At 37.9% G+C, this 72,089-nt stretch overlaps 1 protein-coding gene across 1 annotated transcript; it reads left to right on the plus strand.

Moving 5' to 3' along the window:
* Nucleotides 1-4,543: 4,543 nt before the first annotated feature.
* On the plus strand, nucleotides 4,544-55,603 carry CABCOCO1 (ciliary associated calcium binding coiled-coil 1). Its single transcript, XM_065746538.1, has 8 exons — nucleotides 4,544-4,561; nucleotides 11,232-11,344; nucleotides 14,012-14,181; nucleotides 17,245-17,389; nucleotides 22,665-22,737; nucleotides 51,921-52,043; nucleotides 52,428-52,569; nucleotides 55,324-55,603. Exons 1-7 carry the CDS (start codon nucleotides 4,544-4,546, stop codon nucleotides 52,521-52,523), a joined length of 738 nt encoding a protein of 245 aa, XP_065602610.1. The 3' UTR covers nucleotides 52,524-52,569; nucleotides 55,324-55,603.
* The last annotated feature ends 16,486 nt before the right edge of the window (nucleotides 55,604-72,089 follow it).

Genomic DNA, 72,089 nt, shown 5'->3' on the forward strand with positions numbered 1-72,089 from the left:
AATCGGGTACATTTCTTCAGGTAATTTTCCTTACTACATAAATTGGCATGTTCTATACTAAACAGCTTGGCCCCTGAAGAGCATTGCTCTCATAGTCAGCAAAACACTGCTTTTCTGTGCACTCTTATTAAGCTTAAAAGTCTAAAGCTGGCATTAAATTATTTGTTTGTTCACTGTCACTGGTGTATGAATGGCTGTGTCAGATGCAGAAATTAGATTTCTGTCCCAAGAAACTTGAAGTCACACAGTGGTCAGCAGTTCTTTTTTTGCCTCTGTCTTGAATTTTGGAGTTCTCAATGGATAAGTCTCGTCTGAATGCTGACTGTGAGAAGTCACTTAGATGGACTGAAATAGCTACCCACTAAATTACCCATATTGCTTTATCTTGCGCATCACCTCTCACTGTTTAGATTCTTATACTAAATAGTACTTGAAGAAAATCCTAAGCTTCCTTAGTTCATATTGATAGCATACTGAAATGTTATATGCCCATTTACATTACTTTTGCAATTTAATAGATGGTAAGGGACTGTCTTGACCTACTGGCTTAAATAAATTCATATTTCTTCTTGAAGTTCTGGTTGGCAGGAAAAAGTACAAGTCCCCTGGAGATGGACTACATGTCCTTTTAAGTCTCTTCTATCTAATTTCTATGAACCTAAATCCAATTTCTTGGCACTAGATATAGCAGTCTTTTGGATAAGATCAGGAATACAATCATTCTAATACTTGCTTTTATCCATTGAGCCACCTTACTTTACTGGGAAAGGATAACGGAATCACTGATAGAGCATGTGTTTTACTTCCCCATATTGCAATTGTTAAATTTAACCTGCACTTTCTTACTGCTGTGCCAAGTACTAAATTTACAAGTCTCTTAAAATCACTTTCAAATCACATGAATATTTCCCCTATATATTAATTACGTAGGGAGGGAGGGACTCTGAGATACACTGTATTGAAAACTGACGAAGCACAAGCAGTTTCTCTCCTTAAATAATTCAGAATTCTGTCCATCCTTCTGCTGATACACAGAAGCAGTTATCCTGTTGCAGTTGTTGCCATAGTTCCTTTAATTGGATGCTGCCTGAGAAAGGGTAGAATTACCTTTTGGTTTTAAAAGCAAGTTTCTCAGACAACCTAGGATTTATGCGTTTCTTTTTTCTAGTACATAATCATGCCCTGAATTTTTTTTTCTGAACATATATGGCATATAAAACAGAAGAACATTACCTAGAGGGAATACTGTTCCCTGGATAAAATATTTTGATGGATGTTATAAAGGAGTCGGGAGAGGGTGATTAATTGCCATGTTAATGCACCTATATACAATAACGCATGATTCATTATTAAGAGCCATGTAACACTAATGTACTGTTGCTTTCAGAAATTATCCAGTTCTTACCAAGGGAGTCAAACTCAAATACTGTGTGCAAGATCTCCATGCATGCCTGTGTTTTTTGATCCCTGTCTCACAGAGCAAGAATTCAAGCAATCTGTTGTCATGAGAGGTGGCAGCAAGGGGAGCTATGTGTCTGTCTGATGTAACAAGCAAAGCCCCAATAGGAATTTCCAGCTGCTTTTCATCCTGAATTTGCCTACATGTAATTACTGTGCTTAGTGATGCTTAACTAAAAGTGTATGAAAACGTGTTTGCAATTGAATATTTGTATAGGAACTGTTGAATCACAGCCTGAACCACTGATTGATCACCTGAGGTGAGCACTGAGTCAGCCACAGGAGCACAAGTGAAGGCAATGTACCTGTGTGACCGGAAGGGGTGGAGTCTGGCTCCACCTCTCCCAGACCCCATTTAGGGGCTGACCACCACTGGGGAAGGATCTCTTGTTGGTGATGTCTTTCCTGTGGAGTTCTAGGTAAGCCTTGACCATCAGTGACAGGTGAGCCCTTCCTAATTTACTGGTTGTCTTTCTACTATCTGGATAATCAGCCCAAAAATATACTGTCTTCCTTCGTTGTTTTGTGTGGGTACTATTTTTTTGGGGCGCTCACCCTACAAATTTTTTTTTTAAGATCTCCATCACCACAAGGATGTGTGAATATGCTTGGAGTTTGCAAAAACTGCATGTTTTAAGTCTTCTGTAATTTCATTCATTTTCCTGAATTCTGCGTAAACTTCATCTTCTGCTGAAATCCAATGCTTTTGCAAACAAGTAAAAAAAATAAAATAAAATCAGACAATCCATTTTATTAAAACTTTGAGGGACTTAGTGGAGTATTTTGGAGCCTTGGTCCAATTGCTGGCTTGTTGTTTTTTGTTTTCCCCCCAGCTGGAGATGGCCTATCACTGGCAAAGCCCTGTAGTATTTAGTGTGCAGCTGTGACCTCTCCTCCTCTTCCGATGTGGAACTCTGTGATCCAGGTGAGTCTGCTCCCTGATAAACTGAGAAAGAACAAGGTCTTTGTAGGAAGATAGCGTGCTTCACAGCATCACTAGCAAAATGACCAGACAAAATCTTTGCCGACCTCCTGTCAGGGGTGAGTATAAGTAGGCCATGTGGTTATCCATAATAGGCCCAGGCACTGTGAGCTGAAGAGGCTTAATCAAAGATGGAAGGAAGAGGAAGAAAGCTGTACCCTCTGACTCCAGTGCTGGGTGTTACTAGCCTTGGCAAAACAATCCCAGAAACTTGAACTCTGGTTGCTCCTCAGATAAGTAGAAGAGCTCTTACTGTGTAATGCTTTGTAAGGACAGACTTTCAAATATGGACTGTTTAAATTATACATGCTGGAACAGACGCTTTTGGGGAACTTTTTCATGTAACACAGCTACACAGAAGAGTTTCTTTTCCTCTTCTGACCTGCAGTGTCACTGATAGCGATCTACCATGACTACATGTGGGAGGAAAGGACTAGATCAGACTTTTAAGACCACTACTTCTGTACTTGCAAGTCCTGGATTTAAAGGAAATGAAAATGAGCTGCCTTAAGTACTCAAACTTGCATATAAATGTGGGTTTTGTAAACACAAAAGAGTCATCTTAAACTAGAAGGAACAGCTTAAGCTACTCTTGAAATCTTTGTCTTTTTTTCCCCTATATCTAATCTTTTTTTATTCTATCTAAATATTTAAATTGAAAATAAGAAGTTTAGGAGCTTACTGCTGGAAATGTGTGCTGAGCTGCCATCAACGCTCAGCTTCAATGAACTTCCTCAGTGTGGGTTGTATGTAAGAAAGAATATATTCCAAGGCTAAGTCCTCGAATGTTGAATAAGAGAAATGGAGTTGGTTCCTTTAAAGGGTTTTAAGCCACTACATCTTTCACATTAAAAATGTCTGTGGAAGTCAGTGCATATTTTCAATGCCATAGGAATGTGGAATTAAATCCGAAATCTACCTGTTACTGACTAGATTATCAGTATGAACACATACCACATTATACTGCGTCCAAACATCACATTTATTTCCCTAGTTTTTACACCTTACTGCTTGTGGTGCTTGCAGCTCTGAATAATGTTCTTATTTGGTTAGATTTATATGCACAGTAAAAGGAGAAGTAACTGCAGCTGTATGGCTGTCAGCTACAGAACATAGCACAAATTGCAGGAATTCACAGTGTGGGCTCTGCACAGAGCTATGCAATTCTTTAGAATACTACGAATAATTCTATGAAACACCACAGGATTCAGCTCTCTCAAATGCTTTCTAACAGATTTGAGTCCTTTTGCAAGCACAGTTGGTGTACACATGTCAGTACCGGTCAGACTGTTGAGTAGGAAGAGGAGCTGCACATGCGTTGAATCTCAGACATCAGTTGTGGTGGGTAATGGGGCAGGTTTGAGGCTCTTGTGACGTGGGGTGCAGAGCTTGGTGTTTTGTGTGGTGTGAGACACCGATGATGATCACCTTCAGAAAGTGGAAGAATACTTGGAAACTGCAGCAGTCCTCACAGCAGCTGCAGAAATCCTAAGGTTCCTTTATTTATGTGGGGACACTGCAAAAAAAAACGGCTTTGTCATAGCAGCTTGCTCAGCACATCCATAAACTTTGCCAAGTTGGGTTTTTCTTTGTTCTCATCACCATTCACCCACCAAGTGATTTATTCAGTCGTGCAGGTTAAGCACTGTTACTCTAAGCTGTTGCTGCTCCTGACAGAACTGCTTCTGCCCAGCTTAGTTTATTAGTACTCTGCAGTTAAGAAGACAGAATGGAGCAAAGAGGAGAAACAACGAATACTGAGGTACTCTAAACGTTTTTTCCTGCGAACCCTAATGAATAGTTCAATCCTTAAGTCATCGTGCCCTTACTATATCATTCCTAATTCAGGCGTAAAACACGGCTGTGTGAGCCTAGTGCCAATGCTGGTCCCAGCAGAAGCCTGCTGCTTGACACCGGCCGACCTACAACGCTCACGGGTTGGACTGAGGTTCCCACACAGTACCCCACCGCGTCCCGCCGGCAGCCCCGGGGCGGGGCGCTAAGATGGCGCCCGGCGGGCTGACAGCAGAGGCCGGGATCGCGCGGGCGGAGCATCGGGGCCCGCCCCGTTTCCTGAGCAACGGCGAGTCCGATCCCGGCGGCATGGCGGCGGCGGGGCAGGTACCCTCGCTCCCCGTGTGCCACCTCACCAAGCCGCGGGGCACGAGGCGGGCAGCGCCCGCGCTCCTCATCCAGCAGTCCCCGCGCGTTGGCACACTTTCGCTTGTCTCGCTTCCCCTTGGTCTTTTAATTCAATTTAAGTGTCTTCGCTAAACTGGGAGCTTAAAGAGAGGGCGGACGTTAGAATGCTTTTCCGAGGGTAAATAAAGGCAGTGTGAGCGTGTGTTTCTGCGTGACTTTGTCACGAAAGAGCACATAGGAGAGAGAAGGCCAGCCGTCCGGAACCAGCCAGGGCCCTTCCTGGGCGCAGCCATAATGCGTGTGCACCTGTTGGCGCGAGGCTGCCATAGCAACTGCTGCCACAAAAGCTGAATATTTCGGTTTCTGAAAGAAATCAGTCCTTTTCCACAAAGAATGCGTTACTCTTAACGCTGTATGAGAAATATAATACAGTTCTCACTGTTCTTTCTATTAATGCTGTCTGTAAAGGTTGTGGCTGTTCGGGGCACCATAACAATGGGTGATGCAGTCAGACAGACCCGAGCGAAAGGCCGCAGGGTGTGCGGTGTGGGAAAGGACAGGCTGTCCAAAGGCTGCTCTGAAATTATGCAACAAGTGACGTTTTCCTCTTTATTCATGTCTTTACAGAGGATTCTCTGTAGGATTTTTTTTTTGTGCCTTATGTACTGGAGTTTGTGTGATACATGATAGTATACCTTTCTGATAATTCCTGCTATCCCGAGACTTATTTTTATTGCAAACTCTGTGGATTTGTGTGTTCTTATTATTACCATTATGATATCTCTTTCCATTTTGGCTGAAGCTGGAACGTTCTATACGTAAGCCGCAGCAAACATGTTATTTTCTATCCCTGTTATCATAGGGGTTGGAAGGAACCTCAAGAGATCGTAGAGTCCACCCCCCCTGCCAAAGCAGTTCCCTATATGAGGTCCCATAGGTAGGCATCCAGGCGGGTCTTGAATATCTCCAGAGAAGGAGACTCCACAACCCCCCTGGGCAGGCTGTGCCAGTGCTCCATCACCCTCACCATAAAGAAGTTCTTGCACACAGTCGTGTGGAATCTCCTGTGCCGCAGTTTCTGTCTGTTCCCCCTGGTCCTGTCTCCACACACTGCTGAAAAGAGTCTGGCCTCACCACTTTGTCCCTCACGCCTCAGATATTTATAATCCTGGATCAGGTCCCCTCTGTCTTCTTTTCTCAAGGCTAAAGAGACCCAGTTCACTTAGCCTTTCTTCATAGGGGAGATCCTCCAGGCCCTTCACCATCTTTGTGGCCCTGCACTGGACTCTTTCCAAGAGATCCCTGTCTTTTTTATAATGGAGAGCCCAGAACTGGACACAGTACTCCTACTCTACCAAGGTAGAGTAGAGGGGGAGGATCACCTCCTTTGACCTGCTGGCCACGCTCTTTTTAATGCATCCCAGAATGCCATTGTCCCTGTTGGCTGCGAGAGCACACTGCTGGCTCATGGTCAACCTGTCATCCACCAGGACACTCAAGTCCCTCTCTACAGAGCTCCTCTCCAGCAGGTCGTCACCCAGCCTGTACTGGTGCATGCAATATATTTGTCTCTTAAATCTTGAGAAAATTCCTTGTGAATTAAAATATTTTTATAACTGCTCAGGCTTCAGCAGAAAGCATATTAAAAAAATCTGAATGCTGATCTCAGCAGTTCCTGCTTCTGCTTTTTTTTAAAATAATGGCTATTAATTATTTTTTTCCATTTAGTAGTCTGCAGCAGTGAAAACATCATGTAAGTCTAATGCCACAGTAAACTTGGTCACCCGTATACCTGGGCGTTTGGATTGCACGTGTTTTTTTAAATGTATTTTGTTATTAAGAGGACAGCATCAGCCTCTGTTGTTTAGAGTGGTCCTTCCATATAGCTTTTATTTATTTATTTATTTTGCATTTGGCATATCTGCCCATTTCTCTTTGGAATGCAGTTGAAATTAGTGATGCTATCATGTATTTCCCAATTTGTTTGACAACAAGAATAAATGCTGTGACTAAAATAGAACTATTGATATTAACTTTCCATTGTGGGAGCAGACAAGTGGTTTGTTTCTTTGTTTTGTCAGCGGTGGTTTTTGTGTGTTTTTGTTGATGTTTTTAAACATACAGGAACAGTGACTGCATTTCTGTTTCTGCCTTAACTATTTAGGTAGACAGCTTCAAGATTTTATGCTTCTGCTGAAGTATTTGACAGCTTGATAACAAAATGCATATAATAATACAAATAACAGCCTGTGTTGCTGTTTTTTTTTTTATTCCCATTTTGATTAAAGTTGAAACTGATATGGAACACTGTTTCAGGATACATCTGTACTGCTGTCAGCAGTATCACTCAGGCTGAGGTAGCTGAGCCAGCTTTAAATGAACCCGCTCAGTACTGGAAACTCTCAGTCTGCTGCAGCAGAGAGTAAAAGTCCAGTTTCATTTCCCCGGGGTGAGGGCAGGAGGATCTTGTTCCTTACGCTTCAGGTAGCTGATATAATTTGAGAGAACTGGCAAGCCCTTCCTTGGTGAATATATTTTTGAATGTCAAGATTTTGCACAGCATATTGTATTTTCAAACAGATGCAAATAACTAACATCTTCAGCCAGAGCAGGGGTCTCATCCCAAGGGACAAGCTTTCTTTCTTTCAGGAACTCTACTGCTAATTTTCATTTTTGTGTTTCAGTGTCTTAGCGCTCTGGAGAGGCTCTCACCATAAGTGCAGATGCTGGAGTGGTTATTTTTAGATTTCTTCCCCACCCAAACACAAAGCTTGCTATTTATCACTCTTCTGTTATTATTTTCTGTTTCACAGTGATTTGTAAACATTGGCTGAGGAATTCAAGGAGGATCTTGTTCTTTTGTTTCAAAATAACCGATGTGGTGCTTTGATTTGATGATGTTGACAAGAGGTGCCCAAAGCACTTGGAGTGACATATTGAACAGCCAGAAAATACATTATACATTCAGAACAGCTAGACATTATTTGAAGGAAAACAAAGCATAAAGGGAACAAATAATTCTCTTGTAGCAGTCTGTATTTAAATAGGTTAAGTCTTTTGCTGACAGTATATAATGGCAGTTTGGGTTGTTTCCCCCCCCCCCCCCCCCCAACTCGAGCATAGTGTTACCAGAATGAAATCACCTTGAATTATCTCAGTCAGTCTCAGTCATTAACATTAAAAAGAAAGGTAAATTCATCATCACATCAGTGAACATGCAAAAAACCAAACCAAAACAAAAAAACTATTATCCATTTGGTTTTTCAGTGGTGGTTAAAGGCAGCCATCGAGAGGCAAAGCACTATTTTATCACAATGGTGGTAAACTTTCAGTGGGGATGAGGTTCTGCCCCTGAAGAATTTTTCCATCAATACTGGGTCATTTGTGGAATTTAACTACTTTTATATATAAATTTATTTTTATTACAGAGACACTTACCAATTTTCATCTTCTAAATACTGTGAATTCTCTCCTACAGTTGCTTACCAGTCACATAGAACTGTTTCTCATATTACCTGATGTGTGCACTTAACTATGGACAGCTGTGACGCAAATTTAGTTCTTGGGGGTAGGGAGGGACGTTGTTGCTGTAGAATAGTTAAAGACAGTAGTTGATGAAATGTAGAGTGAGCTTTTACCTTGCCATGTTAACTGATAGATTTTGATGTGCAGATTGAACAGCTTCATCTGCAATACTGAGCTACAGTAACTCGAGTCTTTCTTAAGTTTAAACTACAAGCTTTTGTTGGTCTCCCAGGCTATACTCTTATAATGTTTTGAAAGAAACTGTTGCAGACTGTGTACAGTGTATGTGGGTTTTTGAAAAATGTTTTTTGAAATCTTACGTAGTTCATATGTTGTTACAATACAACAGCATATACTAAGACTTGAGCAAATTTTCCTTTTTGTTATTTGTAATTCAGAGAATGAGATGAGCCTTAGTGATAGCATGTTAAGTGTGCATAGCCTATTGATCTCATGTAGGTGAGAAAGCTTCATGCTGTAGTAAGCCAGCTGCTTGCTGCAGGCAGGAGGAAATTACTTTTTGGACAAGCATTTTCTGAAATGATGAACGTGGCCTGTTGCCTTTCAAGAAAAACTGAGGAGTAATTTGTTTAGATTCTGGAAATACAATTTGTTTTTTTCTAGAGTATTCAACTTTTTGCCTACTAACCTGTTGCTTAGAGCACAAACATAAAAACTGGGAGGCAGGAAAAAAAAAAGACTTCTGGTGGGCTTCTACTACTGGGCTACAACTGTGGCCTTGAATGTAAGGGACATAGTGTGCAGGGGTTGGAAACACCTTTCTCCTTGCTCAGTCCTCCAGTCCTCTTGTCCCCTCTGCCCACACCTGGCAAATAGCCATGGATGAGAGGCTGGAAGATGATGAGAACAGAAACACTGTGCCTTGGACTTCCTTAAACTTTTCTCTCTTTAATAGTACCAAATGCATCATCTTTCCTCTGGGATGGTACCTGTGAAGTAACAACATCTTGGTCAGTAAGATTTTAACTGACCAACCAGTGAACCATATGCTGTTTATATAGTGGTGTGAGATAGTATAGTATTCAATAAATTGAGCATCCTGAGAGAAAGAGATGAACTTGTATAAATTCAATTTCCAAAGAATCAGTATCAGTTATTCTTTTAGTTCTGCTCTCGCTGCTTCCAAAAATATCCATTTTCAATGGGTTTGTAACACCAGCAGTCACTTCAGTACAGCATTCCTATTTTTCCTAATTATTTAAAAAAATCTTTCAATAAATGTATAATGTTACCAGCTTGAGCTATTTATTCATGTTTTCCTAGCTGGGTCACATAGTAAAATTGCTATAACTGAAGCTTAACTGCAGAAGTGTTGATTTTTATACAGCATGAACTATTGCTAATAAATACGAACTAATGCCGTGCTCCTAACTGTCTGAAGGAAGCCTTCCTTGGTTCTTGTTGTTCTCATGAGACATTGTATCTGAGACAGCTTCTTTGCAGTTAGAAATGATAATTTTTAATATTAAAGTGCATGGGAAAGTACTCGTGCTTAATTAGAGAGAAAAACTAGACTGTCCAGAAAATCTCATGTTGGTTGCTCTCAGTCTTACTTCATCAGTCTTCAATGTAATTCAGCTTGTCCCACAGTTTTAGGTATATTTTGCAGCTGAGCAGCAGCAGGGGGAGTAGTGTAGCTTTATTTGGGGGCTCTCCTTGACCAATGCTACATTTAGTTTATGATTAGCCCAGAACAATGCTTTCAATCTAAAATAAACTCATGTTGGAAAATCTTCCAATTGTTTCTCAAGCTGATGTAGAAATGTTGTTCAGGCTTCATTTTGCTGTGCTTCTGTAAAGCCCCATAGGCGCGAAGATGTACTTCCTATGAGTTAATAATTTTGGCTTTTTACCCAGTCTTGTAAGCTACATCCAGGCAGGTTGCAAACTGTTGACCTCTACTCTTTGTGCTCAGTGTTACAGCTAAATTTTTCACTCCTCTATTTGTCCACCTATGTAGACTGGTAATAAGCCCAGCTTGGATAAAAGCATCTAGTGAAAAGTCATTTCACTTAGCAGTTCCTCCTTAAAACTTGAGAACACTTTTGGGTTGTCTTCCTTTTATACACTATTCAAATCTCAGCAGGACTTAGTTAAAGTTGATAAAGTGGTGCTATACATAGTGTTAAGCTTTGCTAGGATTGTGTCAGAGTATAATTGGTTCTTCTTTAAATAACTAGTGATAATCATTGTCAGCAGCATGTCACTTTAACAGCCTAGAGATTGTCCAGTAAATAGATGTCAAATGTAGCTTTGAATATAGATGATTTTATTAAGTGCTTTGACGCCTCATTCCATTACCTAAATGCTATATAGTAAAACAGTTATTTTTTCCCAGTGTTATTATATGTTTCATAGAATTCTTACCCAAGTCCATGACTAAGTGATTTTGGCGACTGATACTCACTATGTAAAGTATCATGAAATTTTTTGTTAGAAGATCACTGCATCGTTTTTTCACGATGAGTTTGTTACCCAAGGTACCATTCACACCACTGTATTTCCTACAAGGAACTGCTTTCTGTTCTGCAGATAGACAGACCTTCTATGAAACATTACTCTCAGATCTTCCATATGCATCATTCTGTTGTAGTAAATATATTGGACTTCCTTGGTTTAAGGGAAGAGCAAATGTGGACAGTAAATTCCCAAACTGCCATCAAGAAGTACAGAGGGAAGGTCAAACAGTATGGTAACATGCATGTGTGCCCATCATACCTGAAGCATAAATTGAGTTTTAAATTTAGTTACTGTACTATCTATCAAATCTAGTTTCCTGGTCTTTTTTGTACCTTCACATTTCTGTTGTTTTTACTTAAAAGTTAGTGACATATTGTGATCAGCACAAGACTGAATTACGTTCTCACATGAATTTTAGATAGAAATACTATTTTCCATGTATCTGCCTAGCACAATCTGCCTAGTGAAAATGTTTTAGGGCACTTTGTTGCTGCCGTATAATTATAGCTGTGTTACGTTTTTGGCATTCGTTGAATTAATCCCTTGCCTACTTCCTCAAAATCAAAATGTTATTTAGATAAGTTACTGACATAATTAAATACAACTTACAAAATTATACTCATATATATGTATGTGTGTGTAGGAAGAAGACCAGGATCAGGATGCTGTAGGTGGACAGAAGACTATTAATCATACATTTCTTTCTCTTTCCCAAATTACTGCTTTGTCAGAACAAAATGTAGAAGGAGTTGAAAAGTAAGTGCCAACTTTAACAATACTAGAGCTGAAATAAAATTTGTGAAATAAAAAAAAGTAAAATTTGTAAACTAATTGTGAGATTTATTTTGTGATAGCTACCACATTAAGTGTTCAGTTTAAATCATTTGTGATTTTAAATGTTTCGTGAACTGTGAAAAGAAATGTCATTAATCTCAGATCTGTTTTGTTTTTGTGTATTTCCTGCATCTTTCAATTTTTCTTTTTTTTTTTTTTTTTTTTACTGACAGATATTTCATACTGATAGGGTTTGTGGGTTTACATTCCTACTAAATATTCTGTAAATGAAATACTAAGATGTAAATAAGCACAGGCCAATACCGAGCTTTTCCATCAGTCTCCCTTGGTTAAGCCTTTTGCTGAAGTATTTAGGACACTTTAATGTGAGCTACTGAAAAAATCAGAAAGGTTTCAGAAGTTTAGAATGGGAATTTTAAGAGGTAGGTAGCTGTTATGGTACACTGGGGAAATAGGAGGCAGCCAAAGACTTCTGAAGTAAGCCCATGTTGTCTTCACTGTAGCAACACTCTCTCTTCTTATTAATGCTCAGTAGGAGCTAAATTTAGGAGGCCCTAAGTTCAGCTTGAAACCTTACACGTATATTTTTAGGATGTGATTTCCAGAAGTGCCCAAATAATTCAGGAGCGTTTGTCTCCATGGGTAAATTCTTAATGAATTAAAAGCAAAGGGCTGGTATTCTTAACTGTTTTTAGGGGAAAGAACAAAGCAAAACAGAACCAGCACTGTCTTTCTGAATACATAGAATATTTGAGAGATTAAAATATTATTCTTGAAATATAATATTTCTCTGTTTTAAGGAAAGAAAAATTTCTACCTGATAATATCTTTTTAAGCAAACTGGAAAAATATTTTTCCCTTTAAATAATAAGATTTTTTTTCATTTATTATTTTCTCTTGTCTGATGACCCATTACGTCAAAGAAGGCTGAAGCATACAACTCACAGGAGACTAAAATAGACTCAGTGGCACAAATTATTTTGAAAATTTCTCATTAAGATTAAAAAGGAAAGCATTAAAAGATCATATGTTCCTTTTTTTGTCTCAGCTGATCACATGAAGATTTGTATTTATTTATATACACTGTACCAGTGAATCATAAAGTTTGTACTGCATTGAACGGAAAGGGGTATTCCAGGGGTATTTAATGTAGTCTTTAACATCAGAACTGAAACTTTGTCAGCTTACCATTCTATAATTTGGAGACAGCAACTAAGACTGGAAAATCAGAAAATATTATGTGATTTAGTATGAGGTTTTTGAAGTCTTGTGTTCCCATATCTTGGAGTTTTATACTCCGTAGGACTTGAGAGCTTTCCATGGAGAAAGAAATAGCAATCTATGTAACTAAGAAATCTAAATCACCCATAATTTCCCAAACAGTTATAGATACTGTAGTCAGTGACATGCCTTGCAGAATGTTGAAAAGATGAGTTCTGGCATTGTTAGCAGCATCACAGAAGATCTAAATCCCTGAGAAGCTCTGATTATGAAAACACAGAGTTGGCAGAAGCTTCAGAAAGAGAGGATATGGACTCTTTCAAACCTTGGAAAGTTCAGCTGGCCACGTTCCACTTCTATTTCAGTACATAGTTAAGTGTTTTTAACCAGCTTGCATGTGTACAGCCGTACAAATTTGTTATGCAGAACAAAAGAATACATGGTTTTAAAGAAAACTGATTGGATTATATGCTTTACTTTCTTAGCTATTCAGGCTTTAATTAAAAAACAGCAGCAACAAAAGTCATTTATTTGACAGCATATCTCTACTGGCCTAGTAAAAACCCTGAAAAACTCAGTTCTTTATTAGTAGGTCTGAGATTAATGCTGTTTTAGGAAGGAATGAGAAGCAGGAAAGAAAACAAGTTTTACAGGGTAGGAGAAACTGTGATCATAGCTGGCACCTGTGTTGTCAGGTATTGCTAAGAAACCAAGGGCTGCTCTAACATAAAACTTCACTATCTGAGACATAGCTAAAGCTACACTGAAAGAATTGCAAACTAAAGTCCTAGCCCTGATCCTCTATAATCTCTTCATGTGGAAAAAGGCATATAGTTATTAGAAAAGACATAGTTAATTCAGTGTTTGGACAGAGTAACATAAATCTGTCAATAGCAGCATGGTCTCTATTTTTCTCTAATCGTTACTTTTTTAAGTAAGTGGAGAAATTTCCATAGTTTACCAGAAAAATAGAATGAGACCCTTCCTAAATGCCTTGACAATTACAAAAATTGAGTATACATTTCTAAGTAGGTTAGATGCTTTTAGTAGTTTTATATTATTTACCTTACTTTTAAAATATTATTTTGTCTTCCCAATCTGCATGAGAAATAGTGAATAAAGGGAAACAAGGTCTTTTTAATACTGTAAACTTACCTTAGAAAGGAGTGTGTGACTGATTGTGTCCTTTCACTCACCAAACCTCTTCAACGAACACTTTTCTTTTTGTGTGCACTTTCCTTGCATCTGATTTGCTTTATGTGAATCTCTTAGTTTTGTTTCATTAATCGTATCTTAACATTTAATTAGTGTCTGTTGAAACCTATAGGTGCTCATTTACTTATTAAGTTTGAATTTTGAAATTTTAGAAGTAGAAACTCCATTCTTTTACTCTGATATCTCTTTCAGAAAGCTGGAGGAGTTTCTGAATTTTAAACAATTAAAAACATCTTTGAAGGAAGTTATTTTGTTAGATTATTATACTGCGGGATTTTGTTGGGCTAAAGAAATGAATTTCAGTCTTACGCAGCTGTCATGCTTCATGGATCTCTTAAACTTCCTGTTGGAGAGCCTCCGTGGTAAGTATAACTAAAAGTTATAAAATAAGTACACCTGAAGTAGAAGGTAAGAATACTTTCCAATCATTTTAATCAAGTGTTTTTTAATTGCAATTAATTGTAAAATGATTTGTTTTCCTCTTGAATACTGTACCATGTACTTGATAATAATTCTCTTGGAAAGATATTAAACTTTGAGAGGGCTGTATTCTGTTGAGCAGAATGTACCTCAAGCTTTGTGTGGTATGTGCTATAAAAGGGAAAGGTCCTGAAAAGACCTCATTGTTGGCTTGTTAAAATAAACAATAATTACTGTAGAGTGAGAGCAAGGAACATCTGAGTTCCAGTTCCAGCTCTCTCAGTGACTGACTCACCGTAGCCTTGGGCACATTTCTCTGCTGTTTGAGATATTCAGTACGTGCTCTAGAATTACACCAGGTGAATAATATGTATTTTATCCTTGGAGGTCAACTCTCAGGCAGCCTTCTATATGGCAAATTCTGCACTTAGGGCACAAAACATATGGGATAACTAAAGAATGATGAAGGAAGTATGCTGTCATCATTGCTGAAGTTGAAAAATTACAGTGGAAGGACTTTCAGCTCTTGTGGCTGTGAGGAAAATTTGCAAAAAAGCCTGTATCTTGGGTCTGGTGGGAATGAAATAGCCAGAAAAAAAATGTAGCAGCTTCCTCTCAAAACCCCTTTTTCTGAGATCACAGCACTTACTTTACATTCACTTTGAAGGTGATTATGTTGAGAAGAGTCCATCCCAAAGGAAAAGTGAAAGGACTCCGTGGATCCATTCAAAGTAAAGATGAATATTTAAAATCAAGCCCTTAATAATTGTTATACTCTTCCATTGTAGTCTGATTCAAGGACCTTTTCGTTCTTGGAATTTTGACAGAATATGTATATGCTTTATGATCATTGGAATTCCAGTTGTCCTTCCTGTCTCCAATGAGAAAGTATCTTAACATGTGCTAACTGTATTAATATAACAATGGAGAAGAATGGAAACATGTCACAAATTAGTTTTATGAGACTGTATTGCGTGTGTACTAGACTGGCTGGTAACACAATGGATTATTAAAGATGACTGACATTTTTCAGGATCTTTAGTCTGGCAAATCTTTAAGTCTCTGAGCTGAAATTATCCATGGCAATGGCTGCCTCAAAGCAGTTAAACAGTCTTCAAGACAAGACTGAGGCTTCCCAAAAAACTAATGAGTTATTTTGAAATTGGTTACGTATGTATTCATTTGTTTGTTCGTTTTCCCAAACAGCTCCAATACTCCTACAGTTCAAAGTGTAAAGGTTTGGCATGTGAATTTGGTTTTGACTAGCCTCAGAAAATCCATTCATATTTAGCTAAGATACTTGGATTCTAGGGAAAGAAAATGCAGTTTGTAAATGCTTACATGAGGCTTCTAATAATTTTTTTTCTCAGAAAATTTCTGCAAATAATCTATCCTACAAAGTATACTGTAGGCCAGCCAGGGCTGAGATGAGTTTCCTTGTGTTTACAGTTCTCATTTGGTGCAACTAATAACAAAATGCTAATGCTGTCTATATTAATGGCCATTTTCTTTCTCTTTTCTACAATGTACTCAAGCAGCCTGGAAATTTAAGCTCATTTGAACGTAATAGCATGGAACGGAAAGAATGGTTATATACAAGGAAGGTAGTGGAAATTCATTTAAGTCTGGTAACAGAGAAAGGAAAACTGATGTTTAGAAACTCACAGACTTTGGTTGCTTGGCTGAAGAGAAAGTTTGAGATCCAAGGGATCTTAGCTGCCTTTACAAGGGTTTCTTATAGAGAAAGAGGAACAGGATAGGGACTGAAAACTGGACCCAGATGAACTACTTACTTGATTTGGTCTACCTTCTACACTGAGGATAAAGTACTCCTTCCTTCACAGATGTGTTGTGAAAGTTTTCCTAAGAGAAGCAGTTGGGCCTGAAAATCAGTTGTGCAAAGAAAGAAAAGATTTTAACTAGCTAGGGAAAAGATCTGGGCCTATGTGTTGTGACATCTCATGGTCTTGTTACCTGGCTTTACTTCTCCACTAATTGTGTTAGTTCTGGTTCTTTTTCTCATTTCCCATGACTCAGCTTCCATTTCCTTCACATTCTCTGTATTTCCTTCTAGTTATAGTCTGCTACCTCTGTTAATGAAAACTGAGGTGAAATTTTCTGGGTTTTGATTGCTGCACCGCCAAAGGGCAAAACTATAAAGACCAGAATCTTGTAAGATTTTTGTTTTCTGTACGAAGGACCAGGGAGCACATCAGTAGAGAATTAAAGCAGTAAGGAAAATAAATCTGTTTCACCACTGGTGGACATTTCCCCATCTTCTATTCTAGATGTTTTAGATCTAAAATAACCAGTAAATTGTGTTTGTAACTTATTTTTTTCTTTGAACTTTACAGTTTTTCTAGTGACGGCACACACCGTACACAAATTAGAAAAAAGAATCCTTTAAACAGAAGCATCAGCAAGCACTGATGTATTTCAAGATTTTTATTCAGGCAGTTTATAAAAAGAATATAAATTTTAGTTCAACAGTGTTTTAGATTTTGGTTTTGATTTTCAAGTTAAAACTATGAGGTAATTATCTATTTTGAGAGGTGCATGAAGATTTTGCATATTCATGTTTAATGAATTACGACTGTAAGTATTCAAAAATTCACTACCCTCTTAAATAATCTATTCCTATATTACTGTTTTATACTGGAAGGAATATGTTCAGAAGAAAAATATTTTACAGTACAAAAACAGTAGTTACTTTTAAAGAATGTTACAATATTGTAGTACTTGCATCTTGAATTTACATACTAATCTATCTGCGGTTATCTCTGTGTACATAAAAGACCAACCTCTTACATCTTAAACATCCATTATGAGGACTTAATTTTGTGATGGAATTTTAATTCATTTATTGATGAGAATAGTGGCAACAGGCAAAAATAGTTGCTGTTAATTTTTAAGTTTTCACATGGCCCATACAATTCAGAATATGCTTAAAAGCTTTCTATTACGTTTGTAATGTGTTTTTTTTGTTCCTTGAAATTGCTTTACAGACAGACATCTGACCTTAGAAGATAACATAAAGGAACTTGGAAAAGCGATGGCTGGAGTAGGAGAAACTGAGTCAGAAAGAAGTGGTAACGTGGGTGTCTTCAGCCTTGACCAAGCCAAAGCAATCACTGATTACATCAGTATCAGGTACTACTCCAGGATATATTGTTTCTTATTCAAAATGTGTAGTTTTGTGGGAAATCTGATGGTAAAATAAATTAAAATGATTTAATTGAATATGTTCATAGTGTGCCAATAGACTTTTCCATTTTAAAAATGGAAAAGAATGAAAAATTCAAAATTTAGGCTTGACATCCTTCTTGTTGAAGGATAGTTCTGAAAATATTTGATCTGAGTTTTGGTTCAAGAGATTTAAAGGAAAGGAGAAAGCAATGCATAGAGAATATTATTGGTTTAGTTTTAAAGCTATTCAGTTCTAGATACCAACCAGATGAATAAAATCATAGATCCCATCTACAACTTCCAGTATTTCTGTGGTCCTGTTAGTTGTAGTGAACTTTTTAAGGGGCTTAAAGTTCTCTACTTTGTGGAATTAAAGGCATGGTAAATCTGTATGAGTAATAAAAATGTTGCATTTTGAAGTTAGCCCAAGTCCATTGTCTACACGAAGAGATTTCTTGGTAAGTCTGTTTTTAAACAGACAGAAAGACATATAAATTCAGAAATTATCTGTGATAATTAGAAAAAAAAAAAGAATGGTTAGAGAGTAGCCAATCACGCATCTCTCCATATAAAATCTTACATCTCTAATAACGTATATAAACTTTTCTCCTTTGATGTATCTTGGTTAGGTAAGTGAGTAATCCTACACCACTGTTTCCAGTCTCGGGTGAACAGAATAGTCCCTCAATCATGGATGGAAAATAGGAAATATACGTTTATAGCATTTGCTTATACGCTGTACTGTTTAATTGCCATTTAGTTCATTTCCTGACCGGAATGGTGGTGCTCTGTTGTTTCTGTTGTTGTTAGGGGCATTTTGGTTGGTGGCATTTTTCATGGAAAGTGAAAAAGAACTTCAGGATTTTCCTATACGAAATGAGAACATCTCTTTTAATGTCAAATTTCTATATCAAGGCAAACCAACGTCCTGCCAAGTCTGAGCCCTAAACTAAAAGGAAAATTGGCATTTAAGATGTCTCATTCAACTTCTACTTCTCCTTTCCTGTCTGTGCCTTTTGTATATTTATTTGGAACAAATGTTCTTTCCAGATAGGATCTCTATGGCTCTTGCATAAATTATCTGTTGAAAGATCTTATCCATAAAGTAAGTCCTTCACAATCTCAAGAATTTAATTTGAGAGGTGAGGTGCTTTATCCTACTATTGCTGAAGTACTAAGTCAACAAGAATACAGTCAGGACACAGTATTTTAGCAGCTGCAATATTCTGTCCACCAGGCATAATGATATTCAAGCTGCTCAATATATCAGAAGTACATGCTGTTGCAACGTTATGGATATATATGCATACATATATATGCATTCACAAACTATGAAATGTTTTGTATGTATCCACTTAAAGTAATCTGTTGTTCGAGACATTTGAATATTTTTTTCTAAAGAGAAACTGGATCAGCATGCTTCTTATGTGATTCTATTTTGAACTTTATGAACTCAGTTGACTGAGTTTTATTAAAACTCAAATGAATGTATTACTTCAGCATTTTTTTCTTGTTCTTCACTTTTTTTCTTTAATTTAAAACGGTAAGTCTATAGCTTTTTTTCCTACTCAAGGTAGTATGACATGTTTTAGTTCAGATTGCATTTTTACAGGTGAGTATAAACCCGTGGGATTTATGTTGGAAATAGGGACAAATGCTTAACCACATCAGCACAAACTTGTGTAGCAACTCTAATGATACCTTCAGGTTTGGTGGGAGGTGACAGTTATCGTCTTTTCATCTTATCTCCTGCAGCAAATACATATCATCATAGCTCTTGACATTTTCTTTCAGGAAGTATTGGAGCTAGGAAAATATGTCATCATGAATCACCTTCATATTCTCATATGACATCATAAGGGGTTCTGTTCTTAAAGGTCTTAACTTTGCATGAGTGAGATGTTTTTTAATTGCTGAAAACATTGGCACAAGCTCTTAATTGTTCACAACAGATACAAAAAAGAAAGCATTTTATGTAATTAAAGATAGAGGAAGGAAAACTACACTATGGCTTTAAAATAAGTACTGATGTATATTCAATGTGATTTGATTTAAAGGGCATTAAAGGGAGAAATTCTTTCATTTATATAGAATTAAGGGAGACAGGTCAAAACCAAGTTGCTTGAAAAAATAAATACAGAAACGCCAAAAGCAAAGATTAATATTTTTGAAATACTGTGAATTATCCCTACATGTAACACAGTCCACAAAGAGCATTATAACACAGTTAGAAAATCTAAGGGAAAGAACTGTTTTTCAGCTGCTCTCAGCCTGGCTTTTTTCCAAGGCACTGGAATAAATAAAAGAAATAATTTTAAAATGTTAGGTCCTGTCAATACAGTTTGAAATACATATATCTTATTTCTTGTATGTCTGTGGTATTGATAGCTTTTTTGTCTCTTTCCAAGAATCCCCATTAGATTTTACTATGAATGGACGTGTGAGTGCAAGGGCACGTATTTTCATGAATTTATCTGAGTCATTTCCATACAAACTTTGTTGATAATCACATTCCTGTATTTCCACTGAAACATGGCAGGGATTGTTTGGGGAAATACTGCAGTAAATATGTACTGCGAATGAAGTGGCAAATACTGTAGCAACTTAATTACCTGTGTGCTTTGGGTTGGGGGAAGGTAACTTGCAGTTTGTGGTAGCCAAATTTCTTATGCAGAGTAATGATCAAATTTGTTTTTTTCAGAAATGCTAATTGACTGAATTAAATGCAGCCATAGAGTAAAACTTTTATGTGGCTCTTAAAGAGACAAATGTTCAATGAGGCTGCCACAATACTTTACACAAAGTTAAGAACTGCATATGTACATGTGTTAAAAAACGTCTGCACCCATTTGGGCACAAATATATTTGGAGGTTTCTTGGATGCATTTGACTAACTGTGCTGAAAAATGTGTAATTGTCTTGTCAGAGAGGCAGTGCCACCTTTGTACTCTGAATTCTGAGCTACTCTCAAGGGCTTCAGGAACCACTGCTTGTCCATTAGTTGGCACTTCAGCACTGCTTATGTTAGAGCAGATCATCTCTGGACTGCAGCATTTTGCAGAATCTCTGTGGTACTGTCAGTGGCTGGCAGCATCGTGTAAGTAGAGGTGGTGACTCAGGGGAGGACCCTCAGCTAAAATGGTGTGTGCTGTACAGACTCCCACAAATGGTTTTCTCATTTCCTCCCAGAGCAAGAATTGGATTTCAGACACCTGCATGCCAGCACTGATCCAGCCCTGCCATTGCCTGTGCTGGGTGTATAGCTGTGGGGTGACGGAAGAGCCCCACTGTCGTGGGGTGGCCAGCCAGGGTGGCAGCTGTGGGTTCCCTACGAGCCTCAGGGCCATCACATATCAAAGAATGGCCCATGAATGAGTTCTGTGGCTGTATAGGGTACTGTAAACACGTTTTCAATGTGAAAGCATGTATGAGCACATTTCCAATAGTATATTTCTGAAGTATTTCACCCAAAGAAGCATATTTAACTACTTTGTAGTTAACAAATCCTTCAAAGCACTTACTATTGGCTTTGAGATGTTTTACTTGCTCTTCCCTCACTGCTTCTACTTTTTACTATTTTGACCAGGATTTTGTGATAACTTAGAACTACTTGCATTATGATTGAATTACTGTAGAAATCTTACTCTAAAGAATGTATTTTTCTAGCATGTACCACACCTATCATGATATTGACTTTGATCTTTTGGAAGGAAAGGAAGAAAAAAAAAAAAGGAAAAGCTTGAAAACACTGTATTTGAGCATCATACTTATGCTCCCAACGAAATTTGAAATTCACATATTTCTGGCCTAGCCAGGATTCTTCTGGTGCTCTATTCAAGTGACATTTGACGCAGAAGGGAGGAGCTTCTTTAAAAGTATTCTGATCAAAACATAGGTTTAAAAATGTTGGTATACATCCTCTGAGAAGGGACTGTCACTGCCCGTGTGTACTGTCTCTGTACTGGCAGTTTACATACCAAAGGGCTGTAGAAGCAGGACACTGCCTTCCTTTTGAGAGGTGACTTGTGAGGGACATTATAAAATTAATCTCCAGGCCAAGAGTCAGTGGAAGCCTTAGTTTGGCATGTATAGTGTTAGCATAGTGTCCAATATCAAGCAAAAGTGTCCTTAGTATTAGTTATGTAATTGCACACGTTGTAATACTGGCATAGACTGAGACATTCAGGTTGGAAATAATATATAGAGACCATCTAGTCAAAACCCAAATGAAAACATACCTCACTGTTCCAGATGTGGCCTCACAAGTGTTGACCAGAGAGGTATCACCATGCTGGTTAGAAAAAACATACTGACTCTCTGGAAAAAAAAACCTAAATGAGCCAGTGACCTATCCTTACCCACAAAGCGTAGGAATCCATTTCCAATATTCTCTGAAGACTTTGCCATATCCTTCATGGGTATATCAGAGAAGCATGATAAATTTAGAAGCATTCTTCAACCTGAACTTGCTATTAAATTGCAGAGTTGTGTTTTAAATCATATGTCAGAATGACGTGACGGAAACCAGAAGTTATGTATTGTGATTTTAAGAGGAAAAAGTAATTGTAACAGATGGACTGTAAGAAAGCAAGCCTTTGATTAAAGTCATACCATGTCGTTGATCATAAAGAAAGGAAACAAGCAGCAATATTTAAAGCATGAAATGGAAAGCCGTATATGTTTTAAGGAAAATAAATATTTTAGGCCACTGAGATAGTCTACTTTGTTACTTTTGTTGTAATATGTGAAATTGCAGTATGCCGATCTGGTTTTCTAGCTTTTCTTTTTGAAAATTACATGCTGATTTTGAAATGTGATCTTGAGAGAATAAATGCTTTCATTCTTTTTTGTTTCGGTATTCCAACATCTAACTTGATTGCGGTGTCACTTGGCTTTGTTTCCTTCTTGTTCACCATTGCTGATATTAAAAGCATGGGTATCCTGGTGATAAGTGTTTCAGCAATTGCTTATTTTCTAAGTAGAACTTAGCATTCTCAGAGTTTGATTTCATAAAATCAAGTAGATGTACTGTACTGTATTTTCGACAGCAATCTAAAAGTAAATCCCATAAATTAAAGACACTGCGTATTGTAGCTGAAGTTAAGTTAAACAACCTATTCCTAACATTTGAAGTATGACTGGTTTGGAGTGTAAAGCTTAGAATAACAACATTTTTAGTAATATTGCCTTTCTAGAAACTTACAACTGTACTAGTATTATCTTTTCTCTTGTTTTCCAGCTTATTTCAGCCCTATAAATTGTATGAACGTCTCTTCCACAGTCCTAGAGAAGAACATGTGATAAGTAATGAGGTAAATCATTTATAGATGGAAATCATTATGTAGAGTTATTTAATGAATGTACTCTGGCATATGTTTTGTATTGCTCAAAGCAACTTCATGTCAACATTACTTCATTACTAATGTAAAATGGCTGATTAAAGAATATAAGTTAGATGTTTTGATACTCAAATTCAAAATTAATTCTGAATTTCAAAAAAGTGTAAATGCAATGCTTGGTTAATATCATGTGTTAAATTAGCAATACTTTTGTGCATGTGTATTTAGGTTTGTGCATGTCATTTGAATTAGCAGTGCATGAGTCTGACTTTACATTATAATTAACAGTCAAGATCAGAAAAGCTTGTCTACCAAGCACAAGTCTGACCACAGTCCTGATATTTATGTATGCACAGTTTATCCACATTTATTTATCCACATTGATCACCAGTAGATAAATATACTCGTTATAGAGAAACAAGCTAGTTAAAAATATGACTGTAAACTTTGTCATATTTTTAACTTTTTTTAAAATGCATAGAAAAATGTATTGACTCAGGATGTGGTCTTAAATCAAACAGACAGGTTCAGTTCATCAGATGCACCTTCCTTTAGTCTGATGGTGCATTTTGATGATATATGTTACCATACATAAAAAAGAATTTACATTTGTAACTTAGGAGACAAGTGGTTGCTCTGAGAGGTATGATGGTGTAATTTCTTTTTTGGCACGCAGCTTCTCGGTACACAGTGAAGTTAAGTCATTGGAAAATATATATATATATATTTTATACGTTAAGCTAGTGGATTGGGTCTATAAACCGTGTGGTATAATTTCTTCCCACGTCTCTTTTAAAATAGCTTTGTTTTACTTGTGAATTATTCTGGGGTTATTTGTGAAGTGATTTAAAAATCTAGCTCTCCTGAAATCAGCAACAAAACGCATTGAGTCAGTAGAGCTGGATTTCAGCATTGTACTGCTAAGGTTGTTTAGTTTTTTTTCATATTAGCCAATAAGATCAATGAATGATTGGTTAAAGCTTTCTAATTTATAAAATTATTTTTGATGAGGCTTTGATTATGTAATTTCTTTAGTAAATTTGTGTAAAGTAACTGTTGTAGATAAGCATTTCTTGCTGTCTATGGTCTGTGTACATCGATACGGTTTTGCAGCCATAGAAAAGTTACTGCTCTGCACAGTTTAGGAGTACGGCCTCTATTGAAGTGCTATGGAATGGCAGAAATGTGTTTTTTGTGAAGCATTTTGGTGGTAATCCATAAAGGAAGAAGAGTAATTTAAATATAACTGTAACGAAAACCTTCATGACAATTTTCAGCTTCTGCTCTCTTCTGGTGTTTTCTTTTTTCACCTGTGCGTCAGTTTGGTTCAAACCATCTGTTTTGTATTATAAGACTTATAGTGGAGACTCTCTAATTTGTCTGACCACCAAGCAGTACCCGAGATGATCAGTACTGATATTTGTGTAGAGTTTATTTTGATAGGGTGGATATTGTTCTTCAACAAGTTACAGTTTAGCACTTTGAAGCAATACAAATTTATGCAAGTTTATGGCATTACCTGCTTTGTTTAATGTGCTGAGTGGTGAACCCAGCAGAAATGCTTAGTGAAAAATGAGAGTGTTATCTTCTGCCTTTGCAGTCCCTTAGATGAAGAGGTCAAACCCTTACAAGTTAGAGGGGCAGATGTGGTTTCATGTATATGACTACAGCAGGAGTGTGCCTGGAGTCATGCACTCTGCAGTGCATGTGCTCAGAAAGCAAAAGGGACTGGAGATTGGTCTGGGAAATCTGTGTATAAAAGTAAATGGTAAATCTGTGATGAGAGGCTGACCGTTGTCTTGCTATATAGATTGTCGTCTTCAGAATAAATAAATAAAAATAAAGCCACTGTAGACATACCGTGGCCAACACCTGGATGTTTTGTCACTCCTAAACTCACTGCTGCTAACAACTAAAAAGTTTTCCATTGCCTTCAGCAGTGAAAGTTGTTCTTTAGGAATGAGAGACAGTAAATTGCAATGACGACATTTGCCCAAATAACAAGAGCCATAGGATTCTAACAGCTTAATCAGTATTATAGTATTTTACAAAAGACTTGGAGACAAATCAACAAAAAGATTTGCTCCAACTGACATGGCTTGCTTTATCAATTTGTGTTCCACGTGTGCTGAACATATTACCTACTGAATAAAAGTCTGCTAGCCTAACAAGAACTGCGTCTTTGCAAGAGATTCAGCTACAACAAATAAAAGCAATCCTTAGTTTTGTAATGAATATCCTTTCATAGAAGCCGTTGTATGTGTTTTTCAGATAAATCTTGTAGCAACAGATTATACGCCCATTGAATTTTATTTTTTCTCTGGTGTGGGCAATTATGCAGTGTTCTCAATCAGATTTCCTTTTTGATCTTTCACTGCATTTATTTCCAAATGACCCTGTCATTTCCTGAGTAGAATAAAATCAGACAAGAAAAGGGAAATGACTCAAAACTGAGTTAGATTATGCATACAATATCTATGGGCTTGCCACTTAACAAAATCTAAGTTACTTAAATATGGCACGTAATTAGTGGAGCTTCACAGTCTGATTAATATTCTGAGTTTGATGCAGCTAGCATAATAAAGCCAACTTCGTGAAATATAGGCAGTATTTAAATCTTTTTTTAAGAAAAGACACAAATGACTGGCTAATTTAAATATATTTCTGCATCGGCTAAAGCCTTTAAATCAAACTGCCTGAGGTGATCATATTGCCAAGGAAAAAAAAAGGTTAATACTGAAAGAAATGAAGGCTTACTTAGATGATAAAACACACATCATAAATCTAACCTAGTTTGGCAGTCTTTAAAATTTAAAATTGCATTTCCAGCTATCAAATCCCTTACTTCTCCTTCACTCCAGATCTACAAAGACCTATATATTACGTATGCACAAATACAAGTTAGAAAACACAATGGTACAAGAAAATAATAAGATGCGTTAAGATTGCCAAGTAAATTCTTTTTTTCTTTTTTTGTTTTGCTTTGTTACTATTATGAGCAGTTCCCTCATTTAAATGGACAACAGAAGAAACAGAGCTGTAGTGAGACCGTGACTGTAACCAAATTAAAATGCATGTAGGACTAACATACCACAGTTATTACAGAATGCTATTTTTAAAGATAATGTTTCTACCTTTTATCTGTTCTGGAGGTTTTGCCCTCTAGCTGTGATTTTAGTACTCTTATATTAGCCTGCAAATTCAAAGAAAGCAAACAGTACGGACTAAATCTTGATGTGCAGGGATTCAATGGAGCAGTCTCCCATTAACATGTCAGATCTTATAACAAATATTTAAATTGCTAATACGTGAATTTTGTAAAAGTTTTTATTATTTTCTATTCCCAGCTAGTTTATTTTGCCTTGATAGAGTGATGCGTTACTGCCCTTTTTTTTTTTTTTTTTTCCAGATTTACAAATTGTATCTTATACTGCAGTTCATGTTTTTTTGCTGCTCTCCATTGTGTATTTTTAGATGGAATGAGGCTAAGGTCTTCTGGGATTATGTCTGCTTTGAAACATTTCCTAATAAAAATAATGTGGTTGGTGAATCTAGTTTTATTCCTGGCTGCTTTAGCCAGCCTGATGGAGTAATCTGCTATTTTATGGCCCAGATGACTAGCTAAGTTTGACTTCTTGAAGTAGTAGTGTACAATGTAATTTTCTTTAGAGATGTCATAGCAGGTCAGGTTGCAATAAAAATATCGAAGATTAAGTTTAATGGCAGTGCAGACTCAGTATTATAGCAGTCACTAAGTATCATCCCCTGTACTTACAGCTCCAAAACAGTTTCCATTAATGCTGTCTTTCCATGTACTCTTACTTTCTGGAACATCAAGCTTTTGAAACATCTCTGGTCTTTATGCAAATGAGGGTGGGGTTTTTTTTTTTTTTGTTTGATTTGTTGGGGTGTTGGTTGTTATTTGATTGATTTTTTTTTTTTAATTGTTGTTATTAAACTTCTCAGGTTTTAAGTTTGAACCAAAATCCCTTCCATGAATAGAAAGAACTACTTGAAACTATATACTATTTGAAAGCAAACTAAGCTTTCTTTGTGGCAAAACTCCTAAGTCTGGGACTTCAGTTTGTTATACAATTCTCATTAGGTATTGCACATTTATTTTGGTTAACCAATCTTTTTTTTTTTTTTAAACAAATTTGCTCAGTAATTTCTTGAGAACTGTATTTTAAGGATGTATGAAACTAGAACATTTCTGAGTATCAGTTCACACTAGATAGACCCATTCCCTAGCTAATAGAGAGAGCGTGCTTTTTAAAGCTTGAAGGTTTCAAATATTTGTAATGCTTTAAAACCGCCAAGTTGATTTTCTGTAGCTTTGTTTTGTCAATATTAGCATAGCAAAGATATTGAGACTAGTTCAAAGGAAACAAGAGCATACTACTGGAAAGGACCTCTGCAATTTTCGGATCTATTGCAGCCTTCTCATAGGCAAACATATATAATCCTCTTCAGAAATGTGTCAAACTCAAGCTTGAGATGTTAGCTTTTTTGCTATTGTTGTTTCTGCTGTTCCAGTTAGAATGCTGCTCTGGAGCCTGATTGCAGTAATGATTCTAAAACTTTTAATTTCTAGTCTAAATGTGTTCACAGCAGGCTTATATGCACTTATCCATGTGCCAATTTGTGCCAGTACTGACCTTTAGAATCTCATTTGGTTCACAGTGTTTATCTTTCTAACATATGAAGAGGCAGCAATCTTATTGTCAGCCTTCATTTGGCTAAATTTGAGAAGCCAATCTTCCCTAATCTCTGTTTTTAAGATGGACTTTTGTTATATGCATTCTTACATAACATAGTAGCCTTTAGTCATCCTGTTGGTCATTTTCTGTAATTGTTCCACTTTAGATTAGTTTTATTTGAACGTAAGGGACTGAGCTGCATTTAGTGTTGTTGCTGGGATAAAAGCAAGGCCCTGTACAATGATAATACTGCTTTATTTTTCTCTTTGGGAATAATCTACATGTCCTAGAATCAGTTCACATATTTCACAACTGTATCATGTGGTTCTCTTGTCATAGATCTGCTGTTCTGCTTTTCCTTTATCCCTGTGTTTTCCAGCTGAGGTACTCTCAGTGCACTGCAGATTTTTAAAATTTTTGTCCCAACAATGTCACTTCACAATTTCTCATTAAATACAAGAGTGAATATTCTTCAAGGTCATTCAGTCCCATCTGTATGATATCCCTTGCCTCCCATGCATTCATCATGTCTCACACATTCTTTTTGTCTAGGAAAGAGATTATCATATTAAGTAAACTCTGAAATTAGTCTGGCATCATGTATCTTTGATAAACCAATATTGTGCTATATCCCATTTTTCTTTAATTTCCATGTCCTTATTTATTTTTTCTTCAAAACTTGTCCCTCAAGCCTTTACTACTATGAAGATCAAAACTACAGCTTCAGGAGTAGATTTATTATTTTACGATTATGAATGTTTAAAACTAGCAAACTGGTACTTGGGCTTTTGATGTCTGAGAGAACATTTTTGATGTCCGCTAAAGAAGTGTGTAGTACCAAAGACCTGATTGCTGAAATAAGCAGCTGGAGAGCCAGTGGTTTTTGGTGACAAAAATAACTGAGATTCAGTCCTTTGATCTTGAATTTTGCTATGGCTATAACCAGAGGGATCTTGAAGGACTTGTGATTAGACTGAATGAAAAGTGAAGTCTGTTGGGATTGTATGCATTATTACTTGAAATGTTTTAAGTGTAACTTGCACATTAGAAACCTCCCTTGGTTTACAAAGGCTGAATTTGCCCTACTCAGTTACCAGTAACAGTTACTGAGCTTTAAGAGTTACGCTTTCATACGGATCACTGATGCTGATGGTCTTCCACAGCTATTTTAACATACCTATGTTTTGGTAGCTGAACTGTGCTGACTTGAAGCCAGTGTTAATACAAATACGCCTTTTTGAGTACTTGTAAAATTTTATTTTGGTGGATCTATTCATATACACAGAGTTAAACTCAGAAGTGACTGAGGTCATGCTGCTTTTCACTCTGGAGGATGAAAAGACCAGAGGAAAAAAAAATACATATATATGTGGATTTGAGGCTCATCATCATTTTTGATTGTTGTATAGGTGCCAAGACATTGCATTTTTGATTGTATGATATTAAATAGGAGAGAGAGAAAAAAGCCTTAAATTGTTGGTGTTGAAACATTTCTGGAACTGTGCAAGAATTTATATATACACAGATGTGCTCTGTGGCTTTTTTAATTACTTAGAAAGTAACTTGATTTCTCTTTGTATGTGGATGTTAACATGCATGGTTCTGATAACAGCAAGTAATGGCTTATTTATTTGCTGGAATGCAGGCCAAGTAGGAATTGTAGGCTTTGATATGAAAGACAGAACAGCGGTAACGGCAGCTTTTTTTTTCTCTTGCTATCAGAGTGTTGTAAGATCCAGAAGACTAATTGCTGCATCGTAAGAATATAATATGTTAAGAAATATTTATAGATCACTATTTTTACATATGAAAATTGTAATGTAAGGCAATGAGATTGGCAGAAATGTAGACTAGGGGAAATTTTAATGTGCTTAAGTACCTGAGGACAGGCAGGTCACACTTGGGTACTTGCTGGTCCACTGTGAAGACACTGGTGACTGGTTTGCCAGAGCAGTTTCCTATATTTCCAAATTTTCCAACGTTGTATTTAATTCACTGAAGGGTAGAAATCCATGGACTTACACTGCAGTGCACCGGTATTTTTGCACCCACTACTTTCATCTCCAGGTTTTCATCATCTTAAAGATTAAATCGTGTTCTTAAAAGTATCTGAGGAATGGACAAGTAATGTAATATTTCATGGGAATGTATCCCCATGGGTGAATGTGTATGTATCAAATGCATACATCTTGTGACTTTACGTTATGAATAAGATTTTGACATTATAGTGTAGCATTTCCTTACTGTGATGATTTATAATCAATATACATTTTAATAACTTTTTATCCTTTTAGTTGGTTTTATGAGAACACGAATTTATTCATGTCTAAATAACAGATACATTTTAAAGATCTTTAAAGTTCCTTTTCTACAAAACTTTCTGGTGTGTTTTAAATCTTCTACTTTCACTTTTAATTTTATAACTTGTCATAAGATAGAATATGAAGAATTTTAAGTAAACATTGATTCTGATGTATTTAAACATTTGATTCATAAAATGTTATTTTGATTTCCTATATATATGCTACCCTCAGCACAATGCAGTGTTAGTAATTAGAAAGCTGAGTTTTATAGGCTGTCTGGATCATATGTGAGGTAACTTATATTGCTACTTAGGCTTAAATTTAGTAAACCTCAGCTAGGAAAATTGTTTAAGTATCAAAGAAAAGATAATAAATAAAATGAGGGCATAGAATATTAATGTGCACTCTGGCTTTATTTTTTTGAAGCATTCAAAGTTAAATAGTGGTGGTCTGTTAACAATCTTGGGCTATTTGGCAAGTCTTTAAACTCACTCAATAATCAAAACATAAAAGGACAATGGAAACTTTTTACAATCAAAGAAAAAAAGGAGTTGAGTACAGAAACCAAACAAATTATTCTCTGCTTTTTCTTGGTAAGGAGGTGAACTTTATAGGAAGGGCAGCAAGCTCTGAGTTAGGGTTGCCTTTTCCTGTCTTTGTTATAAATTACATCTGTCTGTGCAGAATCCTCTCCGGTTACTTCGTACTTTGTGGTTACGGGGGAGGCATGTGGGTGCGTGGGGAATGGAGCAGAGAAAGACAGATTAGGGGGAACCGCCTCTTTTTTTCTTCTCTTTTTTTTCCACTTACAAACTGGCACTTTACATTAATCTGCCTAGCTTATTGAATCTACAGATAGATAAAATTCTCTAGATCCCAGCTGTGTAAATAGAACATTAACAAAACAACTGTTTTCTTCAACATTTGTATTTGTTTGTTGTTTGTAACATATGAGGCTTTTGGAAGACTTCTGGCACCGCTTAGGTTCAGGGAAATCATTCAGAATGTTTTCATTCGGGTTCAAATAGGGAAGATGTTTGGCAAAAAGACAGACTTTATCAAAAGTAATGCCTGATTCTTTCATGAAGGGTTAAATACACTGCAACGTTGTCATGGGGCACCAGAAATACGAGAAGAAGCTTCCAAATGGTCCGGGAAGAGGGAGCCATCTACCTTGCCTAAGAGCCCTCTTCATGTCCTTTCCTCCTTGTACCTACCTGAGCACCTGAAGGGAAAACATAAACCTGAGCATAGTCACAAGTCTGAGTGGAGGTAGCCCATGTGCAGCTATGCAGAGAGGAGTCAAAGGGGCCACAAGCAAAGAGAGAGGCCACGACCAAGTTCCTCCACTGGTTTTGGTTTTTGTCTTTGGAAACTGAAACAGGACTCACCGATAGGTTGCTAATGGCAGAGGAGAGGGAAATGTTTTGACCTTCTGTTCCTCTTCTGCAGTGTGGGCTGATAACTAGCTCCAGCTCATTGAGTTTCACTGTCTCTTGTTCCACTGTTTTAGGAAACAGGTTCTTAACAATAACTGTAATCAGCATTAACTTAACCTCATGTTTTATGGGTCTCCCACCAATCCACTGTTTTCTTATAGAAGCTAAGACCTCGTTATGTACCTTTAGCTACTGCGCTCAGTAAAACAGCATTGGACAGGTAGACTACACTGTGTGTCCTAAGGGCATCTTGGAAAGACAGCAGCTGGAGTCCTTAAGAGTGTTTTACGACTAAGAGTATGATCTTGAGCATTTTATGCTTTGGCTTCCCGTTGCATTGTGGAAATTCAGTAGCCAAGTAATCTTGAGTGTCCTCTTGACTAACTTAAAACAGCTGAGGAGGGGTGCTTAGCTGTTGCTTTCCCTTATAAAAATGGGCAGCATCTCTAGCTGACCTTAAGATGCTAAAGTGGTATCTCTGGGATTTTTTTTTTTAATTATTATTATTTTTCACACTGATTTCACCCTCCAAATCTGTCTCAGATTGCAGAGCTTATGCCAGAGCCTGCAGGGGTTCTGCAGAGCTATGCTGCAGGTAAAACAAAAAAAAAACCATGGTTGATGTTTTCAGCTGAAATGTTAACATTTTTGCTCTCTACATGTTTTTATTCTGATACGTGATCCTTCTGATCTTTTTTGACTTCTTCTATGGGGATGTCTACCCGTATCATAAAAACATCTTCCAGAAAGTACTGTTACTACTTACAAAACAGAGGACGTATTGCAAGTGTTGCATGTTAATGCTCTGTTTTCTTGATGTTGGAATTCCTGTACTTGGTGAAACTTCTATTATCGCTCCGTTCTATTAATGTAATGCTACACAAGGAACAATATCTTTGCAATTGTTCAGTGGTTTACTTTGACGTTATATATCAGATTTGGCTTGTGAAAACAGTCTAAGGCAATGGCACAGATTCTAAGTGATAAAGATGAATGTTGCATGCTTCATTTACAGCAGGGCTTTCCAAATATGGTCTCAGAGTTGAGAAAACATCCTGTGCTTGAAAAGGCTTGAATTTTGACATGATGAAGGCTGTGGGGGAAGTTTCAGACACTAACAGTCAGGAATTCGGGTCTATATGCTTTAGATTCACTGAAGATTGTGTGATGTGAATAAAGATACATTGCAAGCAACTGCAATGTCTGTAAACTCCATATATTGCTCTTGTTTTAATAAAATTGAGGAATGATAGGAGTGTTCTGTAGAATTTATTATGGTTTGAATATCTGCCTAACATTCTCTCAGAGTTTTTCTTTGTGTTCATTTTGTATTCATGGCATCCATTTATCATTTTCATCACTATCTGTTATACATTTAGGACTTGTAATGATTTTCTTTTGTTCTAAGGAAAGTACTTTGCCAGCTTTTTGTGCTCTCGAAGAGTTAGGATGAAGCTGAAGGTTTACATTTAGAGAAATGTTGAATTACCTGTAACGATCATATTACAAATGAGTACTTAAAGATTTTACCCTCACTTAAGCTTGTTGCTGGAGACTTTTATCAATTTTAGCATTACTGTTATCCCTCTAGGCATAGGTTAAAAGCAACTAATAGCTAGAGCCTAGGTCTCTGAGTTGTCTTTTTCTTTCTTTTTTTTTTTTAATCCCTACCAGGTTTGTGTTGTGTGAACCCCGTGGGATTTCTAAAAACATCTTTATGTTTTTGTCTATTTTGAGAATGACCCCTTGAGTCTATTGATGAAGTGTAGTCATGTTTGTTTCTGATTAATCAAATGTTGTCTGAGAAATCAAGAAATTGTCAGGATAAAAGTAGAGGGGCAAATGTGCCTCACTTTGCCACTACAAATTTTTTCTCTTTTGTCCCTCAATGCTGTGCTTGCAAATATAGCTCTCTACATTGCTGAACGTTAGAGTAATATCCTTCTGTTTGGAACCCTGGCAAAGCAATGCACAAGCAAAATAAGAGAAGTTAAAGACAAAATTCAGCCTTATCTCTATGTTGTCTTACTGCTGCTGGTTTGACTTCAGTTCCTGCTGTTGTTATTCATACTGGGTTTATTGCAGTATATTTAATTGACTGTCTTTGTTCTGATCAATCCTCCGTTAAATGGGTAAATAATAAAAGAAAAAGGATACATAATCAAATTACTATAAGTAATTGGTCAGTCCAAGCATCGCCGGAACTTTGCAATGAGCGGAAAAAAACAGGGCTTTGGTATCAGTCAGTAAAGGCCAAGCCTTTAAAACTGACAAGGAAAACACACTGCTGCATAGGCACGCTTTCTGTGAATTTAAATTACAAATTATTATGTATAATCAAAATCACAGCAACTGAAAAACCATACAGCATGGATAGACTTTGTTAATTTTGGGTACAAACGACAGACATTAGAGAAGCTTACAAGTCTGACAGAGCAGGAAAATCTTAATATGTGACAAGTTCGAGATAAAATGAGAACTTGGCTTGTGGATTATTTTTTTTCCTCTCATAGTGGAGGGAACGTTACACAAACTAATAAGCAGGAAGCTGTATGCATTAGAATAAAATATAGAAGTCTGTGTTAAGGAAGCTTATTTAAGAATTAGGAAAGTTTAAAGATTGTACGTTAAACAGCCAGGAAGATATGGTGTGTTAAATAGGGAACTATTGCTGTATGTTGCTCTGGGAAAGGGGAATTAGATGCTAGAACTTTTCTGTGCTGGACTGCCAGTTTCATACAGTTACCACTTCACAGACTGTAATACAGATTGGTCTTGTTACTCTGCCTCAAGAATAAACAATTACAAAAAACAACCTGCTTTCTTCCTTAGCCCTCACCTGTTAAAATACTACCAAATTTAGATGCAAAATTGCTTAACAGGTCCTGGTAACACCAATGTATACAGAAACATGGAAATTGGTTTTTAAAATTTTTGTTTTCCTATTTCCTGTCAAATCTAAGTGGGGAAGAATGGGTGAAGAGTAAAAAAAAAAAAAGTGTGTATCTTAAGTAAACTCTGCCCTGTGAAATTTAGTCATATTTCACATATTATCATACAAAGGCTGCCTTTGTGGAATTCTCTCACATTCTGTATGTCAGTTCCAGGAAGATCAATATAGCAGGGGATGTAAAGAAAGGTTCTCATTAAGAGTACCCAAATTTTGCCCTGTGCTACAATAAACAGTAGTGGTACAGTGAGGGTACCACAGCTTTGTTTTTACCTGGGGGTCTGATCAACTCTTCCATTAGCTCCTGGTTAAGACCCAATTTACACTGTTGCATTGCAGGTCCCATAGAGACTCCAGTGTGATTATAATGTTGATTTGAACTTTGTCTTCAAGGAACAGTAACTTGGCAAAGACTTTCTGAATTTGTTAAGTAAAGGAATTGTTGAGATTGAGACGTTTGGATAAATTCATCATGTGATACCTCTGAGAAGGTTTTTAATGCCTATGCTTCTTTTACTGCTCTCTGATATAAATTCTGTGTCTGCAGTTACGATTTACAATCCGATTCTTGTATCCCAAATCCACCCCGAGTGATTTCAGAGAACGTACTAGGATTGCATCCAAAAAAGGTACTATGTTAACCTGGTGCGCATTGGTAGCAAAATTGTTCCTGAGGCTGTAGGTGATTAAATGGGAAAGCATTCTTACAAATTTGCAAACATCCCATGTTTACAGTTGAATAAAATACTGCTATATCTTTGTGAGATGTGTATGTGTGAGTAGAGTAAAAGGTGCTGTATTAGTTCATCTTTATTCCTGAGTAAAGTGTTCATATTCAAAGTATTTTAACTGAATTTGCTTAGTATTTTCAGTAGTAAATTAAGGAATTTACTGAGTTTTCAACTGCTACAGTATTTCTGCAATATAACAGGAATTACATTGTTAATGTAGTTCAGAAGCATTTAAATTCTAATCACACAGACAAAAGGAAATTTCAAGTAATGGAAGTAAATTTATATTGCGCCAACAGTAAAGACTTTCATACCTTTGAAAATATTTTAGTGTTGGCTTTTCTCCTTCTTGCTTTGATTATCTGTGATCACAACAGCAGAATTCTATTGCTGTTGCCGTAATTTTGAAAGTGTAACTGTGTTAATGTGAAATTTGCATATATAAGTACATTTGCCAACTTCTTTTCATTTGTTTTTTCATTTCCTTTTTACTGTACTGGGAGAGGCTGTCGATCAGTACGCTGGCTGAAATAAAATGCAGCATAATTGTAGGAAAGAATGGTGTCTTGCAGGCAACTTTTGCAGGAAAAAAAAAAAGTAAGCTTTTTTTCCAGAGTGAAGAATAGATTTCCATCTGCAAAATCCTACCTCCTGGACTTCTGAGATCCCTTCATAAGCTAGCCAGCATTCGTTAGCTATGTACTCTCAAGCGTCTCACAAGCACCGTGTAAGACAGTATTTTTATGCTGTGTAAAACTTTACCAGCTTTGCAAACACTGAACGTTATTCTGGATCAGGCCTTAGAAGCTAAGCATTATGTAGTCTGATACATATAGCTTGGCTCCTCCTGCAAACTGGGTCTTGGCTGAGGTGGAAAAGTACAATATAAGACATGTAAGCATTTTCCTAAGTATAAAACATGTAAGCATTTTCCTACCCTTCTCCAGCTTGGTCCCCTCGACTTGAGCTTTCCAGCTCTTTAGCATCACCTGCTTATGGTAAATCTGAGAATGGGGGAACTTGGTGCCACCATGACCAAAAATAGAATTCCCGAATTTTTTCTATTAGTGCATTTAAATTCTGTTCTTTTAACCATATGCACAGCAGGAGAAAAGGGGATATGCTTTAACAGCTTGTCACACAGTAAGCAGTGCAAATTTTTAACTAGAAATCATGCTATCAGTTGGAGGTAAACAATAAGGCTACATATATTTAATTTTTAATAAATTTTGAATTATGCTGTTCCTTTAATTACATTAATCAGGCAGGCTCCAACATTGGAAGCCTTAGGGCTTGAAGTGCAATTTCAATACTTTGTAATAAATTTGCCTAACTTTGGAAATAGATGAAATGGCTTAATATTAAACATTTGCTTGATTTAAATTTTACTAACCCATGCGCTGTATAATTCATATTTTTTCCAGAGCAATTTACTGCTACAGCAGAATATTCATAATAGAAACTGTAAGTGTTCCTTTTGCACACAGGTTTGGCTTATAAACCGAACAAATAAGGGAGCTGGGAATGTCAAGGGAATGCTAAAGACCTACAGAGCCTTTCACTTCAAGGTCATTGGTTCAAGTACACATCATTAAAGACAGAAAGTTTGCCTCTGATTGGTCCTTAATCATAGACATGAAATTAGCTTGTCACTTGAGACAAGAAAAGGATACAGCAACTTTAATAACATGAAAAGAAGTGTAGAAGTCACGCAGAGATCCAAAACTGAGGAGGAGACAGGAGAAACCAAAATTACCAGGCCGCCATCTTCCCTGAAGTTAGATCCTAAAGGCCATATTCATTCTTTGTTCTGGAAAGGTTAAAAAGGCCATAGCCACCTTACTTGGTCTCATAGAATCATAGAATGGCTTAGGGTGGAAGGGACTTTGAAGATCACCTAGTTCCAACCCCTGCCATAGGCCGGTTGCCACCCACCAGATCAGGTTGCCTAGGGTCCTATCCAACCTGGACTTGAATGCCTCCAGGAATGGGGCATCCACTGCTTCTCTGGGCAGCTTGTTCCAGTGCAAGTCTCATTTGATTTCATAAGCTTGACTGAGTTGAGCTGGGTCAATACTGGGTCAGCAGTGATTGTAGGAAAATTCAGGTAGAAAATCCTTTAATAATGAAGTAACGAATTAACCTGTTTTGATGATGCTAGGGTACTACTCAACCAGCTCTTTGAAAGAATATCCAAAATTGATATCCTGATTGCTTATCTTTACCTACAGCATGTAAATCACAAAACACAAAACTGAGCCATGGTGTCCTCCCAAATGCCTTACAAATTAGTCATTGCAGACTGCCAGCGTTAATTCCTCAGTTTTAATCGAATGAGGTACTCTCACATTTGATCAGTTGTGTGGAGTTATTGCTCTTTGAGACTTCTTTAAAGAAGTGATTGCTTTTCAGTGATGTGTTCTCTTTATGTGAGACTAAGAAGATCAGATGTGTCAAGAGGAACGAGTGTATGTTACACAGTGCTGATTTTTATTAGCCATTTCATATTTAGTTGTCAAAATGAAGTAAGTTACTTCTGTGTTGTAAAAAGTACATCATTTTTCACTTTCATTTTGTGAGCAATTGAAATTTAATGCTATTCCACAGCTGCCTTTTCTCTTTTTTTTTGTCCTAGTTGTTGTTGTCATAGTTTCTTTTGCAGTCGGCTGAGATTGGACCTAGGATGCTCAAAAAAGCGAACAAGATTTGAAAGTGTTACATAAGTACTTTTTATTAATAAGCACTCTTCAGAAACAGTTTGCCAGTAAGAAAGGAGAAAGTGAGAAAAATCAGAGAAAAAGTAACCCTGCTTCTAAGTAAATGGAGACACAAAGCAGTTTGTGGATAAAATACAGATATAAGCAACCCTGCTTTGGTTGTTTTTCCTTTTGCCCTTTAGCCCTGTTACTTGTATACTTAAAACTTTTACGTCTTTGGAAGATATTTAAGTTACAGTTGTTTGTATATATGTGTGTGTGTATATATACGTATATGTATATATTCAGTGTGTACATATATATATATATTTAGTCATTTTATTTTTAACGTGGACTTTTTATTCTCAACACCTGTCTGGAGCAGAAAGCATTTTTGGAAGAACTCTTGTCTGAGCCATTCAATTAATCTATGAGCAATATAGCAGCAGTTAATTTGTAGGTGGTTTCACTGAATTATAATGGGGAAATGCCATCAAGAAGATTTGGTAATAAAATTTTATGAATTACATTATGTTGTAAATAAGTACATGATGCTTAATGAAAGGAGCTCTGGAATTTTCCTCAATTTTCAGTGCAATTACCTTAGCCTGTGTTTGTTTTTATGACAAAAATGTAGTTCAAAGCATTTCACTGAACAAGCGAGTTGCCTTTTTGAGTTAATATGGCAAAAGCTTATTTATAAGAAATGATACTTTTCAGGCTCTACTTATTCACACATTTTAAAAAGCTATGATTTCTTTTCATGAAAGACAACGTCTAAATTCACATCATAACTTTTATCTTTAGCAGTGGCAATTTAAGAGATACTCAGGGTAAAAAATAATGAAGGAATTGGAGGTCAAAAATAATATACTTCTGCAGTAGTCCAAGGGGAAGTGTGTGTAGTAAATGTCAATGCTCTTTCTGAAAGAAATTATTGTAATTAATTCTTTACTTTGCACCTTGTGTATTTTTTTTCCAAATGCAAATACAAAACTCTCTTGATGTAAAAACCAATTCAGTTTTCTTAATTGCTTTCATTTCTGTAGGAAAATGACACATGGCTTCAAGTAATTTTGGAAGTATTCTTCCATCACAAGTTATGGCAATCTGCAGTATTTGGTTGGAGGGTTTTTAGAGTTTGGAGAAAAAAAAAAAAAAAAGGATCCAGCAGAACATTTACATTTCAAAATATTATTATATCTGCTTTATTGCAAAGAACTGAAATTGTTCAAATGACCTCAGTAAAACAATTTGGACTACAATTCCCGGAATGCTCATGAAGCTGACATGCCTGCATGTTCCTGAAAAGTCATAATCCATCATTCTGATGCTAGATCGATGGATTATGACTTTGTGATGTCAAGATCTGTGAATTAAGGCTTTTTTGAGTACAGCCTGCTATCCAATTATTGCTCCTATTCATATATTATAAATCATTATTCCTTCACCAGGTAGTCAGCAGTTTCTATTTCCTAACATTTCAGAGCCTTCTTTTTTTAGCCATTGTTGCACTCTCATTGAGCAATCAAAAATGGAGAGTGCTGACCTGAAAAATAAAGCTTCTATCACAGCAAATTGTTCAGGGAACAACGCTCATTTCTAATTCTCGTAGTTTCTATTGAAATAAAGAGAATTAGAATAGATTGAAACAAATCCCATCTTCTTCCACCACAAATGAGCAACGTGATAAATTGGCACAGAAGTTGCTGGCATGCATTGACTTCGGTTTTAAGTGCTCATCCCTGAGTTTTGCACAAAATGATGCTTGTTTTTCTGATAAGTTGCAGGGTTTTGTTTTTTTTTTTAATATGAAGACAGATCAGCTTCTGATTTAAAGCTGAAATTTGCCAGCGTGCTACCTTAAGTGATTGTGCTTATTAGGCTCTGTTAAACTGGAGTTCCTTTGAATGAATTATTTATAGAGTTATAAACTTGCTTCTAAGGCAACAAAGTATATGATAAAAGCGGAAAATATTTTACTGTAACCAGTTTAAGTGCGTCAAATCACAATGCACTTTAAAAAACAACTTTATTAAAAAATACTCAGAAAAAGAAGAGCTATTTTAGGACCTATCATGCAATCGTAGAAGTCATTAAATGAAATGTAATCATGCCGTGTTGGAGAGTTATCTCAAAAGATTTCTCCAGCTAAGGGAATTTAGGTCCAGTCTGCATGTGGATGGAAAGAAATCAATAGTATGATCTTGTTGTTTTTTATTTCATTTTGCTCTACTGATGGTTCTTCATTAGGATGCAGTTTTCACACTAGGTGGCTGTGCATAAAATACATCTAGTCAGTACATTGCTAGCTGAGTTGTTGTCAGAAAGGATGGTAATCAATGGAAGGGAGGTTTGTATAATGACTGTGGTAGAATTAGTCTTTTAATAACTACTTGTTCTAGTCCTCTGTCTGTCAGATGAGAGCTGTCACAGCACTGTTTGCACCTCAGTTTCACCTTTATTTAAATGATCACATGGATTCTGAAATGTTTCCCGAGGATGACTTCAGTGGCATTTTTCTGAAAAACAGGCCTGCCTGTCTTTTGTTGCCTGTTGCTACTCAGTCTTATTTGAAAGTCAAGGGTGATATCTGAAACTGTATGAGAAAGTTAATGCAGTATTTTGCTTGTCTTGCTATCCGGGAGCCAAGGTAATGCTTTAATATGCTGTAGTTTTGTTCTTCTTAAAGGAGGTTGTTGTCTCGCCATTTTTATCTCATTCCTTGTTATTTATTTATGGAGTGCTGGGTGTTAATAGTATCCTCGCTCTCACATACTTTTTCCTGTTCTCTCTTATACACTTCCAAAGTTTGCTTAGTAAGTCTTTTGGGCTGCTGTGTAGGAAAGATTTGTTATTTTGCTGGAAGAACATAGAAATCAAAAGGTTTCAGTGCCTGTCTTGTTTTAGATGACTTCCAACATATGCAGCCTTAGAGCCCAGTTCTACTGGTGGGAAGTCTAGCAAAGTTCCTTCCACCCTCCAAGGATGTAGACTCCAAATTTCCTGTTAAGTGCAGTTGCCCACTAGGTGGAGACATTAATATGTTGTACATGGGTGGATATGCAGATGGTAATCAAATCCACCAGCTGCTGCCTGCTCTTCCTGGGCACCTTGCCAATTTACTGGCAGTATGTTGACTGGGAAGCAGACAGTGACACACTTTGATCGAAAAGCTTGTATGATGATTTTTTTTTCGGTTGTAATATTATTGTTTAAAAAAAAAATGATAAAAGAGATCAAGATGTGTATCTTGATCAAAGGGTATTGCTGTCTGCTTTCCCATCAGCAGCTTCTAATTTATAGAAATCAGATTGTGTGGAAAGCAATCAACAAAGGTTTGAGGTCTTTCTTCTTCTCGCTGCCAGGAGATGCTGACAAGTGAGAAAATTAAAATCAGAGGAGGTGGGGAGAGAACTAGTAAAACAGTGGTTGAAATATAATTATTTTAAATCAACAATTTTAATAATTTTAAAGCATTAAAAAATCAACTGGAAGTGTTTCAACTGGCTGTTGGCTGTCACTTGTCCTACAAGAGTGCTGTGGAGTCTTTCAAGTGACGGGGGATGTTGCTTTAAGACTAATTTACCATTGAGACAAATATTTCTGCAAAGCTAGTTGTTATCAAGTAAAAAGAACCTATCTGTGGATTTGGGGCCAAGTTTTTAAAAAATATCTCCTATTGACTTTATTTCTTCCACATGGAGCTGTGCATCCAGCATGATTTATTAAGGTGTATGAATGATTTAATGAATACCTGCAAAGAACATTTAAACTAGTCACTGCTTTAAATATGGAGACAGAGTGTACAGAATCAGAAGACTTACGCTGAAATTTATTATGTTGGGCAAGTAGGGTGCTGTTTTTCTTTCTTTTTTTTAGAACAGGAGTCATTACCCTGACTTAAGCCTGTTTTGTTGTGGTTATGGGTTTTTTTTGTTGTTGTTTTCCCTAGCCCTTATAAACCTAAACAGAAATTATCAATTACAGACATATAAGTATGTATACACACGAAGATGGATTGTGTCATCTGTTAAAAGTATTATGGTGCATAGGTAAATATGTCTGGCCAACATAAAGCCGCTAACCTGAGAGCAGTGGTGAGAGTTGCATTACATTCTGCCAAATATAAAAATCAAAATAATCATATGGCAGGAAGAGATAGGATACCTGACATTTTGTCTAGATGGAGTAAGTGGTTATCAGAGGGAAGCAGACCCACACAGATAAGAAAGTGAACAGGGACCAGGGATGACCTCCAGAAGTCTTCAGAGTGCTACCTTTGTTGGGATCTTTCAGTTATGAATCTATTCAAAAAGTTAGTTAAAATCTTGGTGTGTTAGGAATAGGTGCTGTTGGAGGCCATGTTGGACCTTCAGCTGCTTTGTAGCAGTTGGGGCTGAAAAGAAATTTGAGACTGGAATAATGAATGTTACAGTTCAGCATTGGACTCTGCTCCAGAGTGGTAACGATGGATCCGTTTGGCCACCCTGCCTCTGCTCTGTGTACTCTTAGGACAAATTTACTTCAGTGTTCCCACCTGCCCCCCTTGTCTCTTCTGCCAGCTCAGTTTTGCCAGCTCTTAGTGGTTTTTCCACCCTCTCTCCAACTTTTCAGCTTGGCAGTCCAGACACGTGGTGTTCCTGATCTTCCTTCTGAGGTAAGAGTGCACTTTCAGAGTGGGCAGTGTCCAGTTTCTGGGTAGAGCTGTACATTCTTAAGAGAAGGTGCTGCTGTTCAGCACTGGCTACCTTTGAATTCTTATAATGATGCTGTGATACTTAGGAAATATGCCAGGGAAAAGGTGTGGCTAGAATGAAATAAATCCCTTTGACATCACTACATCATTTCTTTTTCCTCGTTAAAAGTTGACCATCATCCTTGTCTCAGGCAAGCTGTGTTTAGATTCTGTGATCATAATTGTAGAATAGAGTTTTTTGAAAGGATAAAATACAAGGGAGGAGGGAAAAACACATAGTGTACAGTTGAACCCAGTGCCCTTCATATTCATGTATGGGGCCACATGGAAACTCTTGCATTGTTCCTTCAATACCGTGATAATGCTGACAAGGAAAAAAGTTCAAGCTCCTTTACTATCTTAAACATGGTATTATTAAAGCGAAGTGTAATTGGTGTAAATGAACTTTTTTCCCCTTATATTATAGGCAACACTCCTACTCAGGTGAGCCTTAAACATTTCAGAGTGTTTGACGTATAACTGAAACTGAAATGTTGGTATTAGGTAGTTGGAATGATATGAATGTTAGGTAGTGTGTAAGTACGCCAATAACAAATTCTTTGACTAATATTTGCTTAGAAATCCAGGTAGGTCAACAAATAGTGCTGAAAAACATTTAAATGCAACATGCTCTGTAGGTGACTGAAGAATTTCAGTTCAGCGATAATTCAAAGTTGTAAATGCTTCCATGGGATCCTGGTTCGTGTTAAAATTCTGTATGCTTCTGGAAATCCTCTTTGAGCAAATCTCAGATTTATGTTGGGTTTGTTACTTCTGTTTGTGGTAATTTTCTAGATGAAGTTAAATAGGAGTTTATAAGGAATAAGGAGTTAAGTGAGTGGTATATGTTTTGTTCTTCAGAGAGAAATTATTTTGCTTAAACAGATGTTGAAATGTCTACATTTGATTATATGATTTGCTCTGAGCTTCCTAACAAGTCAAAGCAGAATGAGATTTATATGCTTTTTCACCAGAAACCATTTCATGCCCCAACAGAAATTACTCCTTTTCTCAGAAACCTTCCAAGTCAAGTGGGAGGAGATAGACTGTAAGGGATGTTACCTACTCAAAAACAACCTCACATTATCCAAGGTGTGGTTGGCTTTGGCATCTAACCAAGGGGAAACATAATAGTTTTCAAATCACCCACCAAGCCAAGCTATGCTGAAATAAAGCTTTGTTTAACTCTTGTGTTGACTGGACTAACCCTGCCTGTATTCACAGCTGCATTTTCAGTTAATGTGAATATTACATATAAGATAGAGTTAAAAGTAACCCCAACTTTCAAGTTGAGATCCAGTATAAACAGAGCTATGAGAATGTACTGAAATAAGGACAGCCTGTTTACAATGGGGGATGAAATATAAGTATGATATACGGAAGTAATGATTTGTTTTTAATAAAAGACTATGGCTAGAATGCTTCAGATTCAAGTTATGTAGAAATGCAGTTGTAACACTGATACTTTTGGCTTGTTTTTGTGTGTACTGATGAAATATTCTGGTGTTAAAATAGGCTCCTTTCACACAGAGGTAACTGAAAGCTGCAACTCTGAAATTCAAAAGAAAAATTGGCTTACTTCTGCATTCCGGAATTGGAAAACGCATGTTAATAACTTAATTTAGATGATAAAAACATGAAAAATAAGTCCTTAAAATACTGTCTAGTCAATTTTCTGATAAAGTAAATTTGTTTTCCCATTTGTGATTAAAATGACCTACAGTGAGATTTTTTTTTAACTAGGTGTTAATTAAAAATATGGAAATGGATTTAAAAAACATTGCAGTTCACAGTAGAAGAATTACCATAACTGATTTGTTCTCATAGTCATGCCTGTTTTGAGATGTTTTAAAGATGTCTAAGTTACTGGTTCTTTTTCTGCATGATTGTTTCCAAAGCAAAATGTGATTCCAATAAAAGCAGTAATTGAATTTACAGTCCACAGGACAAATTGTTGTTTTAACAGAAACTTACACATTCAGGGAAAGACTTCATGGGTTAGATCTGATAATAAACAATACAAGCTCTCCATTTTATGTGAGTGCTTGTCCTAAAAAGTTTTCTAATGTAGCATATGTTTTTTACAAAATCTATATTTAGTTTTTAAATTATATAAGCAATTTTTTCTTTACTGTTAGATTGAAATCAATATTGTTTAGGTAGCATTTTTTAATGCAACCTTTTAGATGTTAGAGCAGCTTTTTCTGTATGATCAGCTCAGAGTCAATCGATACAGAGAAACCTATTCACAGCGACTCGCCTGATGTCTGGAAGGAGGTTAGGGAGAGCTGGCCTTGTCCTTTCATGTGAGTGTGCAAAGAATGGGGCATTTGAGTGAGAGGCTTGTCCCCAACATGTCTTGCATGAAGCCAGTGCCATTTGTGGGGGAATGGCTTGGAAGAGAAGGCTGTACAAGAGCAGCAGTGGATAAAGGCAGGAGGTGGGACTTCTGTCCAGCTTGAGGCAGTGACGACATTTTGCTGTATCAACAGTAGAAAAATATTCTGCTGCTGCCAGCCTTTCTCAGCAGGAGCTCCTAATCACTTATGAACTCTTTTTGTTGCTTTTAAAGTTTTTCCTACTTCCAATGGAAGGCATGCCAGCGAGAGACGTTCATTCTGGAGGCTGACATATCTACATCAGCATTTTTGGGCATTCTTATTGCTGACTGGAAGCACTGTGGAACTGTAAGAGTTGGTTAGATAGTGCTGCATGCAGGAATAACCAGAAAAAACAGCCCACGATATGGCCAACAGTTGCCTGACTTTTGCCATCGGTGTATAGGGCTGGAGGGGCTGTGCTGTTGGTTCCCACTGAGTTCCCGCAGCACTCCTTTCAGTAGGAAAGGGAACTATGTCACACTGCCCAGCTCTGGGCAATCAGGGCACACCTTAGTGAGGAGCCCAGCTTTCCTGAATTCCCTGTATTGCCAATGGGACAGGTAACAGTCTCACCTTGCTGTGGTTCAAGGCAGGTGTATTAAGCAATTATTAGGTTTTTAATTTATCTTAGTGGCTCTTACTTTCCCTCAGGAGATCCAGTCCTCTTAGTGCTGACAATGGGAGTTGATGAAGCCCCATTCCTCTAAACATTCCTCTAACCCTCTTTGTTGGCAGCAAGTTGTTAGAAAATATATGAAACCTCCTCCCAGAAGGAGGTACCAAAATGCACCTGGCTTAATATGCTTTCACATTTTTATTATAATATTTTCAGTATTCATGTCAGATCTTTCCTGATTAAGTGATGTGAAATAAGGGTTGCATAACAAGGAAATGTGGATCTCTAGCCTGCTAAGTTGTATGCCATCAAAATACTAGACTGCTTGTGGTGCATGAAGTTCAACAGGATGTACTTTTATTTTTTTTCACATGTGATCAGATGACTAGTTTAAAAAAAAAAAAAAAAAACAAGAACCTCCCCCCAACTTTTTTTTTCTGGTATCTGTCCTGTGGTTACTTTGGAAAACTCTTGATAGACATAAGTATTTTTTTTTTGTCTTTCTTTCTTTTTTTTTTTTTTTTTTTAATTAAGGCTTCAGGTCTCTACTGAATAAAGCAATACAGCCACAATGGGAGCTGGCTGCAATTTCCTTGTTGGGTGCTCTTGAAGTGGAAAGGTGGGGTATCACTTTGAAGAGTCCTGATGTGCTTTCAGGGATTAAAAAAAAGTCCTTCACACCTTCTCAAAATATGTATACGCTGCTTTCATAGAGAGTATTGTTAACCTCAGGTATTTATGCTGAGCAAGATTCCCAAAATTCAGGAGACTTGCTTAAAAATAATTGTTGTTTGGTTCCTTTTGCTTGCAGTCTAGCTTTCAAACTTCCAAGATTTATGTTTTTCATCTTTCCTCTGCAACTGTAAAAGCTAGACACGAACTTTATTTTTAAATGAAAGTTGAGATTCTCTTGTAATCCCTTGACTCTAGGAGATTTGGCAATGCTAAACGCCATCTGAATTTAGAGTGACCATTCCAAGGTGAATCATTTAGTGATGTGCCCTCAGCATGAAAGCCAAGTGGGGATTTTTTTTTCTCTCTTATTTTGTCTTCTAAATAATCTGCAAATTGGCAGTAATAATTGGAAGCTTAGTGAAAGCAGAAGTATATGACTCCAGCTCAGTAAATTCAGGATTTGTTTTTTTTTATTTTCTGGGACATTAGAGTATTCTTACAGAATGTAGGTATTAAGGGTATTCTGAATTAAGGTGTCTCTAGAGGGAGGGGGGCTTTGGTTGTTGTTGTAGAAGCACCGTTTTCTACTCAGTCAAGCATTACAATTGGCAGCAGTTCTTGGAATAGCAAGAATATCCTGGTTGTTGCCCTCATACAGTTACTGAAAACAGTAAGAAGATATGTAAAAGCTTCAACTCTGAGGAAAAATATTTATAACTATGACAGTGTGCTTCCTTACAATTATTTATGGGCAAAATGTAGAAAAGGAGGAACACAAGCTATAAATAATATTCTGTATGTAAACATAACGGCAGCAGCAAATTCTTTTTATTTAAAAATTAATATTGATGTTCATTAATATAAATTACCACATTTCAGATGACTCTGATGTCCTTGAGGCCAGATGTCACCGACTGATTTACAGCTTCCTGGGGGGAGGCGTAGATCCTGTTTTGTCAGTGGAGGCACCAAATTGCTTCACATAGCTATTTTGAACTAGATTAATTGCTGATGTATCGTCAGCAAAGTTGATTCACATCTGAGCTCAGAAATATGGAAAATTGTCTTTAAAATGTATTAACTTGAATTCTGAAATACCGGGGAAAAAAAGAGCATAAAGAATACCTTTGACTCACTGAACTTTTGTCTCATTTAAAGAACAGTGGTTCGAAAACTCCTGCCTAAGAACATGCACGTGGACTTTCCATGTACATCATTAGCAACTGAGGAACATTCTTCAGAGGCCAAGTTTAGTCCTTCCTTAATCTTAACTCAGCTTTAAACATTAATACAAATGTGTGCAGTGGAGGCATTCAGAAGCCAGTTCTGCCATCTTAGTCACACTGCACGGATCGTGTATCTGGATTATGTTTCTGTGTGCCTCATAGCATCCCTCAGTCCTTTGGATCTTGTACACAGTATTGTTGCAGAATGGGATAGAAAATGTATTTGAAGAGCTGTCAGCAGCCTCCCGGAACCTTAACTGGTGAGAATGCTGTCGGGCAATGCCTCAGGAGGCTGGTAGAGTGGATTCAGTGTGTTTGCATATGCTGAGAGGCTAAAGAAGGGAAAAAACTTGGTTTGAATAAGGATGCGGCATTGCTTCTCTGACCATTAGTGATTCATTCAAATTTAACCATGTGAAATGCAGGTACCTAGCAAACCATATCTTGTAAATGCCTTTTATTCCAGCGAGTGAAATTTAGAAGACTGGTAGGTAAGCAGCTGGACATTCTTAGCATTAGTGGCCAAGTAATGTCAACTCTACATTAAATATTTTGTTTCGTAACAAATATCACATTTGAGAAATCTGTGCAGGTCTCCAAAAGCGTGAGGCCCTGTGACATCCAGTTAGAACCTACACAGGTGATATGAATATGGAGAGTAGCACACAAACACATTTTTAAATGCATCTGTCATCCATAGAAAATCAAATCCATATCCCACCGAAGGACATTGAAAAGCTTTGAAAGATGTTACAAGGCTTTAGAAATGGTCCATGCTGAACTTTGGGATATTTTTTCCAATCCTTATAAATAATTATTTTCTTATGTTTGGTAAGATTAGCTACAGAGAATTTGTGTTAAGTCTCTGTGGACAGGGGTACGGAATTTCAGATTATACCGAGCTGAAAAGGTGGTTTAAAAATGTCTCTGTGATACAAAAGCCTTGTATCAAAGAAGCAAATACACCACCACCCCCGTCTCTTTTCTCATTTAAGAAATAAATAAGCATACACTGTAAATTCTAATTTTCAGCAAGTATGTTAGCAAATCCATACTGACCTTGACCTCAGCTTTGCTAATTTTCAAACCCTGACATTTATTCCCTGAGTAGATTGGTTCCCTTCGTGCCACATGCATAAATACTGCAAGCCTTTCCAATGTCTCGAATTAGAGTGTAAGTAAATAGCTGGTTTTAATCTACATAATATTTTGAGAGCAGACGTTCTGTGCTGTGACTATTAAGATATACCCAGCAGCCATTTGTATAATACTAAAACCTCTTACATATATTATTAAAAGTAATGCTATCAGCCAGGGCTTGTTTTATGCCACAGAAACTTAAATAATAAAATACAGTGTGGATAAAATCTGCAATAATAGTAACTTAAGCAAAATTAATTCAAGTAACAGATAACATCTGGAGGAAAATGTAGTGGTATATTGGTAAGTTATGCAAAGCTAATTTTATAATAACTACCACATCTGTGGAACTCATTTATTAGAATGCTTTACCAATCTTCTTTCCTGCCATTACCCTGTTTTAGAAATGTTCCTGTATGCTATTTCACTCGTTGCACTGCCTACATTTGTAACAAGGTAATTTGCTAGCTCTCAACAAAGAGGAAAGTCTGCGGTCTTATGTACTGCGCAGCATGATACTTTTCTACTTTGGCCTTTTTAATGCAAACTTTTCTTAGGAAGAATGCTGGGAAAACATGGCAGCGTGTGAGTGTAAGTGCAGAGTGGTGTCTGAACGCAGGCTGCAGCCCTCAACTGGGACCAGAATGGGAAAGTAAGTCACTGGGCAATGCTTCCCACGTGAGCCTCTGTGAGGCCGGAGCAGCCTCCAGCCTGCGCTAGCCAGCCCATGTCAAGTGGCCTTTTGGCACCACGTTGCACCCAGGAGCTGGGTGCTGTGCACCTAATACTGCATTTAACTCCTGCTCCTCTGGTCCCTTTCAGGGCATCCCTTTCTCTGCAGCTGACACTGATGTGTCCTCTCCATTTATGCACTGCCTTACCGTTTCTTTCTGCCTGAATTCTCTTGGACCCACTGGACTGCAAGGTGCCCGACAATATTGCCAATTAATTTGAAGGCATTATCATCTTGCCTAACTGTTTCTTGCATTTCAATAGTTATATTGATTTAAAAGGACACTCTGAGTAATACATCTTTGTCATAGTGAATAACAGTCAGATAATGACAAAACTTCAGGAATTTAAAAAAAAAAAAAAGAGTATGAATTTTTTTAATGTAGGTCAGTGGAAGTAATTTGCCAGAGATTTACTTAGACTTCAGAAATTAGCAACGTTTGTTAAAGCTGGCTGTAACTGTGTAAAACTTACTGTGTCTCCTTCCCCATTTTAAATGGATTTCACTACAGCGCCATTGGTGCTACTAAACATGAGGTTTTGTTCAAAGGAAATACAAAGACTTAATTGTGTTTTTTAAAGGAAAGTATTGCATCAGAAGGATTCATTTAAATACGTTGGTTGGCTTCGGGCTCACCACAATTCATTTGTTCAGATTTTCCCCTGGACTTGTTAAGGACACAATGTATAGGAGGAACAATGCGGAATGGCATTTTTAGGTCACTATATTTTGGCTGTAAAATGTAGTACTGCTCATAAACTTATTACTAAACAGAATATTTCATATTCTGCATTGCAGTTTCATAGACTTTTGAAAAACTTTTGGCTGAATGTTGAGACTATTATGGCTCATTAAAGACACTAGTTCTGCTGTAATTTAGTTATTTCTTAATGATCCAAGGGTTATTATTAGACACGGAACAGATTTGTAAAGAATGGCTCTCTTTTAAGGGATGCGGTGAAGTAAGAATATTGTTCTTAAACTATATCTGAAAATTCTATTCATACTACCAGAATGTATTTGAATAGCTAGGAATTGGTTTGCTCCTTTTTTTTTCTTTACTTTTTTTTTTTTTTTTTTGAGACCAAAGTGACTACATTGAAAATGATTTGATCTAAATAAAGAAAACAGTAGAAGTGAGTAGATGGCTAACTGACCAAAAGAAGTAGTTATAAGGAAGCAGAAACTACTTGTGAATTCTCATCCAGTTTAGCAAATATTTTTCAGTGAGAAAATACAGGGTGAGAAATCAGAGAAAACTGCAATACTTGCTGAACCAAAAGAGCTCAGGTTTAAAAATGCATTGGTATTTGTAAACAAAGTTTCTGGTTCAGTTTAGAAAGAACAGCATTTAGTTCAGCAAAGTCTTTTTCCATTTTGATGAGAAAACCTAAAGTTGCTGGTTCCTTTGTCAGTATTTAGGCACCAGCAGAGTGCTGTAAAATTTTGAGTCACAAGTGTTGCTGGAAAGGATTGTTGGTCTCTACAAAACCTGTCTTTTTCCTCACTTAAGTTCTTGAAGTCTTTCCTTCCTTTTGGGTTCTTAGAAACCTGGGATAACAGTGCCTTTTCTGGGCTAGCTGATACATGGCAGGGAATCATGAAGATAATGGCAGTGTCCAAACATCACCTCTGAAATGCTTTTAAGACTACAGAAGAGGCTTTTAATGCAATAAATTAAACTGACAAGGTCATCCCTGTTTATTTTCTTTTTATTTTATTTCTTTTTTTTTAATAGAAATTACAGAATCTCTCATATTATTTGGCATGTTTAACCGTAGCAGGTACCTGCAAATGAGCCAAACACCAATCTAGCTGTGATTTCCGAGGTATGAGGAAATTTAATTTATGGGAGCTGCAATTACCCTGATGTGAATTAATGCAGCTGACTTGCACCATGCAAGCAAAGTCCTGTTTTGTAATAGCTGACTCAGAACTGGAACATCTGCCTGGTATTCTCAGCGGGCACTTCCCTTTGCAGAGGCCCAAAACATACCATTAGTATACCCTGTTTCTTACTCATTCAAAAGTGCCTTCTGTCACCCTACTTGACATGTCACACATTAAGAAAAAAAGAGAAAACAGAAACACAAAATATGGCCCTTTAGAGGCCTTGAGGCAGCCTTCTACATCGTTTGAGAGAGACCGAATGAGGATGAAGGGCAAGTGCTGCATCCAGGTACTCCAGGAGAGAAAATGCCCTTTCCTGATCCGAACGTTCCTGGAGCAGCAGTTTGCACACCAGCAGAATTCCAGAAGGTGTTTCCATGAGCACAGGAATAAGAAATGGGAGCAAGTTAATCCAGCAACAACAATTGGACTGTCAGTGATTCTTAAATTATATGTTAAAATATTTGATGCAGTGTCACTACAACTTTCCTTCAACTCACTCCTGTGATTGAATGTCTGGAGGGTCTTTTCTGAAGGTCAGGAGGGTCTTTGATTCCAAAAAGCAACAAGATCCCCGTTCAGAAGTGAAATTTGCATTGTGAAGATGGCACATTACCTAAGCACTGTGTTTTCTAAATGTAATTATCCATATGAGTAAGAAGCTGTAGTGTTACGAAATTATGAAAATCATATGTTCTTTCCAAGTGTTATAAACAGGTTCTCTTGAGATGCAGCTAGAAATTAAAGTTGATCTATAATCATTTTTTGTATGCTTTCCAGTTCTTAGCACCTGGAAAGTAACACACACACGCATACACACGCATACACACACACACACACACACACACAAACATACAGATACACAAAAGATATTTTTGGAATTTGCCAAGCAACAATTAAGCCTGAATTACTTTTTTTTTTTTTTTTTATACTAACAGTATGAGGTTGAACTTGCCCCACCTGCAGTTACCCCCTTTCCTGCTCTACCTGAGGGAGGTACATCTTCAGATATGTATGCATCCCTCTTAGCATCACCAATAGCTGCAGATATGGAACCTAAGGTATGGAATTTTGTTCTCTTTCTTTTCCCCCCACTGTTATTCTCAGAATATCCTAACTTGTTTATTCCCATTGGTGTCCACTGCTATTTTCTGCAGAATGCATTCACTTATAAAATCAGTGCTTGAATGAAGTTGCCTTTATTGCATTAACCAGTCAGCAAAGGAGGGCGTTTATTTAAGTCAGAAACTCTGGGCTGTGATCCTATGCAGCTTCATAACCTCAGCATCTGCATGGCCTGGGCAGTGAAGGAGCAGTGCTGGTGGTGTGTTAGTATAAGTTCTCAAAGGCAAGCTTTGCGTATTGTTGCTTTGAGCTGACAGTGGTCCTGTAGAAAGTGGGAGAATGTTCTAACTCACGTCTTTTTTATGGTTGGGTACTGCTAGGAGTCCGATCAAGAAGGTCTCCTGGGAGAGCCCAGCCCAGAGGCAGAGTCCTTGGAGGCAGGTGCTGTGACTGGTTTCACTGGTGAAGATCAGTAGCCCACAGTCCTTCCGAATCCCACATGAAATTATTGGCAACCTTCAGGTACTATTACTAAAAAAGCTTTTTGCTAATTCTATGGTAATCAGCTAGCTCAGCTTTAATGAATATAAACTGTATTCATGCTAAAGCTGGCAAAAAGCACATCCATATGCCATAAGAATGTGAATTAGTCTCTATAAATAGCTCCTAGTTTAGTCAGCTTACATGTGATGAGATAAAAAATATTCAGTAATATAACAACATATATTTTCAGCATCACCATGTGTTAAGAAACATGGGCCAAATCCTGCTCTGGGAGGTGTCAATGATATAATTCCTTTTCCTGAGTTCAGGATCAGCTGGTGGAATGGAGCATATGCGATATGTGCTTAATATATGCATGGTTAGGTACACCTAAGCTACACATTCTTTAGTCCATATAAGAAGTAACACACTCATATCAGTTGTAAACCTCAGCTGATTGGCGTGTAAGTGCTCAAGAGCTGTCTTAATGGAATGGATCAGATTCCAGTATGTGGTCTGCAGATTCTGAGGAGTCTGTGAGTTACTTCTTTAGGGTTCATGAAAGGCAAGTAAGCTATTGTCAGTGGGCTTAAATTGTGGTAGGGTAACCTGCTTCTCTACAGGGTGACCTGTAAATTGAAACTCCTGGAAAGCCAGCAGAGTAGACCATTGTTATTTCGTAAACTGCTCCCTCCAGGATGTGAAGTTATTGAAGAAAAACCAACAACTAGAACTTGGTTATACCATGGAAATATTATGTGGGTTTATTTCAGCAATCGGTGGCAGTAAAGACATTAAACTTCACACATTATTACAGTTTATCAGAGCAAAATGAACACTGTAGACTGAAAATAAGTTTATTAAATACATAACGTTAACTGGAAATAGTGTATACATGGATTTAGGTGGATTATATATGACTGGGGAACAACAGTTGGAACAATGATATCGTCTTTAGGTTGACCTATTTGATTTTACATTCATCTTCTGTGTGTCTTTAGAAATGAGAGAGAACCTAGCCAACGCTGCCTTATTCTTGTTCAACAGAACAAATGAAATGCATGATTTTCACCTGACCTTGGTTTCATTAACATCACTGCTAAGAGCTTTTCTTCTTTACAAAGCCTGCAGAAATTAGAAAAATGTCTTTCTCTTTTAGAACGTTGGTTCTAAATATATACTATACTGTAGTATATATTATTTTTCTTATTACAAGTCCTTCAAATATTCATCTTTCCCACCTGATTTCTCAAATTTTTGAACTTTGAGATAAGTTTATCATTAGATTTTTAGCTGACACACATTCAAACCCATACCATTGTGTTGTTATGTAAGAACTGTGATTTTGCAGTCTACATTTTGTCTTCTGTGGACAACTTATGTTCTATTTGAGTCTAGAAAATGATATTTAGTCTGAAATAACAGTGCTGACACTCAGTGACTGTGCAGCAGCTGGAGTGAGTATGGTGGCAGCAGATTTTCACTGTAGGTACAATATGAGAAAAAGAGAGGAATTTAAAAACTGGAGAAGAAAATACAGTTGGGGTGGCTGGGAGAGGATCAGCCTTACGGGGTCAGTGTTCCACAGGAAAGTGCTCGAGTGTATTTATAATATATTAGAGTAAAGGGATTGGGACGTTTTTTTTGGTGCTTGGGAGTAGATTGAATATGGTGAAAGCTGTATTTTAAATATACAAAATTGAGACAGAAATTCCAGCTTGTTGATGAAAATCTGACCTATTGAGAATTTTCCTACCGAGGAAACATTTTAGATGTGGTTGTCCATTGACAGTTTGCAGGATAGTAGTAGTAGAGATTTCCAGGATGGGCAAGCCAAAGCATTCCTAATGTGGCAAGTTAATGCAAGCTTTTCTGGGACAAACCCATTTACTGATCAAAATTATATGAAACACTTTGAGAATGTGTCTCTAGACTCAGGATCAGATTTTGTGAAGTCTTTGAAGGACCTTTGAGATGTTTCCAGTTGTGTCAGCAACGTTCAGTTCTTGGAAGGACTGTCTTATTTCACTCTAGTTTCTCTTGTCTCTTTGCAGTGATGTATGCTGATACTGAAAAAGACACGAATTTTCCATAAACCTCTGATATTTGTGACCTTTATTCTAGTAATCTCACATTTCTAAACGCTATCAAATCAAAGACCTCTAAACTTTATTACTACCATAGATTTTCCTAAGATATCTTGGAACCTTTGTACCTTCCCCCACAAATTGGCGTTGCAAATTAAGCACTCAGAATCTGCAGCAGTCTGGATTTCCAGAATACAACACACATTCATAATTGTGTTTGTAATTAAGAAAGACAAGCAACAAGACAGGAATATGTTTTTTATTGTTCATTTTCAGTAATGCTTTCTAATTCCAGCACTTTCAATAAAATATATTACACTAGAGAACAAACATCTGCAGCAAAGGAAAACAGTGGAAATAACCAAATCCCAAAGCAATTTTTCTGATTTGGTGTTTATTGGTAAAGGCTGTCTGAGAATACAGGCAAATTAGCCTACCTCCCAAGACAAGGTTATATGAGAAATGGCTGTCCCAGATCACTTCCTGCCCATGGCACACATACCATACTAAGGGGTCGCGCGCGGTAATATGATAAAGTGTTATCATGTAAGTACAGGCTCCAACACTGTTACATCTGCAGAACAGGAGGGTGGGTAGGATAATGTCTGTCCTACTGCAACTCTGTGTCGAAACCACAAAGACAATGTGCAGCTGAAGATAGCTTCAGTGTAATCACTTTTTTTTTTCCTTCTGATTTTCTTTACAGGCAGAGATAAACGAAATGCAGCAAATGCAAGAAGCTTAAACTTTGAGGACAGAAAAATTAAAAGGTCCTAACTAGCCAGATAAGAAAGGTGATGTTGTATTTTTCAGAAATGGGTTTTGCAGCTGATGTGCCAGATATCATTATTTTGGTGCACAGGAAAATGCTTCACTTAACTTTTACCTAGAAATAGTTCATCTCAGTTCCTCAAATTTAGTCTACTCTGCCAATGTTGTTGTTTAGCTTAGACTTGAGTAGGAGGCTGTAAACAGAAGGATGAGTAATTTAAACATGTTGAAGTTCAGTTTATTTCTGAAGTCTTAATTAAAAAAAAAATTTAAAAAATCTCCCTGGTTTCATTCTCTTCCTTTCTTCTAGTTGTGAAATATTTAACACTCCTGCTTTTTCAGGATATTTTGCTGGGAGGAGAATACACACAGACAAAACATCATTTGAGGTATTGCAGGTACTATAAAGGGAGAATTTAATTGACATGACGTAACGCTTTTCACCATAGTTATCCATCAGCAATGTATTTCATTTCATTTTAAATTATTTCCTAAGCTTTCAAACTATTTTTTTTTTTCCACCGAAGTAAAATTGCATAAAAGAAGAATTGGCACTTTTACAGTTGTTCCACAAAGATTGCCTTTTGATTTCCTTGGAATGTTTTTTGGAATTAATGTAACCTTTCATCTGGGAATGCATTTCCCACCCCTCTGTGTGCTAACATGCTTCCTTATTTTCTCAGACACAAATGCTTTCAACAAAAGGGGAATCTCACTGTAGCATAAATGACCTAAGAACTGCTTTAATGTCTGTGTTTCAAAATCATAAATTCTATGAAATGTTACAAAACTGTGCCCTAGGAAGCATGTTGAATACAAGTCATGCTTTCAAGTGGGAAGCTGGCCCATGTGCCTAATGGAATATTTGAGAAACAGAATGTTACAATCATGACAATTTCATATTTGTTTCTCATTAAGTAAAACGTTAGGTTTAGTTTCACTTCACCCCCATTTTTAGGATGATAATGAAAAAGGGTTGCAAGCCTGAGCCATCCCAGGCAAAGAAGAAAAAAAAAAAGTAAAAAAGCCTAACGTGAAATAGCGTACCTGGAGGCCTTGTTTGCTGCTGGCTGCCCTGCACAGCCAGGAGGGGGCATTGCCTGCACGTTGTTCGCCAGAAGGAGCTCTAACGCTCAGGGCAGTGCCCGCTAGCTTCATTTGAGTGCCAATAGCCTGGATTTAGTCTTTAGAGTACGTGTCAGATGTGGGCACTGAGCTCTAGTAAAGCAATTGTTTGAAATGTTCGGCGGGCAGAATATTGTGCTTGGTCGCGTGCGTTGAGGAAAATCCTTCTGTTGCTGTGTGATCAGGGGAAGTGAGCTCTGTAACAGCGCACTTCAAATTTTCTTCATTTTTCTATCCACTGCTGGCCAGCACGTTAATACAGGCTTCCTTTCAGCTACAAAATCTCACCCTTCCCATTGGAACACTGAAATGACTCCTGAGGAATTACTGGTTTACCCTATAAAACTCTTTTAAAATATCTAAGATTTGTGATCATGTTCTATGTTCCTTTAGTGCCATGGAATATGATTTTATTATTATTATTATTATTATTGGTCATGAAATTTTCTGAAATCAAGATGTCCTCAATTATGATACATAAATTATTTCCCAGAGCATTATGTTCACATCACAAGTTTCCCTGGTTTTGAATTTAAAGGTGAGAACAGAGTTTCTGATAACAGCTATCTGCATGGGGGGGGGGAGGGAGGGGAAGTATTTTGTTAAGTTTTTGATGAAAACGTTATTAGCAATTTAGTTCTTAAGTCAAATTTGCAGATTGCAAAATTCTTCCTATATGGCGAAGCATAAAGGGACTAATGATGATCATGTTGAGAACACTAAAGAAGGGCTCTTGCCTGTATCTCTTCCTCCATCTCCCACATTTTGTAGAACTGGGAAATGTTGAAGTGCTTTGATGAGGAGGATTTGTATATAAACATCAAGTATTACTGCAGTGATTTGTTAGCGTTCACTCTTAGTACATATGCATGACAGCTGACGTGCTGCAGAAATCCAAAGCGAGGTTCAAATCCCACGGTCTGTATTTGTAGCTCTCTTCCTGCTGAGCTAATGATATTTCTAGTGCTCTTCCTGATTAAATAGTGCTACCAATACAAACAGCCCCAGGGATTTTTTGGGAACAGGAGGAGGGATGGTTGGAAGGCGAAGGTGAAGGTGGGGACATGAGTAAAAGGTGGACATGACATGTCTCTAAGCAGTCAGAGTACGTGCTCTGACACAGCATATGAACATCAGTTTGAAGAATCCTTTCATGTCTTCAGAATGTTAATATGAAATGCAAAACGTCATGCTTTGGATAGATGGGTAGGAACGAAATGTTCAGATGCAATATGGTGCATTAAGAACAGTCTCCAGTCTGTATTCCTGGCTTTTCCATTGGTTTAAATCAGGCTTGCTGTTTTTAAAGTCTCCCGTGTCATGTTGAGTTACTGCTATAGTCGTCTCTAAAAATAAGTACACTGTCATTTCTGAGACCTACCAAAAGTTGAAGCTTTGGCATAATAATCTTTGATTTTTGTTACATTGTTGATGTGACAGAGTTCTTTATGATATACATACCTAACGTAGTTCTTAACGGGATCCCACCCTGCAAAGCTTTTAAATTAAATCAGGCAGATGTAGAAAAGAAGGTGTATTGCACTCTGCCATATCTGACAAATAAGGGGGGGGGCTCTCAGGGGAAAGAGGATGGAAGAAATTCTATAGTTTTACCTATGTAAGGTATAATATTGCCTGTTTTTAGCATCTGTATGGTAAAATCCCAGTCTCTGCGAGGGTTTTGTAATGAAATAGGGAACAACTAGTAATTATCTTATAGTAAAAGAAAAGCTTTTCCGGCAGTACTTCACTGCATTGCTCTGACAGAGAGTGGAAGTTTTGAAAAGATGGAAAGCAGTTTTTCAAATAAGAAGCTGGCTTGAGAAAAGATGAGAAAGGAGGCAAAAAGAGTTTGTTTTTTTGACTGTTCCTCGGTATTTTGCCACAACTTTTTCTTCTTAAGCCTTTCTTCTCCTTTTCTGCACCAGTATCTAATTTGAATTTTAAAATTACCCCATTGTTTCCTTCCTAAAATTATAAGTGACATTCCTAGAAAATCTGCTTTCCCAGAAAAGCGTTGTGCGTAGGCAGTAAATTTAGCTTTTTCACAAGTGAGAAAAAGACATTTTCTTCAATAACCTGCACTGCCAACATGACCACAAAATGTGCGCAGAGTCAGCATTTGTCCATTTAAATCTGACTTTTAAGCACATGATTCAGTTAACCACCAAAATGCATTTATGCAGGTGTGGGCATTGTACTTATTTGAAAGGATTTATTCAGTGAGTAGTGCATTATTTTCATTGAGGGATTTGGTTTTCAATTCATACTGTGTAACACTAAACTTCTTTGTATTATACACTAACATCATGGGATTTTGTTGGCTTTTTTGTTTGGTTTTTGTTTGTTTGTTTTGTCATTGTTTTTTGGCTTTGTTTTGTTTTGTTTTCACCAGTGATATATTTTAAACTTGCCCAGTTCCTATTTCTACCTCTTAATTCTATAAATTGCTTGAACGCTCCCAATGAGGAATTCATAGAATCACAGAATGGCTTGGGTTCGAAGGGACATTAAAACCCATTTAGAAGGTTGCCACCCACCAGATGAGACTGCCCAGGGCCCCTTCCAGCCTGGTTTCAAATGCCTCCAGTGATGGGACATCCACAGCTTCCCTGGGCAGCCTGTGCAAGTGCCATTTCCATGATATCACTCTCCTTCTGGTGAAATTTACACAAGCCACTGTGAAAGAGTGTGTTCTGATGCTAATTCTGCTGTATGGAGCCTCTCTATTGTAGGTTTGATCCCAGACTGTCACCCAGAAATTGAGAGGTGTGTAAAAGGAGCTGCTCAAAAGGAAGGATGCTAATATGGACTGTACCTCTCCACCTCAGCTAGCTGCTGTTTATGGCAGTGTGGATATGACAGGTGAGCTTCAGTATGACTTACATCCATACCAAGACTTGGAAGGAATTCACAGCTTATGTGTGTAGGTATAGTGGTGTTAGAAAGGGTTGCTTATACTCTCATTAGCACTACTCAATGTGATAGGCCATCCTGAAGCTGAAAGATAATGCAGGTAACTTGGCAATTCACCCTCTCTCCTCTCACTTCCTCTCATTTTAGGATGTTATAGGTGCCCCTGCCACCGTGTGCAACCACATCATTCTCCAGTCCACTGGTGGATGGAGGAGTTGTGATGAAGGCGAGATTACCTCCACCTCTCTGCCACAATTCGCAAGAAAGTGACAGCAATGACAAAACACTCACGTGGCAGTGCTTGCCACGAGCAACTCAAAACTGTATGTAACATTTCAACCCTCTTTGTCATAGCACTTTAAGTGTGCAAAGCAAGCTTCAAACTCCAGCAGTTGTGGATTCAGATTACACGTTCGTGACCAAAAGAAAAAAGAAAATGAAATAATCAAAGGATAGTTGTAGTGATTCGTATAGTTGAGAGTACCATTTCAATTCAGAGCATTAAACAGAACTTGGAATTAGTAATACTGCAGAAAGAGCAAAATATGAAATATTTGCAGAGTAGAAACAGCTTGGCTTTTTACACAGTAGAATTAGTAGCCCACTGCTTAAAGCTTGCACTGTCACTGACACAGCAAAGATCACATTAAGTACAAGCTTTCTGGTTGCATGGAGTTCTGCACTTGCAGAAGGTGTGCTGGTATGAAAAGGGAAAGGTCAGCTGCTTTGAGTGCCCTGGCAGGCTGGGGTAGGGAAAGCAGGAGGGGAGACCTGTGTTCTGGCAGAAGGAGATCATCCAGAGGCTACAAAGGAGAATGGTCCATTCAAGTCCTTCTCCTTAAATGATTCTAGTACTTCTCTGCTCATGGAAAAAAAGGCTATTGGAGTTGTGTGCACGTGGGATGCTGATGCTGCTGATGATTCAGGGTTGGAGGTTCCAGAAATGCTTTGAAGAATCCTCTGGATGAGCCAGTACCTGCAGTGACTGCAAGGAAAGCCTTGGGATTTTCTGTCCCTCCACTAACATTAGTCTGCGGAAAAGTTCAGATTTGTAATTGAACTCTATTTTGACCCTTTCTGAAGATGTATCATGCAACTTTTTCTTAAAAATTTGAGCTTTTAAACTCCAGCCAAAGCAATTTTCATGTCTAAGCAGTCTGTTCTTCTGATTGCTAATCATCATAGTATAAGAACTGTCATGTTTGGAGAGAGCGGGATCCAAATCTCACAGGCTCCTTCCTTTGGCATTGTTTAGGAAAGATGCTTAGGTAACACTCTAGGAATGCAGTACCCTCAGAGTGAGGGACCCTGGCATTCCTTTCTGCTGATCAGTGCTTCAGAAACTTGTGGAGCCGAAGTAAGTGCTCAGACCAAACTGTGGTTTGAGTCAAGTGGCATTTTCTCTTGCTTAGTCCTTTTCTGAACCCAGTTGTACTCCTGGCCACCATACTATTCTGTAGCAGCATGATCCATACTTTAATGTTTGTATTGATTAACATAAGCCTTAATGGATTGAGGAAGCTTGAGATTACTTGACCCGGAGGCTGTCCAGCTCCTCAGTTTTATCAGTCACTTGTCTGTGTGCAGGTGGTGTAGGCGGTGAGCCATGAAGTTGCTGACACTTCGTGTACCCAAGGAGCAGCCAAGGTCCAGGTAAGAGTAAGTGTACATCACTCACTGCTAGGCTGAGCTTAAATTTCTGCCTTTGGCCCTGGTAATTTTTTCATTTCTTCTTGTGCCATATCTAACCCAGCTTATATTGTTCCTGAGCAGAGATGCATCATTCAATCTATATCTGTGTGTTAATAGGCATATGTGGCCCTACCTGAACAGAGAAATACAGAAGGAGAAAAAAAAAAACCTGTGTTTGGTCTGTCAGGCAGACACTGGATATTTTGCTACCCTAATCATCAGAGTCACAAGTTTCTTTGGAGTATATAAGTCATGAATTACTATGCAGCTCCAAGGGGAAAGTTTTGCCCTTTGATTGTTTTCCAATGGAATGTTCTCAATTTCTTTTCTGCCAAATTTGTATTACAGATCATACTAGCAAATTTTCCCAAGCCTTATTGACCTTCTCTCTTCTTCACAGTAGTAAAAAGAGATTTCACTCATCACTGAGAGATATTGGAGATGGCTAAATTTTGCTGATTTAGGAACTGAGTGAATGAAACAAGCAGACAAAAATGTAGATACTGCCTTGCAGAATACATTTAGCTCCATTGGTAAGAAAAATAGAGCTTGTGATGTTTCTGCTATTTCACAGCATGTTAGTAACTCACCTGCTAAGGTGTTATTAAATAGGAGGTCTGGGACACTGCCTTATCTCGAGGCCAGAACTGTTCCTACTGCACTGGCTTGAACTGATTCGAGGAGGTCTTATTTGTTATTTTTTTCTCTCATTTTCTATCAGTAAATCTGTGCTTGGTTTTACCAAATCAACACGAAAGTGATGCTTACTGAGTTGGGTTGAGCTGTGTCTTTTATTTTGATTGGAGTTGAGTTCTCAATGTTCGCTGCTCCTAAATCACTTGTAAGCAGCTGAGCGCGTCTGCCAAGTCTTCAGTCTGAGTAAGGATTTGGGGTTTGTTTGTTTTCTGAATGAGCAAGGTAAAGCAAAGCAAGCTGTACTGTATTTCCTTACAATTCACGTTCAGTCAAGCATACTTGCCACGTGACAATTTTGCTACTAACACAATTTTTCACTTTTTGTATAAAAGCAGGGTTAAGATTTTGTGTTACTTTTGCTTTGAGATCATTCCACCTCCTTTTTTTTTTTTTTTTTTTTTTTTTTTGAAATGTCACATTTCAATTTAACAAATTGCCAGTTCAGGCAGCTGCAGTGCCCCAGAAGTCATTTCCAATGATGTACGGTAAAAGCAGGACCAATACAGATCTCTTGACTACATTTCAAAGACCTACCTTTGGATTACAGGGTTGCAGATGAGATTTTAGTTCTGCAGAGAGATACTCGTTTGCCACCAAACGCTGCTTTTTTTTTTCTTCTACTGCAATTTTTTGTGAGTGATATGGATACATAGGCTGATATCCTATGAAAGTAGTTGAATTAATTATCCAATTGAATTCAGTTGCCATCAGTGTCAATATGTCTGTGAAATGATTGTGCAGGACAATATGAAGATATGCCTGTGTCATATGTAACACCTTTTGGATATTGTCTCTCAAACATAAAGAATGGGACTGATATTTTAAGACGTTAATCTCCAGGCTTACTACTTACTCTGGCAGAACACTTCTTGATCTCAATGGGCATATTTACCTTGGCATGATTCAAGCGTAACAGGGGCGTGCTTGGACTTGGACAGCAGCAGCCTGATGTGAGATGGGTGCAGGAATGCATAGGACAGGCATGGGAGCTTCCACATGCTGGTGGATTCTTGCAATCCACAGAAGGGTTTCTCTGAGTAAATACAGTGCTTTGAGTATGAGGCCGTTGTTCTCAAAGCAGTAATGTGAATCTGTTTGCAAATCCTTGTGCTGTGCTCCTATTGGGTTAAACATGTATGTGTTTTACATTACTGAGGAACACTGTGATTTAGATGGATGCACATTATTCCTCAGCTCTCTGTCAACAATCAAAAATAAGCTTTGAATTTATTAGTTCGTTGTCTTACACCTATCTTAAATCATTATCATATAATAAGAACTCTCTGTGGTGCATTGTCAATAAAACCTAATATTGAGAAGATTACTGATCATCTAGTGCAAATGGAGAGCACTGTAAATGATTTAGAGAATACGTGTCAAACGTTAAAGCTATCTAATACCTCCTAAAGTAGGTTGATACTCATAAATCTAAGATAAACGACCTGTAAAACCACTTAAGAAGAAATAATACGCATTTAATCAGGCTCCCAAAGAAAAGGCTAGGTAGAAGAGAAATTCATAACTCTTCTAATTTGGTACGTTGTTGATAGGAAATGCAAACCCACATTTGATAAGTAATTTTGGTTACCTAAAACTATAATTGCAATAGCACTAAATTACGATCTCATTGAAAAAAAAAAAAAAAAAGACCAAAGGGCATCTCTTTTATGGTTTAGTGAGCTCTCATTTTTCCAGATTCAGCACTGTGTATATCAGATGTAGATAAAAGAGGTATTCATTAGAATTACCATGTTACTAGATCACAGGCGGGACAGTGTGCTGGATTGGTTTCTCTTGGTTTGGCTGTTCCTGCTCACATGTAGCAGAATAGGTAGGCTCATTAAAGCTTGTTCCTGGGAGGAGCAAGGCCTTTAGTAGGGGCAGGCTGCTTAAAATGATAGTGGAACAAACTCTGCGTTGTTGCATAGCTGAGCCATAACTTATGTAAACTTGGTCTAGTGATTTCAGTGTATTTTCTGCACTTGAATCCTGAAAAAAATATTCTTTCCCTTTCTACTTTTTCTCATCAGATCCATTTGAAAGGTGAATAAGTGCTGGTAGTGGAAAAATTAGGTCATGATTTTCTTTTCCAAGTTCTGATTCTTCAGTTTGCAGGCAGCAAAACTTCCGTTTTGTTCAGTGGGTTTTTAAGTCCACTTGTTAATTCTTGTTCATCCTCTTGGCTTTGTGATTGCTCAGAGCTCAGTATTACTGCCAGCAGTTATTAGACTTTGACGCAGAGCTTTTCTTGAAGCAATTGCAATAGTATATTTAGCCATGGAGAAATCTTTTCAAAGAGAAGTGTGCTGTGACTCATGTGACTTTGCTGTTGCTCTGTTGACCCGAGCAGACTTACTCATCGTTTACATAGTGGCAGACAAGATTAGATTCTGGCTCGATGCCTTATTTTCTTTGATCCAATAAATGTGCAACTTGAAAATGCCTATTACTCCAATTCTCCCTTCTTTCTTTTTTTCTTCTTTTATTCCCTGTTTTTTCTTATTTTTAGAGAAAATAGATATGCAACTTCTTTTTCCTTATGAAAAATAAGGGCATGCCTGGATTGGAATTAGTGAATGAAATGCAAACGCATCTGATCCATTTATAACTCATACTGCAAAAATAACCAGGGGATAACATGGTTGTGGCCAAGCTGTGTTACTACCTGCTTTATTCTCGGTTGCTCTCTCAGGGAGGTAAATATACTCATGAGCCATTGCTACGTGGTGGCTGCAGTCTCGTCATATTGTACAGTGGTGTTTGAAATGTTTGTTTTTGTAATAGGAATACAACCTTGGTAGTAAATTTCGGTTAGCTGTGAGTTTTTGAGACACCAAAGACTGTCTGGAAGAAAGCTTGTTGATTTAGTTTCTACTTTCCCTTCAGCTGGTGTAAAGCTACAGTCATTTCACTAAAATATCAGCTAAACTGAGCATACGTTCAAGAAAGATCATTTCAGAAATCTGTCAGTCTTGAGAACGCTTCTCTTCCATTTCCTGAGAATACCAGGGAATAATTGGTTTTGCTACTCTGAGGCAGAGCAGCTGTTGCATGTATATGCTGTGTGTGAGTTGTGTGTGCTGTATTAGTTATTAGCTGAAAAAAATCAGAGGCAGCACCTGGGCTGACTGTACCTGATGGTTTGCCGTTACAGGCTGAAATGCCTGGCTGTCAGCAGGGAGCATTCACACATGAACAAGTCTTCCTCTGAGAACTCGAAGCTGAAGCCTTCACCAGCTAAATGGTTTGTGAAGGGGACAGTTGCTTGGAGATTATCCAGTTTTATTTTGATGTCAGTGCTTTTTAAAGTCAATATTTTAGGTTGTTTATTTTTTAAACAAATGCTGATGGATGGTAGAAGATGATACCAGGTAACTAGTGTTTTGTGGTAGTTAATTTGTCAACATGTCTGGGAGATGAGAATGGCTCATACCGACTGGAAATTGAAGGCCTCTGGAATTTGATTAGGTATCAGAAGTTAGCATTGTAGAACCTCAGCAGGCAGCTAACTGAGCAAACGAGACTGGAGGGCACATCTGTGACTTATGTTGGCTGCAGAACCTCCATCAATGGGGCCCAGAAGTGCTGGTGCTGGCTGAGGGCCTCCCCCCTTCTCCCCTAGGTTTTGAGAAGGGAGAAACCCTCGTTCCTCACTTACAGGCACTCAAATCACATGCACGTGCACACATACGTCCGTAATAATTAAATTAAAATCTCACTAATTTGGAGGCATACCTATCACGTTCTCTTCTAGGAAGAAGCCATTATTTCTTCTTTTATTCTCTTTTGCTTGAATCCCAAGCTATCAATGGCTTTCAAAGAAAAAGGAGTTTTCTTTAGAAAAAAGTCTATTCAAATTATTCATGATTTATATCAAGAAGGGACCTTTCCTCTTTCAACTAGCAAAAAAGAGGGAGTTTGATCTTCCTCAAAATCATTTGAGAATCTTGTACATTTCTTTCCAGAGCTAAAACTTTCTTACAAAGCTTTGGATATTCAGCAGAATAATGACTATTACATAATTGAAGCTCAATACAATACCGTGGGGCTAATAAATGGTCTCCTGGTTCTATAGAAAATGTAACAAATCATAATAGCACTTATTGGGACTAGGCCAGGCACAAATGACAAAGCTGCTTTTGAAAGCGAGTTCTGGCCAGAAATACTCTTGGACCAAAATCATTCTCTTGACTGTCAGGGGTACATTTACTCCCTTTAATTTTCAGCCCAGATTTTATGTTGATCCTGCAACACTGAATAAAGTCAAGCCCAACAGAGCTGCTACTGCAGCTGTTACAGATGTAAATGTGAAAAAGGGCATTTAGGACAAGTCTGTTTCCCTGAACGTGTGATTTTGAAATTATGCAGATGATATGAAAAATGGCTTGATATGTCCTTATTGTGCCTTTTTAAAGGAAGAAAAGGATACTATGCTATTCAGTGGTTTGTTAATGTTTCTGATCACAGTTCTTCTACTTAGAAAAGAATTCTTCTATTGTGTGCAGCGAAGCTGCCTGTAAATAACTGGCAATGGAGTATACTGCTTTGTGTGTTCCATAGAGAAAATATCAAATTCTATTGATTAATCAAAAAGAACCTTCTTTGATGGAAGGAAACCTTTACAAACTTGATTAAAAATATTGAATAAACCATGAGCAATCAAAGTTCATAATCTGAACTTCTGCTCTACTTTTTTTTACGTAAGATGGCTGCTGTGTAAACCTTCAGAAAGCTCATAGAGCATAACATGAGGTGTATTCTATAACAAACAACAACAGAACAGTGTATTCCGAAACCTCTGTCTTGATTTGTCTCTGCTGCACCACTGCAGCTCCACTGTTTTTATTGGAGTCACTCAGTGTTTCCACTGGAGAGAACAAGAATCGAGCCCCAGACATTTTTTCAGTGAGTAATCCAGAAGCATCTTTGCACCCTCTGTCTTTTCACTGAGAGTTTTCCCCCTGTTCTGACCAGAGCTAAGAGGAAAACAGAACTCAAACAGGTGGGACTACCAGATCTTTTCTTGTTATCCACACAGAAATCACAGGCTGTATTTGAAATATTATATGTAGAGCCAAAGTTCCGTTTGAAGTGAGATTCCAGTGGATGTTAGCAAAGAAAGTGTTTGTATTTAGCAGCAGGAAAAATGCAGTGGAATGTTTCCAGGTATTTTGATGGAAAGAAAAAAATAGAAGGAAAGAATAATGGAAAAAATACAGGCAAAGGGTGAACAGGAGGAACTGAAAAAACTGGTTGTGGTACAGTCACTCAGTGTCACTTTTGGATAGGTCACAAGGTAGAGTAAGCTCAGACCAAGCACTCATAAAGCGTAAAGGGAGAGAATGTGTCTTACTGCAGCCACAGGGGCTCAGATGTGCAAACTCAAGTCAGACCCTGGGCAAGCAGTTCTCCCAGGAAGCTATTGAGAGCAGCCATAGCAGAAAACATGCGGATTTGCTAGACACCCTCTGCGTTCTTGTTCTGCAGTATTGTCTTTCTGTATTGTCCCCTCCCTGTCCGTGCTCCAGGCAGAGATGGTAGCACAGAGCTGATGGCTGTGTGTCTGTCAGCACAGGGCCCCATCTCACAGGGGGAGATTCTCACAGCTGTGTTGGACAAGGTGATGGAGTGGGCAAGGTGATGGCTTCCGGTTGGATGGTAGGATTGAAAGCAGAGCAGGGACGCAAGTGTGAGGGGACCCAGCAGAGGCTGTCAGAAGGGAGCAGTTCATAAATTCTTTAGAGTAGCACCCCTAACCCAGTCAGGAGAGAAAAAACATTGAAAGGGGTGTGTGGGTGTCTGCCAATAAAGTCTCTATCTCCAGTTGGTCCTCCTTTGTTCTGGGAATAAAACCTATCCTTGGGAGATGAGACATTTGCAGTGAAGACCCTGCTCAGTCCTCTGCCAAAATAATGCAGAAGCTCTGCAACTGATTCATTGATTGGATTGAAAAAGGACACCCTATTTAGAAAGCAGCCTTCCTACATGCTGTCCGTCCCATCCTATGCAGCACTGCTTATCCTAAATAACTGCATTCTCTTAAGTCAACACATTAAAAAGAAGAAAAGACACTTTATTAATGAACAAACAAACAAAACACTTCTGTAGAGTGACAGATGAATGCTGTGACAGGTTAATACAAATTTTAAAGCCTGAACATTATCTTCCAAGGGAGAAAATCTTCTAAATACAAATTCAAAACAAAAAAATGGCAGAGGAGAATCTCCAACAGTGCATTGCTCAGAATCATTTATTAGGCCTCTGTAAGTGATCGTTTACATGAAACTTGCATTTCATCTAGTATTCAGCTCTTCACTTTCATCTTCTGGCACCATGTGTTTGTGGGGAGCTGTGGTCCCTCGTCCTGTCTCATCTCTCTGCCTGTAGTGAGACAGCAGTATGGCCTTTTGGAGTTGAAACACAGAGGAGCAGTCTGTAGGATACGGCATTGTTTGGGGTGCACAGAAATACTGGCTTCATTACACTGTATGGGTGTAACTTTTTCAGACGTTAGCAGTGTCATGTATGCTAAATACATAAATTATTTACCTCTGCTGCTATTACTAAAGCACCAAAGTAACTTAGAACTAGTCCCATGAATCTGTGGCATCAGTGAAGTTATTGCTCTGTAAATTCAGCTTCATATCCTGAATTTCTGCTGAGATGTTGCACATCTGAGGTGTCAAGCAGGACTGACCTGATCAGGGAAGTTGGTGTGGCTTGCAGTTCTCTCCCCTCTCACAAGACTGTGGCTCACTGCTTCTCCCAGCCATGCTGACACCTCCTGACACATAGGGGTTGCAGGCAGAGTTAGGTAACCGTAGCTTTCAAGATCTCCAAAACTCCGAGTGCTTCTTTCTGCATGTATCCCCCTGTGGTGCATGCCCGGCTGCCCTGCCAATCTGCACCTCTGATTTCAGTGAGTGACAAGCAAAGGCATTTCAAATTGAAAGGAGATATTTAAATACTGTCAAGAACAGCAGATAAAATGACCTCAAACAATCCCACATAAAGTCCTTTGTTATTTTCAAAGCACTTTCCCAGCTTGATACCTTTGCTTTTTCATATCCAATATAAAATTCAAAATGTTTTATTCTAATGCAGTCCATGAATATATAATATAAATATATCAAACCTCACACTGCCTTTTTTGTGCTGCTGCTTTGAAAAAGGACCTGAAGTAAACTCAGCATAAAGATCAAGAAAATTATTGAGACAATCCCACTTCTCAAACTTTTGTTCCCCTTTGTCTTGCTCTCATTGAGAACAACTTCTCTCCAGTAGGCATGCATGTAGGAGAAAAGGGCTCTGTGGACTGCCACGCAGAGCTGCCTGCGGATACGTTTGCTGAGCCATTTCAGGTATCACTAGCACTGGATACGCACAGCCAGACTGGCTTTCCATTACTTAACTCCCCAAAAATCCCATGCTGCCATCATACACACTGCTCCTTCCCATGGTTGCTTTCCTTTACATGCACTGTTGCTGCCACACAGCAGTTTTTGCCAGTGCCTTGCCAGACCAGAAGTTGCCCTTATACTGCCTCCCAAGGGGCAGTACCTGTTCCACTTTTGGTCCATCCCAGCTCTGTATTGCTCCACTAGGACCCTCAAAAACCAATTCATCCATTCTTTTAGCTATTGCTGTTGCTTATGATGTTAATGAAGAGCTTAGATCACGGTACTGCTGCTCTCCTGCTGCCACTCACTATTTTACAAGGTTTCTTCTCAGTACACAGAAACAGCACAGTGGTTTCTGCGCTGTGCACAACTCAGCACAAGTCGATCCTGTTTGTCAGAGTCGGGGTAGAGCTGAAGTGAAGGAAAGCAGTCCCATCTCTCAGAAGAATGTCCGGGTTTGAGCAGTTTGGAACAACCAGAGGTGCCAGTAAGGAAGGCATCAGCTGACACCATTACTCTGGGATACAGGTAAGTAGAAATGGGTGTTGTGGTAATAGGCCTGGAAGGCTGGTGTCTAATTTCTGCTTTCTTTTCTGCTAATTGCAGTGATGAAATGACTTTGAAATTACCTCAGAGTTACTGAGTACAGGTTTGGGGCCTGTGTGTACACAGAAATTGAAGTAAATCAGTTTGGAGATGTTTGGAATAGGCATAGCTGGCAGCATGTGGTGGAGCACATAGCTGGATGAATTTGCATCTTATTGAGTGTGTAAGAAAAAGTCTTAAGCTGTGACTGGGAGAAGTCAAGCCAGGAACAATAAGCTTGTCTGGAGAATTCTGGTATTAGAAACTAAAGTATACGGAACCCTGTCCAAGGTAAATATTGACGTGACTCAAGATGAACTAGTAAAACATCTAATGAAGCTGAAAATAAGGCATCTGGGATAGATGTTTATTGTTAAAAAATGAAACGTTTGGGCAAAAGTAGCGTAGTGATGGTGGAGGTTATTCATGGGGAAGTCAAGCTGGGGAAACAGCATCTTCTGAAAGAAACTGACTCCAGTTATTTGTGAAACATGGAAAAAATTAGAATTGTAACGGAGCTAAAAATGTCAGTGAACAGCAAATGGTCATTATGGACATTCAGAGTGGATTTTGGAAGCTGAATCATACCAAGGGACAAATTACTCAGGTGTCCAGAATAACTCTATTGGCTTTGACGGATTTCTCTGTATTTGCCTTTGCATAATTGAGAGTTTACTCCCTTATGCTGCCATATGAGGACTGAATGTTAAGAGTATTTGAGAAAAAATACTGACTTTCATTCATTCCAGTATCATTCTCTTGATGATAGAGAATAAGTCACATTAACTTCATGAGGCATTTCAGGAACATATTGGAAGCTTTTCCTTTTTGTGCAGCAGGAAAAAAAAAACCTTGCACAACACTGTGAAAATAATCAGAAAAGCTCCATTAAACTGGAAATGGGAATAAATTGTGCTGCTGTATGAGAAGTCTTACTCACATGTAAGTCTATGGTATTATCAGAATGCTCTATTGTAGAATGCACTGAGCCGGGTTGTGGTGAGCCAACATTACCTTTGTGTGTTTACTCATGGTGGAGATATTGGGGAAGAGATGCCAGAAATTGCAACTGTTTGCTTAGGAGTGTTCTGTAAACCAGCTTCATTCTACCTCAGTAGTGCAAGGCTAATGCATCAGCACTGAATAACATACAAAAGATACATTTGATCTATTCACGTGTAGCGTGCCTATAGTTGTAGTGGTATTATTATGTTATACGTTTACAGCAATTCAATAAACTGTCCAGTGGTTATGCACATGCAGCTGCTGCCTCTGAGGTGGCTTAGAACTGCAATACAAAGACATCATTCTCCTGCCCAAAGGAACAGGACTGTGGGGCTGGAGGGAGAGAGGCAGGACAGGAGGAGAAGCTGCAAGGGATGTCCAGGGAAGGCAGTGGTAAGGAGAGCATCCACAGCAACCACAGTGGGATGGTGCATCCACAGTTGCTCCTTGGCAGCTTCTTATGAAGGAAAACAGCAATTGTTGCATGTGGCTCTGCTCCACCTCTCAACACCTTTATGCTAGGAAGAGGTTAGTGCTAAATTCTCTTTTTCCTCCAAAACATCTTTTGGGAAGCTGAGGTGCAAAATGAGTTAAGACTTGAGATCTCATCATCAGCTTCTTGGACTAGATTTAGAAAATCCACAGACAACTCGTTCTCTTCCGTCATCTCCTGTTTATTGATAAGGTTTCCTTTGGCTAGTCTTGCTTTTGTAGCCTTGATCAAATCACAATTACCAGTAGATTTTATTACTAACATAAACAAATAGCTGGTTATGTTGTTATTCTCTTGAGCTTCAAAGCTGAAGCTGGGCTTAGCATCAGTAGGATCTACCAGTACTGAAGTACAAAGGGGATGTTGGTAATATGAAACATATGTTGCTTATGTAGAGCACCAGTTAAATGCTCTCTGCAGAGTACCTCGGTATGCTAATCAACCTGCGACCACAGACAAAATTACACTAGAATCTCAAATGCTTTGAGATGCTACATGGCAGTGGTGGCATCCAAAGGTTGCTTGTTCCTGCCTCTGTGTGCACCAGAGGGAGACATTGAGACAAGTGGCAAATATGTGCAGTACTGCTGGCTTTGCTCTCTGAAACTCATGTTCAGCAAAGATCTACTCTGGGCATAGCAAGATGGATTTTGTTGATATAGAAATAGTTTGAAAGCAAATTAAGGGTTTTTTTTTGTTATTTCACCTCATTATTTTATCAGGGTTTTTTTTTTTCTCATTAAAAATATTCGCTGATGAGCTCACTATCAGAAATGCAGAGCTGCTATC

This window comes from Cyrtonyx montezumae, unplaced genomic scaffold (assembly GCF_038088225.1).
Source record: "Cyrtonyx montezumae isolate F1298 unplaced genomic scaffold, pur_monq_1.0 scaffold_4, whole genome shotgun sequence".
Taxonomy (NCBI): domain Eukaryota; kingdom Metazoa; phylum Chordata; class Aves; order Galliformes; family Odontophoridae; genus Cyrtonyx; species Cyrtonyx montezumae.

Excerpts from the sequence above, each read along its gene's own strand:
- CABCOCO1 (XM_065746538.1), top strand. Across the intron at positions 14,182-17,244 it reads CCTGTTGGAGAGCCTCCGTG|ACAGACATCTGACCTTAGAA; the intron begins GTAAGTATAACT and ends ATTGCTTTACAG. Across the intron at positions 52,044-52,427 it reads CTGCAGATATGGAACCTAAG|GAGTCCGATCAAGAAGGTCT; the intron begins GTATGGAATTTT and ends GGGTACTGCTAG.